At 38.7% G+C, this 72,089-nt stretch overlaps 3 protein-coding genes and 1 non-coding gene across 4 annotated transcripts; 3 read left to right on the forward strand and 1 right to left on the reverse strand.

Annotated features, from left to right (window-relative positions):
• The first annotated feature begins 4,841 nt into the window (after positions 1–4,841).
• LOC126792796 (E3 ubiquitin-protein ligase UPL6) lies at positions 4,842–14,535 on the forward strand. The gene is made up of 26 exons (XM_050519276.1): positions 4,842–5,243; positions 5,889–5,986; positions 6,110–6,237; positions 6,772–6,883; positions 7,075–7,255; positions 7,601–7,783; positions 8,004–8,186; positions 8,542–8,617; positions 8,758–8,876; positions 9,022–9,326; positions 9,505–9,601; positions 9,852–9,995; positions 10,155–10,238; positions 10,314–10,400; positions 10,573–10,713; positions 10,841–10,966; positions 11,238–11,336; positions 11,411–11,478; positions 11,592–11,658; positions 12,038–12,208; positions 12,303–12,392; positions 13,193–13,273; positions 13,465–13,538; positions 13,649–13,720; positions 13,822–13,911; positions 13,989–14,535. Exons 1-26 carry the CDS (start codon positions 5,085–5,087, stop codon positions 14,053–14,055), a joined length of 3,102 nt encoding a protein of 1,033 aa, XP_050375233.1. The 5' UTR covers positions 4,842–5,084; the 3' UTR covers positions 14,056–14,535.
• A 1,240-nt stretch (positions 14,536–15,775) lies between these two features.
• On the forward strand, positions 15,776–22,435 carry LOC126790221 (uncharacterized). Its single transcript, XM_050516379.1, has 14 exons — positions 15,776–16,021; positions 16,143–16,255; positions 16,342–16,438; positions 16,523–16,647; positions 16,968–17,502; positions 17,608–17,793; positions 17,970–18,263; positions 18,365–18,517; positions 19,050–19,204; positions 19,798–19,903; positions 20,072–20,965; positions 21,241–21,313; positions 21,452–21,811; positions 22,039–22,435. Exons 1-14 carry the CDS (start codon positions 15,917–15,919, stop codon positions 22,224–22,226), a joined length of 3,384 nt encoding a protein of 1,127 aa, XP_050372336.1. The 5' UTR covers positions 15,776–15,916; the 3' UTR covers positions 22,227–22,435.
• A 39-nt stretch (positions 22,436–22,474) lies between these two features.
• LOC126790222 (30S ribosomal protein S1, chloroplastic) lies at positions 22,475–25,103 on the reverse strand. The gene is made up of 7 exons (XM_050516380.1): positions 24,761–25,103; positions 24,176–24,451; positions 24,006–24,086; positions 23,436–23,717; positions 23,247–23,357; positions 22,967–23,053; positions 22,475–22,812 (listed from the first exon to the last, which is right to left on the reverse strand). The coding sequence occupies exons 1-7, from the start codon at positions 25,046–25,048 to the stop codon at positions 22,717–22,719; spliced, it is 1,221 nt and encodes a 406-aa protein (XP_050372337.1). The 5' UTR covers positions 25,049–25,103; the 3' UTR covers positions 22,475–22,716.
• Positions 25,104–25,245: 142 nt separating this feature from the next.
• Positions 25,246–25,316, forward strand: TRNAG-GCC (transfer RNA glycine (anticodon GCC)). Its single transcript has one exon. It is a non-coding gene; the product is annotated as a tRNA-Gly (tRNA).
• Positions 25,317–72,089: the final 46,773 nt, after the last annotated feature.

Below are 72,089 nucleotides of genomic sequence, written 5' to 3' on the forward strand. Positions count from 1 at the left end.
ACACATGTAATTAACAGGTCAATTTCATAATCTTTCATGCATTTGTTAGTAAAATTCCACTTTTTAGTTGGTAACCTGTCTTCGAATAAAGATCATCATGATGTATCAGGATGTGTCATTGGCTTGTGATCGCTCAAACTCCCCATTGAATGCTTATATGATTTGTCTTTCGCTAGCTTATACATATGTATATGTCATTGGAACATTATAATTAACTCAACAACTAGTACTGATGCTTACTTATTTAATTAGTAGAAGTGTGACCATAACCAGCCAAAAGCTTCATCTCGTTTTGTCAATGTCTGATTGGTTCACGTATGCGATCTCAATGGACTCGATCAATCTATGCCTGTCCTATAGTTTGCGAGAATAGAAGTGTCATTTTTGCTTTGATTATCTTCAGGTTAGAGAAGAATCCCTATAGTGAGATACGATCCTTGATATATCTGATTAGTTCACCGTCCCTGGTTACGTGTATGATCAAGATCGACGTCAATTCATTAATTCAACTAGCTAGCCTTTGACCCGGTTAGTGCTACAATGACAAGCAGATTTGAAGGGGACGGCACGTATATGAAAAGAAAACCCTACCATATGTCCATATGCATATGTATGCCGTTTAACCACTGGACTGACGATCAATGTTCGTATTAGGTGTAACAATGTTAGGGTCAAAGCTAATGAAAGCGAATTGGCTATGGTCAACTATCTAGGAGAAACAGTGGTAAGATCTTAACAAATTAACAGGGTTTATGAAACAATCTAAAAGGGTTGAGCATAGCTATGACGAGGATAATGACGATGGTTTAAGCTCGGATGGAAATGGTTATGTAACTACAGTGCAAGTGAAAATGAAAGAAATGCTGGCTCCTAATTCGATCGAATGCGATGTTTATAAAGGAAGAACATGAATTTGTCGCAAGACACATGTGTGATAAGACTTGACGATTTTGATGGCGGATTAAGTTTAAAGTCTAGATTCAATGGCACTTCAATTTCTTATATCATCAAGTCTTTGATCAGGTCTTCTTTGTAAAACGACTTCTCCTTGAGTTTTTTTTTTGTTCTTTTGTTTTACCCTTAGCTATCTACTACTGGAAAATCAATAGCTTGTGGTACTTCGCAAAACACTAGTTTAATACCTCAATTATTCCATGTTAAGCCTCCTTTTTTCTTGGCTTTAGACCCATCCATTTGGCTTTAGAAAGTCACACTTGGCTTCATAATTCTTTGATTTAACATAACCCACTAAGTTTTCATTTTCAATGGTGTTAGGAATATGTGTACGCGCTAGGAGTAAACCATAATCTCTGTCAAGTTAGAGCTTGTATCATTAGCATGGTTGATTGAATAAGGGTTTTACACATTTAATGGACATTATGGTTGCCTCGAAGTCAAGGATATATGCATGTCATCTTAAATATTATCACAGAAGTGTACCGATTCCATAAAAAACGCTCCCGAATTCTCAAAGCAGAGAAACCGAAACCTACGGTATCGTAAATATGCGACCGCGCCTTTCGGCTTTCGTCTGCGGGGGCTTCTGTGTAGGCGCTCTCCTCTGGGACGTGTGTATCGTCGGAGAGCAGAGAATATGTTTCTCTATTTCGCGTGTGGTGGTATCAAGGCAGCGGCTTGAGTGCAGAAAGCGGGTGTCGGTGGTTGTGGTCGGATCTCAGTCTGCTAGGACTTCGGGTGGCTTTGATCTAAGGCAACGACGTCCGACGTGAAGGCAAGCGGCCGTAGCTTCTTCCGGGCGAAGCGGCGTGTGTAGTTAAGGAAACACTTGCATGCATGATCTTAATTTTGGGTTTAATTTTGGATCACAAAATTGAAAGGAAACGCTTGCATCCGAACTGATCGAGAAACCAAAGAACATGTCAAATACTTTTCTTGTCCCATTGCTTGGTTTCTGAAACATTTTGTGGGTTAAAGCACAACACGATCGATTCATTATGTTGAATTAAACTCACATACCTTCAATTCAATTCTTCTACTCATTCAAAAGTTTTAAAAACCCTAAGCATATAGTTCCCAATTAATTAAACCTTAAGCCAAACTCTACCAGAATGTGAATGCTTCAAGCCGTTTTATCACTTTTATGCTTCGCATTCGAAAGCCTTCGTGAATTTCATTTATTCTCTACTTCTTTAATGGCTTCCCATTATTATATCATAGAACCTGAGCTAGCACATTGTACATATCACACATATAGTAAAGCAACTAAAGCTCTCAGCTCATCATGCTCCTGTTTTTTTAATAGAGGCAAAAAGTTTTAATGCCCCATGTTAATGATGTTGTTTAGAAGTCTTTGAAGCCATCGATCGACTAGACAATGTAGTGACAAACCATTCCATGGGGTTTTGCCTGGTTGCTTGTCAACAATAGAAGCTTCAAAAATTAAATAATTTGCCATAGGGAAAGATCAAGCTCCTTAATCATCATTTCATTATATTCTTATAACCCAAGCTAAGGCACAAAGTGCATGTAGGCTCAAGAGCAACTTGTTAAAAGGTTTTCACTTGTTCCTTAACTGGGTTAAGGGTTCTACGTATCATGAATAATGTTATTGTTTTCCATTTTCTATTGTGTAAACGTACAGCTACAAAGACGAGAGAAGTAATTTCTTCTCTATGTCTTCTATAATTTGTTTTTTTACCCTACGTTGATTAATTTATGATTATATATAGTTGGTAATTAAACGCTTCCAAACAGTCATCTTGTGGGTAATTTACATTGACTCGCTTGTATGTTAACTACTAATTATTTATCTAGCATTTCGACGTACGTATCGATCGACATTCCTTAATACGTACGAAGTTATCTTGGTAGTTGTGCTTCAAAGTTCAAACTCTTCATACAATATCAAGTAGAGTTAAGGCATCTTTAACCACTATATGTTACTAAACACTGACTGAAACTGTGAAAGTCAGTTCAAACTAGTCTAAACAACATTATTAATTAGCTAGTTAGAAAATGGCAAGATGAAATATCGGTTGTTTTTTTCAAAGTTGACATGCTCGCAAAGGGGAGAACGATATTGGAAAATAAAAAAGAAGAATCTTTTCAATAGTACGTATTGTGTGGATATTGGTAGAAATTATTCAAATTCATCGGTTTTTTTACTTAACGTCATTGTTGAGTTTTGCTTTAGAACTAGTTGAAACTTAAAAATGAGCCCTAGCTAGCCTTGACTCACATGTCGGTGTTGGATTCAGATATCACAAACTCAAATTCCTCAACTGTCTCAATTCACACAGTTTCTCACTGTAATCAAAACAGGGAAGGAAAGTCAGAAATGGATAAGTTTTACAACCATCAAACCAGAAAGGAAGTCGGAAATTGCAGAGTCAAAGAAAAAATACAAACTGAAAATTAAATTAGCTCAACAGGTCAATCAATTTTGGATGTATGTGAATGCAACTGATACATACAGCTCAGTGTGCATTGCTGCAGTAAGATAATGTATAATAGCTTATAGATGCTTCTTAATCATGTTAAGGTGTTCATCTTGCTCACTGTACTGGAATGAAGCTCTAGATTGAAGGAGCTCAATTTCTGAATGTGATCGAAGTTGGTTGCAGCAACACCTAACCCTTATTAGTTCTAACTAAGCTGAACTTAGACTTGTTTTGACATTAAAATGGTTTTTGTAGGTGGAGATATAACCAACTTTAGCAACTTGTATAATTCTTTCAGCATGTTACTGTGTCAAAGATGATTTAGGATTGTTGTTTTCTTCTCCTATATGGTCTTCTTCTTGAATATTATTTGAATAGAAAGTCCAGATACTTCTGGGGTTGTTATTTATTCTTCATTTCATTGGGAGGCTTTCTTTTTCCGTCAGCTGGAGTTGGACCACTTTCAGACTAAATCAATTCTCCAAAGAGGAACCTATGAATTCTGTTTGAGAAGTGGAAACAAGGTTTTGATTATTGACCAGGAGAACAGAGAGTCAGAAATCAAGGATATTTTGAACAACTACTGTTGGGCTTTTCTCCGCACATAGGCTGATTGCTGCTTTGGACTCAAAATATAAAGCAGCCCGATAATTTGGAATTCTAAATAGTGGGCCGTTTGAGGCACTTTAAGCCCCAATGACTAATTAGCCGAGTGTAGTCCGATTTACCATTCCTTCTCCGATGAAGAGAAACCAAATTACAATGAATTGAACGGGAGTTTTAATAACGACGACTAAAAGACTTAATTGTTAATTAGACATATTTTTAATTATATTTTTTCATCTCAATCATTTAGATTTTAAGTTTATATAAGTAGATTACTCGTACAAATTTTCAGTTAATTTGGTAATGATTAAAGTATCAAAGTAGATCAAATTAGTGAACGGCTTAAAATTGTCAAATATGAATCGTTCAAATTCATAATGAGTAAATCATATTTATGAATGTTTCAATAATTTTTAATTTGAACAAAAATTTATAAAGATGATCTACTCATATATATATATTTACAAACTAAACGGTCAAGATTTTAATATACGATCAAAAAGTTAGTGAATCTCTTTGGTCTTCAACAAAATGGTCCTTATTGGAAATACTCCTTGAATTGAACAGTTAAAGACTTTTGTCGCCCACTTATAGAGGTCGACTTAATGAAGATATTGAAGGATGACACGTTTTACCTTAAAGATTCAGAATCAAGTTGAAGGTGGTGCAACATTAAATCATGTTACCTTACTTGGGATGGAATTTTCGAAGGTTCAATTTCACCAACTTCATATTGCCAAGTAATGTAGGTTTCAGTATTATTTGTTTGAAATATATCAATTCTTCCTCTCCAAACAAAAGAAAACTCGCGTTTTACAAAAACAGGTTTCCCGTTCTTTTCAGTCGACGACGTCTCTTCATTCAGTCCAGCCCTTGTTATTTCCCACTCTTCTTCTTATTCTTTAGCTCTCTGCTTATCTATTCCCAATACCAAACCCTAATCTTGATTCTTCATCAATCCGATCGCGCCTCTTCACTTTCCCCGATTCTAGGGCACGCTCCGCTTGCCGTCCGAACCCCGGGGAACGAGCCGGTTGGAAGGTGATATTCAGCTCCGGGGATTCCGATTTGACCGGAATGTTCTTCTCCGGCGACTCGTCGAATCGGAAACGGGTGGATTTGGGAGGACGGAGTACGAAGGAGAGGGATAGGCAGAAGCTTCTGGAGCAAACGAGGTTAGAGCGCAACCGGCGGTTGCGGTTGCGGCAGAAGAACTCCGCCGCTACTAAGATTCAGGTTCGGTGTTCTTGCATTCTATAAATACTTGAATTTGGATCCATTTGATTTGTTTAACATCGAATTTGGCCTACATTTTACTGCAATGTTCATAGTAAAGCAGCTGACAATCTAAAAATAGACAGTAAAGCTATGAGTTTCGTCGTACGTTATAGTTCGAAGCCAATTAGTATTTTTGGTAATGTAGAGTCTGTGTTCGCCACGCCTTCCATGTCAAATGCTAGTGCTTTAAGGATTGAGTGGGATATGGTATTTGGAGTAAGGCCAAAGCTCTTGTTGTTCACGATGTTCATGCATTTGCTCTAAGTGTTGGTTAGTTGATGAAGGATTTGACTAATGTGAGTAGTTTTGTTTTTTTTGCATACTCTATTTGATTTCTCATTAACGTGTGGGATGGTATTGTTAGTAAACTATGAGTATGTCTTGGGCATCTTCGAAAACGAAGTAGAAAGAGAGAGCTACAACTTACGCATTTCTCAGTCTTAATTCAGCTTGTAGTTACTATGATCACTGTTAATGAATGCTTTTCAATTCCTTTGAAACATCTAGCTACATAAATGCTGTTCTGAATTAAGTATGGTCTAGGGAGAAGTATAATTATCACCATGTGTGTTTCGCCCAGTTTTGACTAATTACTAGCTACAGAAATGCTTCAGAGGGAGAAAAGCAGCGTCATCTGAATATTCAAAGGTGCGGGAACAGTTCTGTGGAACATATGGTGAACATTGCCAGAATGCTGATAAGTAAGAATTGAATCCTTACTTCAGGTTCTTACTGATGTATACTGCCTAGCTCTGTTTAATTTCCTCTAAATGCTCAATTTCAAGCACCATCATTCTCATGTCAAATTGGTGTTGTGGATTCAGATCTTGTTTTGGTCCAGACTCAGACTTTCTCCGCCAGTTGCTTTTTTTCTTGGATTCTCGAAGTGTTGGCGACTTATCTGTCCTTGTGGAAACATGCCGGTTACTTCATCAATATGTCAAAAATACAGGTGAAATTCAATTGATTGATTGAGTGATAATGTGCATGTGGCAAATATTGACTGTTGGTTTGATTTTGTTTCTCTCTTGAAACTTTTTTTTTCATTCCTAGATGTTTCATGAATATATCTCTACCTTCGTTGTATTCCTGAAACCAATCCTTATCCCTCCACAAAGATTCATGTATGAGCATTCATTTTTTTTGGGGATATTCATACCTATACAGGCTATTTAATAGTTTCTAATAGAGTTTGAATTGTTGCTAATTGACTATGATTGAAGACATGGTTAGGATGGGTTCATGTGAAATCCCATTCCATTTTTTTATATGGTTAGAGCCGGCTACAAGAAAGCTGTTGAATTCCTTCTATTTAGTTGTATTGTTTTAAAGTTAAACCATGAGAAATCTCCATAGGAAGTGCAGTTTTTCAACCTTTAGTACTATCATGTATGAAGTATGGTTTACTATATATTAGAATGATAGATGATATCACTTGTTTTCCCCAACTTAGATTTATTACTGACAATATTTGCTTCTGAAATAGGGGATATTGTGAGCCTATTCGCAGGCATGGATTATTCATCAAAGCATGCTTTGGTTAATTACAGAGTGAAGAAACTTGCATACCTGTGTATCAAGGCTGTTCATCGAAATAGGTTGGTTGCATTAATACCTTAATTTTCTGAATATGATTCTTTTGATTTTAGCAGTTGACTGGGTGTCTTGATTCTATAACATCAAAGGCTTAAGACTTTTGGTTGTTGTTGTTTTTTTTTTTTGTACACATATAAGTTCCTTTAAAATGCTCTTTATGCCAGACTTCCTTATATAGTCTTTTATTGGACAGAACTCATTTGAAGGATCAACTTTTTGCATCTCCCTCGGAGTCCTCTGTGCCGACAACTTTATTGTTGGAAACAGTAGCCTTGTTGATTGATCAGGAGCTTCCATGGGTTTGTAAGACAGTTAGCTATCTTCTTGAAAGAAAGGCATTTGCCCTGTTTAGAGAGATTATTTTAACAGGAAGGGTAGGCTCCTGAATCCAGCTATTTGTCTATATATGTTATCTTTGTTTAATGCTGCCAAATCCATGAGATATAACCCCAAATATATAGCTAAGGTTAATGAAGTTATATGTTTTCCTTTTAATGACTTCTGAAAACAACACAATACTTTAGTGGCGTTAGGTTCTGAGCTAGACTCTGGGAAAATTGAGGTTTATAATTGTTACGAAGGTTACACATTCACATGTAATGTGAATAAGAAGATGAAAATAGAAAACAATGGAATGTAACTAACCTCCAATTGATTTTCAATTATAATATTTCTGTACTTGAAAAGCTTGACTAAAAGCCTATGATAATATGTTGCAGGCTAGTAGAGAGAATCTTGATTCTGTTGGGAGAGTATCCTCATTGGAGCACACTCTTGCTGTTGTAATTCCTCACATTGGTCAGGAGCCATGTAACTGCCCAAACGTCGGTCCACACTGGAGTTTCTTGTCTCAGATTCTTACAATTCCCTTCTTGTGGAAGCTACTCCCATACTTAAAAGAGGTAACTTTCAGTGACATTGTTAACCCCCATGGTGTTGGTGCTCAATCTACACAGCTACTTTTTTCTTCCTTGACCTTTGGTTAGATGCAATAATTATATAATGCTGAACCCCAACTTTTTTTTTCATTTTTTTTTATCCTTTATGAAAGCACAGATTTCTGGTTTCAAATTACCTATGCAATTGATTATCTTACAATGTTGTGCCCTCCTTTATATTTAGGTTTTTGCAACACGTGGGCTGAGCCAACATTATATTCATCAGATGGCACTCTGTATGCATAATCATGCTGATGTGCTCCCTAATGATACATCCGTTGCACTACCCAGTTATGCCTGCCTTTTGGGAAATATACTAGAATCTTCTGGAGTTGCTCTGTCTCAGCCTGACTGCTCATTTGAACTGGTAAAATTGGCACTACAATTAGAAGGTTCTTCTTGGAAGAGTGTCTTCTTTGCCTCTTATCATTTTCTCGTCTATTGCTGTGAATATGCTGTTTACTATTTCCTTGACTGTCAAAGCTCAAATCTTCATGTAGGCATTACTGGACTAACTTAAAAAAGATTTGAACCTAATTTGTACTTGATGCCTCTATTCTTATAGTTTTTTTTAATCAATTTTATGATATTATTATATACTTGATTACTATGGTATAGCTTAGTTGTACTTGGCTTAAAGCATCCACTTATGTGGGTACATTAGTTTATATGTATCAGTAATACAACCGCTTTGATGGCCAAATCCTTTTTGCAAATTTCAGGCTGTAGACTTAGCTGCTGTTGCAACACTCTTGTTGGAATCACTTCCCTCCTTAAAATCGCCACAAAGCAAAGAAGGTATTATATTTGTGCAGTAGGTTCCTCTATTTAAAGTGTTTCAGGTTCCTATATGATCTTGTATTGAGTTGTTTAAAGTGTGTAAATTATCAAATTCTGTTTCATAATAAACATATATCCAAACATATCCTGACTTTCAGATTCTGTGGTGGGTGGGGATGATATGACTGAGGGAGATGACGCAATGAAAATATGTTTAAATAATGATTTGGAACGGCAGATTCGTGAGGCCATAGATTCACGCTTTCTTCTGCAATTTGTAAGCTTTCTATAAATGTTATCATTTACTTGTAAACCTTTGTATTTATATAGCTAGCAAATCTGCCATTACCACATAATATTAAGTAATATTTTTTGGATTCTGATTCTTTTTGTAATTTTTTGGGTGGTTGGGTTTGGGGCAGACAAATGTGTTGTTTGGAGGGATTTCAGCTGTCAGTGACTCACATAAAACACCGGATGATAAAGAGGTGTCAGCTGTTGGCGCATCGTGTGCCTTTCTACATGTTACTTTTAACACCTTACCTCTTGAGAGAATCATGACTATCCTAGCTTATAGAACGGAACTTGTGCCCGTTCTATGGAACTTTTTGAAACGGTGCAATGAGAAGCATAAGTGGTCTTTATTGTCAGAGCATTTGGCATTTTTATTGTCAGGAGATGCACCTGGTTGGCTATTACCTTTGGCAGTTTTCTGTCCCGTGTACAAGTAATAGTACTACCTCGCTCACCATTTAACATAATTTTTTTTCCAATGGTGTGAAGTATCTATTACTTCACATGTTTTATGCATTCTTTTTTTCTTTTTTAGGTTATAAAGATATGTGTTCATTGAATGTGTACATAATTAGACACCTCTAGTTTGACTCTTTATTTATATGGATCAGGCACATGCTTACAATAGTTGATAATGAGGAGTTCTATGAACAGGAGAAGCCACTATCGTTGAAGGATATCAGATCCCTAATTGTCATACTCAGACAGGTGAACTTTTGTTGAATATGTATATTTAAGATATTAAAAACATGGTGGTCATTGTAGCTGTGGGTATCCTATTTCCAAGGAATGTTCTAGTTTGTAGGTCCATATTTGGTTGTTCACTATACCTGATAAAGTAGATGTCCAGTGATGTACTGAACTGCTGAGTGCTATGTTACACATTTAGTTGGTTTGTCAGGTCAAGTACTTGGTAATTTCTATAATTGTTAATTATTGGACTTTCTATTTTCTGCAGTCTCTATGGCAGCTTCTATGGGTGAACCCTCCGGCTCCCAGTAACTGTTTAAAATCTCTCGCCAGCAATCCTGTAAATAAGAAGCACCCTTTGGAGTTCATTCAACAGAGGGTTGGCATCGTAGCATCTGAACTCCTCTCCCAGGTAACAAATGGGTGTTAGAGGCCTTTTTGCGGCTATTGTTGCTCTATAGGTTGTGAGAGCTTTACTAGCCTTACCTTGAGATATGTGCCAGATTTATGCTGATTGTTAAATGGTAAATCTTATCCTTCATTTCCTCTATCGAATTTGTTATACATGTAGTTGCAAGATTGGAACAATAGACGAGAGTTTACATCCCCTAGTGACTTCCATGCTGATGGTGTCAATGATTTCTTTATTTCTCAGGTAAATTGATCTCATTTCTATGACCACAGTTTAAGTTGCATTTGTTCTAATCTGTTTTAAATTATTTTACGCAAGGCCATGATAGAAAATACCCGAGCCAATGATATTTTGAAGCAAGCTCCGTTTCTAGTACCGTTCACAAGCAGAGTTAAGATATTCACTGTAAGTATTAATCTTTGAACTCTTATCTGGAAGCCTAGATCTGTCCGACCAATGGGGATTGGACTTGAGGCAAAATTTACAGAAATGGATGCGCAAACTGTTATTGATTCTTATCATGTTAAACCCTTTTTTTAAATTTTTTTTAAAATATTTGTTGAAACCAATTTGTCAGTCGCAATTGGCAGCAGCTAGAGAAAGACACGAGTCTCATTCTGTGTATACCAGAAACCGGTTCAGAATACGGCGGGACCATATTTTGGAAGACGCTTATAATCAGATGAGTGCATTGTCTGAAGAAGATCTTCGAGGACCGGTAATGTGTCTTTACTGGCTTTAGGACATGTACTAGATTGTGATTTTGTTTGCAAGTGTTTTAAATGTGGCTTGCGTACATTCCTATTAATTCAATAATTTAATCTTCTTTGGGTTTTCACTTGCAGATTCGGGTATCGTTTGTAAACGAATTTGGGGTTGAAGAAGCTGGAATTGATGGAGGTGGGATTTTTAAAGATTTCATGGAGAACATTACTCGAGCAGCCTTTGATGTCCAGTATGGTTTATTTAAGGTGATAAAAGTTTATCGGTACCTATGTTTCTGAAGTTTGTACTGCTTATAGAACCAAATCTTGGTACATCTAATGTTACATATCTCGAAATTGTGAAAGACCAATTTTACATCCCAATTACACCTATATGCCACCTGAAAGTTTCCATCCTCTATAATATATATTACGGAACAAGAGATTAAGAAGGAACAGGTGGTATCTGTACATCTCATTTTTTTTTTGTTCTGCTTTTTATCTGATTTGTTCTCTGACCTCTGCCTCACATGTGCAGGAAACTTCTGACCATCTCCTCTATCCTAATCCTGGTTCAGGAATGATTCATGATCAGCATCTCCAATTTTTCCACTTTCTGGGGATTCTTCTTGCAAAGGTAACTAGTCTTTATGCCATAGGTGTCTCTCTATCTGACATTTCCATCAGATTATGACATGTTTGTCTTTACAGGCCTTGTTTGAAGGAATTCTTGTTGATATTCCATTTGCAACGTTCTTCCTGAGCAAATTAAAGCAGAAGTAAGCACTCACTATTGTAATGCAAGCCTGTATTACTAGAATTAAAGAAATTGTCTAGTATATTTGACTGCATTTGTAATTCTGATACTCTTTTCTTTGTATTTGTTGGTTAGGTACAACTACTTAAATGATTTACCTTCATTAGACCCTGAGTTGTATCGCCACCTTATATTCTTAAAGGTAAGTTTGCCCATTCATCTTTTTCCTGGAGTTGATTGTACTGGAGGCTTGTGCTTGTATCGACTCGTTTATATGAGTGGTCTCCCTATTTTCAGTATTTTTATCTAGATTGTTGTTGAGGGGTGGATGGTGGTCATGGTTTTTCAAATTTGTACTTTTGTAATTGAATTTTTCAATTCTCAAGTCACTGAGTAATATATCTTTACACAAAATATTCTATTGGATTTGATTGACATTATGTTCAATGATAAGCAGTTAAAATAATTTCTCATCTGCATTTAATTGAAAATACTACCTTTGTTGCTTGTGGGATCATCTTGCAATTATTGTTACTTCTGGAAAGCTCACTTTTCCACCCTTTTACGATTAATTTATGCAGCATTTCAAAGGTGTAATTTCAGAACTGGAACTATATTTTGTGATCTTAAATAATGAGTATGGGGAGCAAACTGAGGAAGAGCTGCTTCCTGGGGGGAAGAATCTTCGTGTCACTAATGAAAACGTCATTACTTTTATTCATCTCGTTGCTAATCACCGTTTAAATTATCAGGTAGTGTGACTTTCCATATTGAATTTACAAGACACCATCTGGGTTTGTTTGGTTGTTCTCTTTGTGGATGTAATGTGGTTTTATTCATATGCAGATACGTCAACAAAGTTCTCATTTCTTAAGGGGGTTTCAGCAGCTTATACAGAAAGATTGGATCGATATGTTTAATGAGCATGAACTTCAGGTATTGCTGTCTACCTCTATGGTCTATTGATTACACTTGTTTTACATAGAATAATAGGATCATGCATTCAAACTCACTCATATCTTGCTGCTGGTTCAAGATGATATACTAAAACGATCTTAGTCAGTCTCTGCACTTAAAAAGTGTCTTAGACACTCTCTGCCCTTAATCATTCTACTTTCTGCTTTATTGCTGGTTGTCTAAGACTAATATAGTAAACTGATCATAGTCATTCTCTGGCTCTCTGCACTTGAAAAGTATCATGATCTTAGACATTCTCTCCACTTAGTCAATTCTACTTTCTGCTTTATCATACCTAATATACTGACAGATTAACTCATTTCATTAAATATCATTTATCTAGCTTATTGTATTTCTGTTGACTTTAACTTTACAGTTGAAGTCATGGCTTGACTCATAGTTAGCAATATAAACTATACAAATTCCTTCAATACTATTGTTCATTTATTCCCATATGGTTTTGAATGTCCTGTGGACCTCATGCAGTGAAAAAGCTGAATCCATACTATGTTATGATAAGTAATATATTGGACTAAGTGTAGGCTTCTTGCAAAGTTCCTAATAAGTGGTATATGAGAAGAAGTGTGTATGGTTTGCAAAGTTCCTAGTAAGTAAATTGATCTCGGGATAAAATCGGTATTGCTTGCAAGGTTTCTTTACTAATGAAGCGGTACATATTGTCCTTATTGCAAGCTTACAGATGTGTAACACTTCACAAGATCTATATCCGAGTTTATATGCTAAAGTTCCCTAATTTTTGGTTTAACTTGTTTCTACAGCTTCTGATATCAGGTTCAGTTGACAGCCTTGATATTGATGATCTACGGAGAAACACCAATTATGTTGGTGGTTATCACGGTGTGAGTTCCTCGACTTTAGCTTGGTTTATATGCTCTTAGGACATGTGCAGATACTGCTTACATTGATAAATCTATTTCTAGATGGAGTTGTCCTTGGTTTATTATGTCTTTGGTCTTCCCAACTAATTTTCAGACTGTATTCAAAAATTTTCTTTTAGTTATATATCTTTTCTCATTAATTGTTTCAACAGGAGCACTATGTTATCGACATGTTCTGGGAAATTCTCAAAAGCTTTTCACTGGAAAATCAGAAGAAGTTTTTGAAGTATGTTTGTAGCTTCTGCTTGAAAATCCCTTCATATGGTGTTGAATTAAATTGTATTGCCACACTGTTTGAACTCAGGAAAGGTACTAACTACACTAGTTCTTTTCCAGATTTGTCACTGGGTGCTCTCGGGGACCATTGCTTGGGTTTAAGTACCTTGAACCATTGTTCTGCATCCAGAGGTAAGAATTCATGCTAGAGTTTCATCTGATTAGAAATAGTTTATCGCAGTAAAATTGCCGAGAAAGTTAAACATTCTGTTGGTATTTACTCAATTTCATAGAGCGGCTGGTAGTGCAACCGATGAAGCTCTTGACCGATTGCCAACTGCAGCTACTTGTATGAATTTGCTGAAGCTTCCTCCATATCGGAGGTTTGTGAATCTCTTAATTTTCCACTTAGATTGTCCATTATAATGCCCCAATAAATAACGTGTTTATTTTGATACAGCAAAGAGCAATTAGAAATGAAGCTGATGTATGCAATAAGTGCAGAAGCCGGTTTTGATCTGAGTTGATGGAAGCTATGCATATCACTTGTGCATATATTGCATCGGCCCCATTCTGTGGGCATACAATTATAGTCATGTTAATTTAATTCAAGCGAAAGCTTTTGCTTGGATGTGTCAAAGACCACACGAGCTGCGGGCTACCAGAGCAGAGTGAACTGGTGGCGTGTAGATATCTTTATCTTGCAAGCTCCGGATTTGACATGTAAATACGCGGGGTTATACTGCAAAGTGCAACAGCTTTGTCAAGTTTACAGGTCTTGGCCCCCTTGTGAATGGCTTTCTTCACAACATAAAATAGGTTTGGAGAACTGTAAAATTATTCACTGGCCTGGTTGATATATTTCTGTAAATGAGGAAAGGCAAATACATTCGAATGAAGATATAGTTCTTTCTTTCTTCCATGTACGTAGTTTTATAAGTATCATCTGTCACTACTATAATTATGAAATGCCGACAGCTAGGCTATGATAATGGCTGAAGTGTGCCTCTTTTATCTCATAGTTACATTGTCGTTGCACAACGCCACACCCATAAGCACATCGCTGCCAAGTTCTTGGTTTCAATGTGCAACACCAATATTCTATAAAAGAGAGACGAGCAGAGGGACTACAATATGATGATATGAATGATATCATGCCATAATGCCCTACTATGTAATATAGCACTATTAAGAAAATTTAGCCCGGCTATACAATACTGCAATACCCTATTCCCCTTTACCTTCAATGCCAGTATGCTACGAGTCCTACGACCTCATCGACTCTCTTTCTCTTAATTTATTCGTGAGCTCTAAATTGAAAAGTTCATGGCAGAAATCAAAGATGGTGTTCGTTATCAACTCTTTCTTCAACAGGTCCGTTGCCTCCAACTTCATGATTAACTGTTTCATTTTCCAACTCTTTTGATGTTAACAATGGAAGCCACACCTAGTGCTGCTTCTCCATTAGAGTATCTGTTGCGGGATTTGTGAGTAACACCATTAAGCTACCCTTCTTCTTGGACTCCGCCATTTACACTATTTTCCTTTCTTCCATTAGGTACTTGAATTTCATTCATTTTCTCCTGCATGATTCTTCTACAGCATGGACAATCTCATCAGTGGAAGTATAGGCCACGCAGTATGAAAGCAACGCATTGGAGCCATTGGCTATCGCCTTCATTGCATTTTTAGCCGCAACCCTGACAGGCTCACCCGGAAGCTTCAAGTTACCGATGAAGCATGCTCTTAACGATTTTTGCCTTAGCGTGTGCTCCTGCATCTTTATCATCCTTTTGGGGGACACTCTTGAACTAATAAAACTTCAAGTTGATTAAGAAGTTGTAATTCTAAGATTGTGTTTTGGTGGGATCACTCTTCATTTGATGAGATACCTGTCATGAATCTTGGTCTGAATACTAAATACTAATTGAATAAGCAAATGATATTGCTTCACCAATATTATCGTTAAATTGAGAAACGATTTTGAACACCGATATGCACTTGCACCACTTTAAATAGACGGTTGAAGAATACAATAAAAAGTAAATATCAACAGCTCTTAACCGACCACTTAAGATGACATCGGTGCATAGAATAAGTTTCATCTGTATATGACCAAAAAAAAAAAGTTTCATCTGTGTAAATATGCTACTAACTTATTATCGTAATTAATAGGTAACTAAAAAAAGTAAAATAAAAAAACCTGCGGTAAGCACAAAAATCTTTAAAATTGGAAAGAAGGAACTAGGAAGTGTTATTTAGGGCGTTTGGAACCGCCATTACAATTTTCTTCTTCTTCCAAGCGATCCCTGATTCTCACCTCAAAACGCACCGTTTAAGACACCTCCAAGAGAGACCCAGGCTTTCCGCTTCAGACCGCCGACGACGATGGTGAAGGTGCGGATGAACACGGCCGACGTGGCCGCCGAGGTCAAGTGCTTGCGCCGCCTCATCGGCATGCGCTGCGCCAATGTCTACGATCTATCTCCCAAGGTCCTCCCCTCTCTCTCTCTCTCTCTCTCTCTCTTCATCTTAATTTCATCGCATTTCAAATCTCTCTCTCTGATTCTTCTTCTTCTTCTTCTTCCTCCTAATTCGATTCTCGATTTCACAGACCTACATGTTGAAGCTCATGAACAGTAGCGGCGTCACCGAGTCAGGCGAGAGCGAGAAGGTCTTCTTGCTTATCGAAAGCGGCGTCAGATTGCACACTACTGCCTATGTTAGGTAAGTAATCTTTGCTCTGATGAATTTTTTACTTTTTGTTAAAGATGAGTTCATAGTGTTCATGGCTTTGTATTCTGTAATTGTAGGGACAAGAGTAATACTCCATCTGGTTTTACACTCAAAATAAGGAAGCATATACGAACAAGAAGGCTGGAGGATGTGAGGCAGCTCGGTTATGATCGGGTATATGATTTTCGATTTTGTTTTCGAAATTTTGTGCTGACATTTTGTGCTTTACGTTAATTTTTGTGTGGCATTTGTTGGCAGATTATACTGTTTCAGTTTGGACTTGGTGCTAATGCGTACTATGTTATATTGGAGTTATATGCACAAGGAAATATTATACTTGCAGATTCGGAGTATATGGTGATGACTCTACTGCGCTCACATAGGTTAGTGAATCCATTTCCTGTCTTATTTAGTGTTCATGAGCATAATTAAAGTATCAGTAGCAGTATAGAGTAATGCTTTCTAGGCTCAAAGTTTGAGGGGAACTAGATAAAAGTTTTTTTTTCTTTTGCTTTTCTTCTTGCTTTCGCACAGTTAGAGATGCACTGTTAGTAGTTAGTACTCATCTTAGATATGAGTAGAAATTTTAAAGACTGTTCTAGCTTCTGATTTTGCTCACTTGTTCACTTCCAAGGACTTCTGAAATTTGGTTTTGATTTTTTTAGTTCAAATATTAATTAGATGGTAAATGTCGTTTTGGTAGGGATGATGATAAAGGGGTTGCTATTATGTCACGCCATCGTTATCCAATAGAGATTTGTCGAACTTTTGAGCGAACAACTGCTGTAAAGCTACAGGAAGCCCTTACATATTCCAAGGAACCTGATAAAAATGAATCTGTTAAAGACTCTGAGGGTGGAAATGAAGTATCTGTTGTGCCAAAAGAGAAAAAGGGGAGTAAGAAAGGTGGGAAGCCTGCCGAGTCAAGTAAAAAGCCTGGTGATGCTAAAGCCAAACAAGCCACTTTGAAGAATGTTCTCGGGGATGGACTGGGCTACGGGCCTGCTCTTTCTGAGCATATTATTTTAGATGCTGGTCTTGTTCCAAATACTAAAGTTGGTAAAGGTGAAAAGTTAGATGATAATACATTAAAGCTTTTGCTCGAAGCTGTTGCAAAATTTGAGGACTGGCTGCATGATGTTATATCTGGTGAAAAAGTTCCTGAAGGATACATTCTGATGCAGAACAAAAGTTTAGGGAAGAATGGCCCATTGGTGGAACCAGGAAGTTCTGGCCAGGTTACCACATTATTTCTTTTTTGCGAACATAATTTTTTTTGTCCCTTGAATGAAGGATTTTCATCAATATAAATCTTAACTAGGATTTCTGCATCTATTGTGCAGATATATGATGAATTCTGTCCCATATTATTGAACCAATTCAAGTCGAGGGAATATGTGCGGTTTGAAACATTTGATGCATCTTTGGATGAGTTCTACAGCAAAATTGAGAGTCAAAGGTCAGAACAGCAGCAAAAAGCAAAAGAGAGCTCTGCTAACCAGAGGCTTAATAAAATCCGTGTAGATCAGGTTTTGTACCTTTTCTATTTATATGTTATTTGCTTTCAAAGAGAGATTCAAAGTCACTAACTGAATAAGATAGCACACAAGTTCAATTAGAGGATAGGAATCCTTTCTCTTTCAAATTGAACTAGATATCAACTTATTGAAATCTTCCATCTCGGTTATTTCAATCCTATCTGTAGGAAAATCGTGTGCATATGCTAAGGAAAGAGGTTGACCAATGTGTTAAAATGGCGGAACTGATAGAATATAATTTAGAAGATGTGGATGCGGCTATATTAGCTGTTCGTGTAGCTCTTGCAAAGGGTATGAGCTGGGAGGATCTTGCTCGTATGGTAAAGGAAGAAAAGAAATCTGGAAATCCTATTGCTGGACTCATTGACAAGCTTTATCTTGAAAGGAATTGCATGACATTGCTTTTGAGCAACAACCTTGATGAAATGGATGATGATGAGAAGACTCTCCCTGCAGATAAGGTGTCTTTCGATTAATGATATATCCTTTGTGTCTTCTTTAGATTGAAACGATGATTCTCTTCATTACATTCTACTTCCATTAACTTTCTTGTCTCTTATAGGTGGAAGTTGATTTAGCGCTTTCTGCACATGCCAATGCTCGGTGGTGGTATGAACTAAAGAAAAGCAAGGAGAGCAAACAGGAGAAGACTGTAACAGCACATGAAAAAGCATTCAAAGCTGCTGAAAGAAAGACTCGTCTGCAGCTATCACAGGTAGTTTCTTGTACCGTGATTTTTTAAAGTTGACATCTTTAATGCTTTATCTAAGTCAATTGTATTATAATATATTATTTTTCAGTATAGTTTCTGGGGTCAGGTCAAGTTCTTCATTGAGTTCATTTAATACTTATGTAGAAACTCTAGGTTACAGTGGATATTTGAGTCTAGGTAGAAAACAATAGATATTCTAGCCAGTGGTGACACGAATGGCAGATTAAATACGGATGTGGCTCCTGTTCTGTTATCCGTTGCCTTCATGTTGTGGACTCCTTTTCAGGTTATTGTAATTTTTTTATTCAAACAAGGAAATTGGAAAAAAGAACATATTCTCTGTAAATGTGTGATGAGAGCAGTATATTGAGATCAATATGAGTAGAATTTGAAGAAGTTTTCTATTATTTATACAGCAACTGATACATGAGTAGACACTTACCGCCATAAATTGGCTCTTTTATCCAAAAATAACTTTGATATAGCTTTGTAATTGTCTGTTAGTTCTAATTTATTTCCTTCAAATAACTCTCAGGAAAAAGCTGTTGCTACCATTTCACATATGCGCAAGGTTCACTGGTTTGAGAAATTTAACTGGTTCATCAGCAGTGAAAACTATTTGGTTATCAGTGGACGTGATGCTCAACAAAATGAGATGATAGTCAAGCGCTACATGTCAAAAGGAGATCTGTAAGTGAATAGTTATGCTGTCATTATCTTTTTAATGTCCATCATATGTGCAAATACCGGGCAAAGACAGTTATAGCTTGAAACTTGAAAGTATACAGTTGCCAAGATTAGCTCCAACATGCAGAAGTTTATGGTGAAATCTAAAGAACTATAGCTATTCTGTTTAAATTTAAAAATATACGAGTTCAATAAAATTGGGAGAAAATGTGAGGAGCTTAGGTGCATTTTTTTAGTTGTTTTCTTAGTTTTGCAGTACTTTTTTAGTTTCCTTTCAACATCTTCCGTATGGCTGCCTTGTCTCAGGAGCTCCATTGTAGTTGGAGATTAATAAATGTTATGTCCTTTTTTATTTGCCTTCTTTGTATGTTTTCTCCATCTGTTTTTCTTAGATATCCCTTGTCTTGAGTACAGTAGAAGCGAAACAAATTATGTACATGTGAGAAAGAACTTAGTGTATTCACAAATCTGATTGCATAGGAAAACTAGATTTTTTTTGGTATGAGTATTCTATAAGTATCTTAATACTTCTGTAGTATTCTACTGTAAAGCCAGAACAACATCTTGTTTCTAATATTAATTTGGTTATGTAACAGGTATGTCCATGCAGATTTGCATGGTGCTTCGAGTACTGTAATAAAGAATCACAGGCCTGAACAACCAGTGCCTCCACTTACTTTAAATCAAGCTGGATGCTACACAGTAAGTCATTGGCCTTCCTAAATGCTTTGACATTTGTAGTTCTTTTTTCTTGAAATACGTTTTAATAGTTTTTTGTGTTATAGAGAGGTTTTTTTTTTCCACAAAACAAATAGGGAAGGTTTTATATCACTTGTGTATGACTGACTGTTTTACGATATTATGTTATAGGTTTGCCAAAGTGCAGCATGGGATTCAAAGATGGTCACTAGTGCTTGGTGGGTTTACCCTCATCAAGTCAGTAAAACTGCTCCTACAGGAGAGTATCTTACAGTTGGAAGTTTTATGATTCGTGGGAAGAAAAACTTCCTTCCTCCACACCCTCTGATTATGGGCTTTGGACTGTTATTTCGGTTGGATGAGAGCTCCTTGGGTTCACATCTGAATGAGAGGAGGGTAAGAGGTGAGGAAGAAGGGACAAATGATGTTGATGAAAGTGGGCCTCTCAGTGAAGTTTCTGATTCTGAGTCGGAGAAGGATGTAAGAAAGGAAAAACTTCCAGGAGAATTAGAAAGTGCGCCAGATTCATCTAAACATGTGCATGAACCGGATCAGATTTCCTCTCAAAATAGTGTACTCTCGACCATTGCCAAACCAGTGGACTCAAACGAAAGTATCACAAAAAACAGGAAGATTTTGAATGATGTTGATCAAGTCGATGTTCCATCGGTCACCCCACAACTTGAGGACCTCATTGATCGAGCTCTGGGGCTTGGATCTTCATCCATGTCTGTTAATAAGTATAAAGTTGAAACCTCTCCAGTTGATTTGGTAGTAGATGACATTGATGAAGAGAACAAGGCTACAGTGAAAGAGAAAGCTTATATCTCGAAATCTGAAAGAAGAAAGCTCAAGAAAGGCCAGTGCGCTCCTGAAGATGTTAAGCCAAAATTAGAAAAAGTGAAAGAAAATGTTTCTGTCTGTCCGCCTGAAAAGGAAGCTAATGATAAGAAGCCAGGTGTTGGAAAAACTAGCCGTGGACAGAGGAGTAAGCTCAAGAAGATAAAAGAGAAATATGCAGATCAGGATGAGGAAGAAAGAAGGATTCGTATGGCTTTACTAGCTGTGAGTTCACTAACTTCATCACCCTTATATTGGATTTTCAGAACCAATTGATTTGCTTACCTTTAAGTTTTATGATCTGTGACAAGTCTCTCCGTTTGTGTTGGTTTTGTAACTTAAACCGTGTGTGATGTATATATGTGCACAAGAATTATAAAAGATTAAACCTTGTCCATATGGATGAACTACATCCCTATTGGATGTGGAATTACCAAATTATCAGAATTAAAATGAACCCAGCTATAATATGAAAAACTGACTGTATGTGGAATTTTCAGTCTGCTGGAAATGTACAGAAGAAAGCAGAGTCACAAATTGGAGAGATTGCTCCAGTGGAGGACAAGAAACCTGGTACTTGTTATAATTCCTTGTCTTTGTATACCTCCTTTTTGGCCAACTTCAACTGGTTATCTGGTTATTACTGCTGCTGCCATGGGGGCGTCTATTGAATTTTAAACTTAATTATTTATCATTTGTCAAAACCAACAGGTCCTGAAGAGGGTGCAAAAATATGCTATAAATGTAAGAAGGTAGGTCATCTGTCCCGAGATTGCCAAGAACATCAAGTTGATACATCAGACAGTCATGCAAATGGTGGAGTTGATGAGAACCCTAATGCCTTGGATAAAGCTACTTCTGAACTAGACAAGGTGACAATTGAGGAGGATGATATTCATGAGATAGGCGAAGAGGAGAAAGAAAAATTAAATGATGTGGACTACTTGACTGGCAACCCACTGTCCAGTGATATTCTCTTATATGCGGTGCCTGTATGTGGTCCTTATAATGCAGTCCAGTCGTACAAATATCGGGTGAAGATAATTCCTGGCTCTGTGAAGAGAGGAAAAGGTATTAAATGATCATCCCTTTTGTAATTATCCCGCATACTTTTACCTTGAACTTGCTATTTTTCAGATGTTTGCATGTTAGTTTCTGTGATAGGACTTGAATTATTCTTTGCCCCTGGATTAGTCCCACAGAAGTAACTAATTATGCATTGGAGGAAGTGGGAATCTCATGTCAACTTTGGTTTCTTGTACACCATACTGAAGTACTTTCTTCTCAAATCTCTGTAGGTGCAAAAACTGCCATGAACTTGTTTAGCCACATGCCGGATGCAACAGCCAGAGAGAAAGAGTTGATGAAAGCATGTACTGATCCTGAGCTGGTTGCTGCAATTATTGGAAATGTGAAGATTACAGCTGCAGGCCTCTCTCAACTGAAGCAGAAGCAAAAGAAAGTGAAGAAGAACGCAGCAAAGTAGGAAGAGGCTATAGTGCCCCATCAAGTTTTGTAAAAGAGTAAAGACAAAACACAATAGTTTTCTATCATAGGGGTTGCATCCACAATGGTAGTTTACCATACTCTACTGTCTCCCCATGTAAAAGCTGTTACTCAAATATTAGTTCTCCCTGGTTTATAACTGAGAAAGAAAGTATTGTACCAATAATCAAGGGCGTTTTTATGGTTTCATATGACGTGCAACACGACATGTTGTCTCAAAATGCAATATTGACTGGTGGAAACAGCCTCTGATACAGATTTCTATTACCACAAAGATTGACATCCTTCTTTTAGTAGCTACATTTACTCAAAGTGAAGAACAAGTATGAACGCTTTGATAATTTGATTACATCAATGACAATGTGAATTGACATCTTTCTTTCAACGCAGGGGCTTATACAACAATTTTTCTACAAGAAAATGTACGCAGAAAATGCCAAATGCTGAAGACCTTTATTGTCTCACTCATTCTATGCTGGTGGCACATCACTCAAATCTAAACCCTCTATTGGCAGGTCTGAAGTAACTGGGCCTAAGATTCCATCAGAGTTGAGGGTTAAACCACTCTGCAAATTGAGGGCAGAAACATTAGTTTGATTGATATATCAGATACTTTTGCTATGCCATCGAATTGAATGACTAATTTGATAGTCTATCATTGTTTTCATACGTCAATTGAACCAAACCACAGAATCTAGGAAATTATAACCGAACAAGTACCTCTGGCTGGAAACGAAGCATGTCTGCACGAGCCATAGCCTCTGCTTGAGCAATTCTCTGCCGGAATGTCTGAGCCATCTCTTCTGCCTAGAGTCACAGAATTAAACATTTAGTTATTTCTAATGTTTGATGAGCGGTAGCTACACTGCTACAGCTACTAAATATGTTACTATATAACAATATTTTAGCTTTCTCGTCCCCGTCTCAAACTACAATACTAAGATCAGACAGAAACAAACAGACTACTGTGGATGTAACAGCTTTATTATCCTGAAAGTACCTTCTCAAAAACGAGGGTAGGATTGCGAATCATGTCACCAGGAGTCGGTTCAAGCTTCTTAGTAGATAGACTCACACGGCCTCTCTCACGGTCATGGCTCAATATCATGACCTACACCAAGAGTATCAATTAGAGATGCCCAACAGAGACAAAAGCACTCAGCCAATGATGTATGAATTATATCTATACCTTGAGAGAATCACCAGGTTGGAGAACTGTTGCAATATCAGATACTCGGTCATGACTGATCTGACTAACATGAAGGAGGCCGTTTATTCCACCAATGTCAATAAATGCACCATATGGCTTCAGGCTCTGCACAGTTCCAAGGACAACTGATCCAATTCCTAGTTGTGCTTGATTGTCTGCCATGGCCTTGCGGTTACTGAGGACAAGCCTCGACTGTTCCTCATCAACCTCCACAAACTTCAGAGGGATATCCTTCTCAATGAGCTCTTCCGCAGTTGATTTCTATTACACACAAAAGTGAATTTGCAAGTCAAACACTGCAACATACAGAGCTATATAATATCATCATTCCATGTGGACTTATGCTAGTAAGGGACCTTAATGCGTTGTGGATAATAATTTAAGGTATTGTAGCATAAAGTTTTATGGCGAGTTATTGCCCCCGTTCATTTTGGTTCATTTTATACTTGCAACTGCATTCTATTTCTAGATTACTGATTGCAAAAATTTAACAAGAAACATGAATATAAAATTGAATACAGGCTTAAAAATCAGAGGGTCGAAACTAACTGTTGATAATTGTGAGAAAGGAACAAAACCGCGAAGGCCTTCCACCACAGCCACCACTCCACCTTTGTTTGCACCAACAACCTGCATAAACAAACTTATAAATTCTATAATTTGGAAACACATAAAGAAAGTGAAATCAACTCATAATGAGCAGCGAAGCAGATACCCACCCTACCCTTGACAACAACGTCCTCAGCTTGGAGCTGCCTACACCTCTCCCACGCAAGCTCAAACTGGATAGTCTTCAAGCTCAAGATCAAGCTGTCATCATCCTCATTTTCGCCTATAATCACGAACTCCTCTTTCACACCGGGAACCAACCCCACTTCTTCGACATGCTTTATCTTGTGCATACATGCATCTTCCACCTTCAAATGCGCCGAAGACTTTGCAGTAATGTCGACTAATGCCCCCTTGTTATCTGTATGGAATATCACACCCTTCACCTGAAACACCCAAAAATGAATATGTACCACTCATCAACTTAATCTCATCACACTGAAAGCTCACATTCCCAAATGCCATTCTCAATTCACATATTCACCGAGTTCTTTCTTCTGGACTTAAGCTCAAACTAAGTTGTTTCTTTTTGGTTTAAGCTCAAATGTTAGTGAGCTCATAAAGATACAAACTTTACATAAAAAGATGAAAACTTTTACAGACCCAGTAGTGAAATTAACATAAAGATAGAAACTTTGAGATACCCAACAGTTGACTTGAGCTGAAAATGAAAAGAGAAAGAGTGTGATATATACCTTGGTACCAATCTCGGAGTTGAAGTCGTACTTTTCAAGGGCAGAGTAGAAAGAGTCGAGGTTGAAGGAGACGCCTTCCATTGGAGCAGTACGACAGCGTTCTTGGGCGTCTTCGAAGATTTCCTTGAGCTTGAGGCGCTCTTTGGTCTGAGCATTGGAGATGACAGAAGCAGAGACAATGGGGAGAAGAGTGGTCTTGGTTTGGGTGGGAGAGAAGGGCTTTGAGAGCCGAGAGGTTGAGAGAGGGGAGCATCTCAAGCCTGTGAATTGCTGAGCCAAAGACGCCATTTTGGGTTTTGGGTCTCTTCTCTCTTCTCTCTTCTATCGCTCTGTGCGTCTTTCTTCTAACAATTCAAATGGTTTTGGTCTCACATAGATAAGGCACTGTGATATGGAGAGAGAGAGATAGAGAGAAGAGAGTTAACTGCAGTTGTAATCTTTCATAGACTTGTTATAGGATAAAGTCAGAGCAGAACCATCAATTGGCACCAGTGGTCTAGTGGTAGAATAGTACCCTGCCACGGTACAGACCCGGGTTCGATTCCCGGCTGGTGCATTGCTTTACATTTTGAAATTTTCTTAAGTGTTTTTTTTTCGATGAAGTTTGGAAACTTTGAGGTGTGTTTACGAACGGATTGTTCCAGAGCCGAAGAATAGGTCATTTATTGCATGCATGATACATTCTCAAGTTCTCAAGTTTTTTTGCATGACTTCGAGGACAACCTTTACGTATTGATACCATATACATGATAAATTATAAGTTTTATGATTCTAAAATAAGTAAGTAGATATATGAGCATAATAAAACATAATTAGTGAGTGCATATGTTTGGGTTTGTTGCTTTTTATGAGTTGAGTTATTGGAAGAAGTTAAATTATAAGATAATACAACTAAGGTTAAGTAATGACATCAATTAATACTTATTTTGTGTGTCTCATGCTATAATCCATGTTTGCTGGAGGTGACTGATTTAAGGTCAGCTTTCACTCATGGATCGGGATTTAGTCATTTACTGACAGAAAATTGGTGCGTAGCTGAAATTGATTTAGAACAGCTTATGTCTCCGTTGTCGGTACAAAGTACATCCACCAGAGCGGGCCGGACCCTTGCCCCAACGGTCCATCTAGCTAGCTACTCATGTTCTATAGACGACCTTGAAGCTCCAAAACAGCATCCACAATGATTTCCGGAGAGTGATTGAGACGATCAATAATGCGCTCCAGATGAAGAAAATTATGCTCCACACGTCGAGCTGAGAGGTCACGAGTATCAGGAACAAGATCATTGCGATGACCACCACTTTGTCCTCCCCCACGACCATTGCGCTGAAGCTCACCAATACGTGTGGGATAAAAGGAGCTCACCATTGTTCTTGCACACTGAAAAGAGAGGTGAAAAGACCAGAGAAAATATGCCAGAATGAAAGAAGAAGAAGAAGATGAATGATCCAGAGAGAAGAAGAGTTTAAATAGAGATATCGAAACCTGTAAACCCTAATTGATAAGGCAACTGAATCGATAGAGAGAGAACGAAGATATCAAATAGAATTGAAGATATCAAGGAAAACGATTCAGTTGCCATAACCAAAATGAAATCAAAAGACCCCTTTGAATACATTCTTTATCTATGAGAGGGCAAGGCAAATCGTCTCTACTGGAAAATCTCAGCTGTGATCAGAGAGAGAGAGAGAGAGAGCAAAGAGATTGGATATCATAACAGGAAGAGTGGGCCAAACAAAAACACAAAACGAAACCAGGCCCAGAAATAAATCACAACTCGACACCTTATTACAACAAGTTAACTAAAAAAACACAAAACACACAATCTTTCAGCAACACCAGAAACAAAACAAGGCTAGTAGAATCTCCAGATACCAACTTCTGCAAAGGATACCACATAAAGATTGTTTCAAGTCTGATGGGACGCGCGAGCGTCACACAATTAACCATGTAAAATGTCATCGTTAGTATAGAATAAACATGAATTATTCAGTCTGGGGAATTGAAGGGAACTCTAAACTTTTAGTGTTAACAAATAATGGGGGGTTTGCGATTGATTATTAACTACTAAAATAAAATCTAAATTACTATTTACATGATCAATTTCTCTTTACCAAATTCGCTAATGCACCACATAATTACAAGTTTTGTTCTATCATGCATTCTAATTCATCTGATTACATACTTTTAGATACCAATACAATTAGACCTTTAGGAGAACATCTAATCATGTAAGATTTCTATTGACGTTTAGGTTGACTTAGGGCCTCACCTAAATTGCATGCAATCAAGTTTAACAACACTTAGGGTATAAATCAAACAAGATTACATTTAAGTACTAAATCTTTATTAGAGACATGCTTCACGGTTTAGGCGTCACCCACCATGGGATACATGTAAGTTTCCAGAATTTCCCACTTTAATTAACAAAAACCGAACCTACTTAGGGCATGATTCAATTTGTGTCAATATGGATGATGAAGATAGCACTCAAATACGATCTTAAGGACTGCATTCAAGCACTAAATTCGTATGCACATATCTGTAAATTATCTAAGAGCAAGTAAAAGAAAAGTAGAACACAACAATAAAAATACAAACTTCAATAATTATAAGAAGGATTAAATAATTGTGACACCCTATACTTTAGGTGTAAAAACAGTTTTGTCCTTCTACTTTTAAATTTAATCTGTATATCCTTTTAACTCTTATTTTTAACAGTTTTATCCTTTTACTTTCAAATTAAACTTGTATATCATTTAACTCTTATTTTTTAACAGTTTTGTCCTTCTTTTTTTAACAGTTTAGTCAATTCCGTTAGTTGACCGTCAAAAAATTCCGTTAAGCCGTTAAAATGCCTAGAATACCCCCAATTCAAATAAGATTTTTTTCTTTATTTTCTCATGCCTTTTTTATTTTTCTTGGTTTTAAATTTAATTCATCATATGGGCTATCCAATATATATAATTGTAATCAACACAAATTATCAAATTAATTGTAAACAAGAGGAGAATTAATGACAATTGCTTAACATCAAGTTGGAAATAAATAATTTGAAACTATTTTTACATCAAAGTATGGATATGATAGTAGAAGTCTTTTTTGTCTTAGCATTATAGAAATTAATCAAAATATGTTTGTAGAGCATCATAATATAAAGGAAGTTTATAACTGGATTTGAGTACTGGCACTCACATGTCATTTTAGGCATTATCTAATTGTTTATAAGATGTTTACAATTAATTTGATAATTTGTGTTGATTACAATTATATATATTTGATAGCACATATGATGAATGAAATTTAAAAACAAGAAAAACAAAAAGAAAGACCAAAAGAGAAAATAAAAAAGGCATAAGAAAAAAAGAAAAAAAATATGATTTGAATTTGGGGTATTCTAGACATTTTAACGGCTTAACGGAATTTTTTAACGGTCAACTAACGGAATGGACAAAACTGTTAAAAATAAAAGTTAAAGGATATGCAGATTAAATTTAAAAGTAGAAGGACAAAACTGTTTTTACACCTAAAATATAGGGTGTCACAAGTATTTAACCCTTATAAGAACATAGATTCAGCATAGTCTAAAAAACATATCAAATACAATCTAAATTTTTTGAAACAAATACAAAACCAATACTTCCACATAAACAACAAACTACAATCTTCATAGACAAAAAAATGTAGATTAACACAAATAAACAAATCCATGGAGATGAGTTGCAAGAATCACACGTTATAGAAATCTTAGAGGTACGGCTGCAATAGGTGAAACTCGGTGGAGATGATGATGGTTTTGGGGTGGACGGCTTGGCTGATTTGTGAGGGAAGTTTATGGTGGTGTTTTAGTAGAGTTTCAACTCTTGAATGCTAAGGAGAAGTGAAGATTTTTCTTTGTGAATGATGTGCTATTTATAGTAGAGTTTTGGCTCCTTGAATATTATAGCTTAGACTTTTTCTTCTCAATTTATTTCACTTATTTTTGTTATTGGTGGGTGCAATCTCTTTTGATCAATTCATTCTTCTTCTCCTTTTTAGGTGTCTTATTCTTTCTTTATTTTCCTCATTTGCTTGACTTTTCCTCTATTTTTTCCCTTCATTGTAGTTACACAATCTCATCTTTTAAAATCTGAAAATAATAAAAGACAAGAATAAAGACAAGATAATTCATATAAAAAGATCAAGTAAGTTACTAGAATATGAGAGTAAGATTATGAAAGTTGCAGAATACGCGTTTCAGTTCAAGTATGACTTTTCTAAGTAGTACGTTTCCTAGTCTAAAAAGGATTCCTAATACAAATAGGATTATCAAATTATCACAAATGTTATAGAAATGCCGATTAATGAAGGCTCCTAATTTAACTAGGTTTCTTAGTTACACAAGGAATCCTACTCTAAATAGGACTCTTGACAATTTCTGTGTTTTTCAACTTGTTTTAGCACCAAAATGCAACCAACGGCACCATAAACTCCTAAGTCGACTAAACAACTCAATACTACAACAATAAGAACTAAGCAAAGTACAACTGGAGGTAAAAACATGTTAAGAACGTTGCATAAAGTGCTCCTATCAAAGTCCTGACACATAAGCACAATGAACACTAACACAACTCTTTTGAACTTTATTAATCAAATCACTTTCTAAAACAGAGATTATCATATATCACAAGAAGTTTGAGACTGAAAGTGCAAAAGAAGTACTTCAAAATGGAAATGAATTTAGAGGAGTGATTTAATTCGCAAGCAACAAGATCTCAACTCTCCCCCTTGTATCACCTATAAACATTGAAACTCTCAAACTTTTTAATTTAGCCTGTGTAACAAGTAAGCAGACAACAACTCCCAAATCAGATGATTTTAGGGTACTAAACATAACAAAGATGTTCCATGGTCTGTGACTTAGGCTTGTAATGATACCATTTCCACTAGGGAGGCCAAACCAGCCCATTCCACATAGGCATCGAGTAGTTAGTAAATGCATGGCGATGTAGAACTAGCCTGGCCTAGAACTGCAAGCAATATTATTATTGATTTCGCTGCATGCAGTACACATTATAAAGAACATGTTCCACTACACCTGCTCTTGATTAGGTAATTCAACTCAGAAATTTTCCACCACCATGAAGTACGTGTAATTTGTGAACCCAAAACCAAAAGTGATATAGGATAAACTCAGATTTCAGAGAATGTAAGATTCATTGTAACACAAAACCAATGTTAAAAGTGAAAGTAAATCGATGACAAATAAGAACCAAGATTATGTAACCTAAGATCAGATGAACAAGATATAATCAAGATTCTCACACATGCTTGAAGTTCATGGCTCAGTGTTTACACCAAGAGCACTCCTAAGATACTCAAATCTAAAAGTGTCAAGTGGTTTAGTCAAAATATCTGCAAGTTGTTTCTCAGTGTCAACAAAACATAACTCAAATATATCTCTCTCAACTAAATCACGAATGTAATGATACCTGAGATCAATATGTTTTGTTCTAGAGTGCTGAACATGATTTTTTGGAATGCTAATGGCACTTGTGTTATCACATAAAATATTAAACTTGCCTTGTTCTACACCATAGTCTTTCAACATTTGTTTCATCCAAACCATCTGTGTAGAACAACTTCCAGCAGCTACATACTCAGATTTTGCTGTTGAAAGAGAAATACAGTGTTGTTTCTTGCTATGCCAAGCAACAAGATTAGTACCAAGGAAGAAACAACAACCAGAGGTACTTTTTCCATTTTTTACACTTCCACCCCAATTTGCATCAAAGAACCCTGCAATCTCAATATTAGAGTCATTAGAGTAAAAAATTCCACAATCAAGAGTACTTGCTACATAACAAATGATTCGTTTCACAGTTTCAAAATGTAACTCTTTAGGATTCGACTGAAATCGTGCACACACACACCGACACTAAATGACAAGTCTGGTCAGCTAGCAGTAAGATATATAAGAGAACCAATCATGCTTCTGTAAAGAGTTGAATCAACGCTCCTCCCCTCATTGTCCTCAATGAGCTTTGTTGTTGTACTCATGGGATTACTCACAGTTTTGTTCGTGGAAAGTCCAAACTTTTTAACCAAATTAGTTGCCTACTTCGTCTGAGATAAGAATTCCCTGTAGATAGCTGTTTGCAAACCAAGATTACTCATCTCAAACTCAGTAGTCGTAACATTACTAAATTCAGTAATCAAGTCAGATAACGTAGAGAGAAAATCATAACCTGTGTTTTTGACAAACAAGGTTTTATCAATTGAACCTCTTTTGTACCCTTTACCAACAAGATATGTAGAGAGACAATCATACCAAGCGCGTGGTGCTTGTTTTAAACCATACATGGCCTTCTTCAATCTAAACACATGATCAGGATGAGCACAATCAACAAAACCTTTTGGTTGCTCAACAAACACTTCTTTATCAATTAGGCCATTCAGAAAAGCAGTCTTGACATCCATCTGATGTAGCTTTAAACCGAAATAACATGCAATAGCTAGAAGAATCCTTACAGACTCCAATCTGGCAACTGGAGCAAACGTTTCTTCATAATCTAGACCTTTTACCTGAGCATAACCTTGTGCCACTAGTTTAGCTTTATTTCTTATGACAGTCCTATGTTCATCACTTTTGTTTATGAAAACCCATTTTGTGCCAATAACATTTCCATCACTAGGCCTTGGAACCAAATCCCACACATCATTTTTTCCAAACTGATTTAGCTCCTCCTGCATGGCTATAATCCAATCAGCATCCTTCAAGGCCTCAGTTATATTATTTGGTTCAAATAATGAAACAAAGTTGTTGTAAGTAATTTTACTTGTCTCCTTCTGATGACTACTCACAAAACACACTAAAGCCTTTGTCACATTACTATCTGTACCAACCTTCTTTCTTGTTTGAATTCCACCATCAAGATCTCCAATAATGTTTGTCTGAGAATGATCTTTTTGAACTTGTATGTAAACAGGTCTGATTCTTTCTCCACTGTCATAATTTTCTTTATCTGAGAGAACTGGATTAGAATCCTCTCTGACAGCTTCAGGAACTTGAAATGGAGACAAGTCGACATCATCTGAAACACTTCTCACAAAATTGTCATCAATAGATACATTTATAGATTCAATAACATTTTTTTTTGAATTTTTTGTATACTCTATAAGCTCTACTGTCTAGAGAGTAACCAAGAAACACTCCTGGATCACTTCTTGTTTCAAATTTAGACAAATACTCCCTATCTTTGAGAATGTAACAAGGATTACCAAACACATGGAAATGCCTTATATTTGGTTTCCCACCCTTCCATAACTCATAAGGAATTTGTTTCATACCTGGCCTCAGATAAACTCGATTTATGGTGTAACATGTTGTGCTAATAGCCTCTACCCAAAAAGTAGGTTTTATGCCAGCATTGTGCAACATGACCCTGGCCATATCAAGTAGAGCTCTATTCTTCCTTTCCACAATACCATTTTGCTGAGGTGTAATTGGTCCAGAGAACTCATGCATTATTCCCTGTTCATGAAAAAATTAGCAAAAACAAGACTACGAAATCCAGTTCCATTGTCAATCCTGACTCTAACAATGCTACAATATGCAGATCTCTTCTCGTTTGTCATTTTATAGCTCATACCTCGAAAAGATTCAAATGTTTCTGTTTTATCTGCAAAAAATAATACCCAGGTGAATCTTGAATAATCATCCACAACACACAAGAATATAACTCTTACCACCATAGCTTTCAGGTTGTGTAGGTCCAATTAGATCCATATGCAATAATTCAAGAACTTGTAGTAATTTGATGTAATGCCCTATGAGGATAATTGATCATTTTACCAATTTTGCAACCACCACACATGACATTATTTTTACCTGACAGCTTTCGCAATCCTCTCACACATTGTTTCGAAGACAACTTCACTAGATCTTGACAGTTCAAATGTCCCATCTTTCTATGCCATAGCGACAATTGATCATCACAAATAGTAGCTAAACACACATCATCACAAACAAATTTTTCATTAGCCAAAATATGATAGCAATTGTTAGCAGCTCTCAAACCTCCCATCAAATATTTTTTGTGTTCATCCAACACGACACACCTTTTGCTGTTAAACCAAACATCCTCATACTCATCTGAAAGTTACTAACACTTATAAGATTAGCTGTAAGCCCTTCAACATAATAAACATTTTTCAATGTAGGAATATTGTCAGTTTTCATAGTCCCTTTACCCAATACTTTCGCTCTTCTTCCATCAACGAAAGTTACTTTACCTGATTTAAAGTCATCATCAAATGAGGTAAACCAACTTTTATCTCCGGTTATGTGTCTAGAGCAACCACTATCAATGTACCACATATCACTACGTTTATCAGCAAGAGCAGTAAGAGCAACCCAACAAATAGCTACAATTGGCTCATCATCAAACTCAAAAGAAGTCAACAAACAACTTTCATTAGAATTATCAGAAAAAGTTAATTTTTGTGAAACTGTATAAGACAATTTCTCAATCATCTCCATTTGCATGTTTAACTGTCCCTACATTAACTCAAATTTTCTATCTTTTTCTGTAAGAATGTTTCTTTTCATAGAAGAACAGTTAGGTTTAATATGACCACTCACTCCACAATAATGACAAGTTGGTATAAAAACAGTCTTTTTCAACATATTCTGATTTACTGAATAGCTATCTGAGTAAGCCATACCTGAAATCTGAATGCTAGAAGTGATTCCCTTGTTAACACTATGATCTACTTCATCATCATTTGATTGACTCACATAAACTAAGGGTTTAACAAACTTCATCTTTTCTGTATAGCCCAATCTTGAAGTGTCTTTGTGAGGTCTTCCAAGAGACATCATCTTGTTCACAGCATCTGAGCTTGATTCAAACTTCTGAAATTTGTTTTCAGTATCTTCTAACTTCTGCTGGAGGAAAGACACATTATTTTGTAAACTTTCAATTTTACAAACATAAGAAATTTCGAGTATGAAACCCAAATTTCGAAGTCATGAAAAACTCTAAAACAATCTCAATAAATCGAAATCATTTTAATATCATAGCGGATCATTACTGAGTTCATAGTACAACTCAGTCAAATTCTCTTGTTATACCCACTTCCAAAATCGGAAACTAACTTCCGTCGTTAATAACTTCCACGTACGACGTCCGATTAGAACGCGTTATGTGTCCACGAACTTGTATTGACGAGCTCTACAATTCTCGTGAAGGAAGTTTTCGGAAACGAACGACGGAGTAAAAGTCGATTCTCGCGTTGCGGAAACGTAACGTTCTTCCAATTTAGTTTTCCGAATACGGTTCCGTTTTCGATTTCGACACGTCACGAAGCGAAGCAAATGCAGTTTATTAATCGTACAAAGTTTATAAATTTCTATCAATTCAAATAAATCGATCCTGAAAAATCGGGTAATTACAATCTACCCCCCTTAAAGGAATTTCATCCCGAAATTCAGGTTCTCTACTCAACAAACAGCTGTGGATATCTTGCCTTCATATCAGACTCTAGTTCCCAAGAGGCATCACCCTCATCATGATGGCTCCACAACACTTTGACTAACTCCACTTCTTTCCTCCGGAGCTTCTTTGTGGATCTATCCAGAATACGAACCGGCTCAATAACAAATGTGACATTTTCCTTCACCTCTTTGGTGCTATGATCGATTACATGCGACTCATCTGGTACGTACCTCTCAACATGGAAATGTGGAAAACATTATGAACGTCCGACATGCTAGTAGGCAAGGCTAGTCGATATGCTAGTTCTCCTATCTTCTCAAGAACCTCAAAAGGCCTAACATACCTCGGAGCCAACTTTCCTTTCTTGCCAAATCTCACTACACCCCTCATAGGTGAAACTTTTAAGAACACATGACCGTCGATCTCAAATTCCACATGTCTCCTTTTTAAGTCAACATAACTCTTCTGTCTACTTTGTGCGGTTCGGATCCTATCTCGAATGATCGAGATCTTCTCTGTGGTTTCCAGAACCACCTCTGGACCCATTAGTGCTTCATCATCAACTTCGGCCCAACAGATAGGTGATCGACATGGTCTACCATAAAGAGCCTCATAAGGTGCCATGCCGATGCTAGAATGGTAACTGTTATTGTAGACAAACTCAATCAACCTCAAATGATCCTCCCAGCTACCTTTAAAATTCAGCATACAAGCTCTCAACATATCCTCCATCACCTGATTCACCCTTTCTGTCTATCCATCAGTCTGAGGATGAAAAGCAGTACTCATATCCAAGGTAGTACCCATAGCCTTCTGCAAACCACCCCAGAACTTCGACGTGAAACGTGCATCTCGATCAGAATCAACAGAAACTGGAGCTCCATGAAGTCTCATTATCTCATCCAAATATAGTTTCCCTAGCACGTCCACATAATACTTCATTGACACTGGAAGAAAATGTGCCGACTTCGTCAACCGATCGACAATCACTCATATCGCATCGTGACCCTTCTTGGACTTAGGCAATCCAGGAACAAAATCCATAGATATATGTTCCCACTTCCAAAGAGGAATAGTCAATGGCTTCAACATGCCAACTGGTCGTTGATGTCCTGCTTTCACTTGTTGACACGTAAGAGACTTCGATACAAATTCAGCTACATCTTTCTTTATCTCGTTCCACCAGAATTACATGCATAGGTCCTTGTACATCTTGGTGTTCCCTGGATGAACGGTATAACGAGATCGATATGCCGTACGAAGGACCTCCTCCTTGAGATCATTACAATTTGGGACGCACAATCTTGCCCAAAACCTCAACCCTCCATCGAGTCCAATTCTCCACTCGGAAGGACATTCATCAAACATATCTACTACAAGGTCTGCCAACTTAGCTTGTGAGAATTTATCTTGTGGTTGATCCTGAATGATCCTTGAGATAATGTAGGTTGCACAAAGACACTACCAAAAAAGACCTTTGGTTCTCCTCCCGATGGTACCAAGTCAAATTCTGATGCAGTTTCGAGCATAAACCATTCTTGAACCATAAGAGAAGCTATCACACCTCTCGGTTTCCTGCTCAAGGCATCGGCCACCACATTTGCTTTCCCAGGGTGATACTCCAAGGTGAAGTCATAATCCTTGAGGAGTTCCATCCATCTCCTCTGCCTCATATTCAATTCTGTATGTGAGAATAGATACTTCAAACTCTTATGATCAGAAAAGAGTTGAAATTTCTCACCATACAAGTAATGTCTCCAAATCTTCAGGGCAAAAACAACTGTCGCGACCTCTAGATCGTGAGTGGGGTAGTTCTTCTCATGGATCTTTAACTGTCTAGAGCCATACGCAACAACTCCTCCATGCTGCATCAACATACAACCCAAGCCTTGGAGCGACGCATCACTATAAATGACGTAACCGCCCCCACTAGAGGGAATTGTCAACACTGGAGCTGTGGTCAAACTAGTCTTTAGTTTGTTGAGTGCCTCCTCACATGCTTCTGTCCACACAAATTGAACATCCTTTTTTGTCAACTTGGTCAATGATGATGCAATACTAGAAAACCCTTCGATAAACCTCCTGTTGTAACCTGCCAAACCAAGGAAACTACAAATCTCTGTAGTGTTCCTTGGACGACTCCAACTCTTTACTGCCTCCACTTTTCACGGGTATACTAGTACTCCATCTTTTGAGACGACATGACCGAGGAACTCGACCTCTTCTTTCCAGAACTCACACTTCTCGAGTTTGGCGTACAATCTTGCTTCCTTCAAGGTCTGCAACAACGTTCTTAGATGCACCACATGCTCTTCTTGAGACTTGGAGTATATCAGAATGTCATCCAGAAACACCACAACAAACTCATCCAAGTACAAGCTAAAGATTTGGTTCATCAAACTCATAAAGACAGCTGGTGCATTTTTCAGACCAAAGGGCATGACCACAAACTCATAGTGTCCATACCGGGTCCTAAAAGCTGTCTTCGATATGTCTTCTTCCTTCACCCTGAGTTGATGGTAACTGAATCTCAAATCAATCTTAGAGAACACCGTAGCTCCTTTAAGCTGATCAAACAAATCATCAATCCTAGGCAATGGATACCTATTCTTGATCGTCACCTTATTCAGTTCCCTGTAGTCCACACATAACAGCAGAGATTCATCTTTCTTTTTCACGAACAGAACCGGTGCACCCCAAGGCGAGACGCTAGGTCTAATGAACCCTTGGTCTAATAGTTCATCTATTTGTACCTTCAACTCTTTAAGTTCGTTTTGTCCCATTTTATAAGGCGCCTTTGACACTGGTGCTGTACCAGGTACCACATCTATGCAGAAATCTACAACTCTTCGAGGAGGTAGCCCTGGTATCTCTTGGAACACCTCACTATACTCAGATACTACCACAACCACAATTTCTGCAATAGTTAATTTCTGATCTACTGATTCCACATGTGCCAAAACTCATGTTCTCATGGCATTATCTGACTTGAGGTAACGATAACGAAACATTGGTTCTCCGGGCCTATGGAAGAACACCACCATGTCAAAGCAATCAATCACTGCGTGCTGCGGCCTCAACCAATCAACTCCTAGGATCACATCATAGGTGTGGTCCGGAATCACTATCAAAGAAGCAGAGAATTCTCTACCTCCAATCACAATAGGACAAGCCTTGCAGATTGTCTCCAATTCAAGGGACACTTCTAAGGGTGAAGTGACACATAATGAGTTTCCAAGAGGTGTAGGATTCAATCCTAACATCTCCACTACCGAACTAGCAATAAATGAATGTGATGCTCCCGTATCAAACAGTACTCTAGCAAGGTAGTCAAAAATAGATAAAGTACCTTCCACTCCTATGTCTCGCTGACCCACTACAAACACCCTAGCTTGGCTTGTTAGTAATTGTCTCTGCTGATGTTTTGGTCTACCCTGCGGAGGTCGGGTACAGTCTTTGGCAATATGTCCCACTTGTCCACACTTAAAACAGCCTGTTCTCCTTGACTTTGGATAAGTTGTGGCAAAGTGCCCCATTTCGTTGCAAACGAAACACCTTACTGATGCCAGTGGTCTAACAGGTGCAGTCCTAAGAGATGGAGATGCTGCCTTAGCCGGAATCTGATAATAGGGTCTCGGCCTCTTCGAAGATCAACCCTTCTATCCTGAGGGCCCGTTGCCTAAACTGATTGCCATGCATTTTCCTCAAGCATCTCTATTTTCCACATATTCTCCGCGAGTCTTATTCGTTTGTTCCAAATTTAGGGCACTCTCATATATCAACTCCTTGGTAGACAGACAAAGTGCTGATTTGATGGTCTTGTATTCTTGCTTAAGTCCCCGTAGAAACTTCTGGGCTAAGGAGGTTACACCCATTGGTCTGACAAACCGATACAACCGTGCAAAACGGGCCTCATACTCCCTTTACTAGCTCAAGGAACTCAAGTTCTAGATCCTCATGCACTGTAACTGGGAAGTACTTTTCTCTAAAAAGTGCCGTGAATTTATCCCAAGTCAAGGTAGACACATCCACAGTCCGCCTCGTGCTCTTCCACCAATCCAGAGCATCATCTTTTAAGAAGAATGTGGCTATCATCCTCTTCTCTATATCTGAGCACACCACCATCTCAAAGTAGGTTTCCATACTCTCAATCCAATGGTCTGCTACCATATGATCCAGGCCCCCATGAAATGAAGACGCTGACAGACTACTAATGTCCTTGATTAGCTTAAGCACTCAACCATCGTCTCTAACAACAGCTGCATGGTCAACATGTTCTTCTTGTGGTGCCGCCTCCTCATAGAGGTTCTCCACATTGCGGACTCGGCCTCCAGCCCTACTTCGGCCTCAACCTCTCGCCCGTCCTCGGCCCTATGCTCGGTCCTTCTCCAAATTCATCACCTTGAAACATTTAAACACTTGGTCAATACATGTGAAGTCTTGAATCTGAACAAAATCGATCCAACATATATTAACTCAAGATTTCAGAAAGAAGGTAAATCATCGAAGTATTGTCCCAACACTTACTAGAGGATCAAACCTTACGGTGTGGCTCCTAACACTCTTGCGTCCCTAGCGTCATATCATACCGAAGAGCATGTGATGGGGCCCGCTGCAGTCGGGTAATCGCTTTTAGATGATATTAATAAATCGCCAAATACACAACTTAGGCTCGAATACCAACTGTCACGACCCCAAAATTTCGAGTATGAAACCCAAATTTCGAAGTCATGAAAAACTCTAAAACAATCTCAATAAATTGAAATCATTTTAATGTCACAGCGGATCATTACCTGAGTTCATAGTACAACTCAGTCAAATTGATTATTATAAACCAAATTTATAATTCAAGCATTATATCAAATGGAAATGTAAAAATCCTCTCAAATCCTCTCAAATCCTCACCACAAGATAAAATAAAACAACTTTGAAGTCTTCAGTGTTGTCCGTCGACTCTGCTAATCCACACTTGCGGAATTATCCCCTACACCATCGAATAGGTGCATCGGGAATGTAAACATAAACCCGGTAAGCTTTGCAGCTCGTATGAGTAAAACAACAATATAACTCGCATAAACATATATACGAAAATACATAAAGCATCAATCATAAATGCACTCATGAGTTATTGGACGTCCCATCTGGTTGTCCAATATTAACAGAAAATAAATTTACTCATGAGAAATCGGGTAACCCCTCTGTTTATCCTAAATGCATTTATAAAATGGGTACTCATGAGCGATAGTACACCTCTGTTACCCCTCATGTTATTACGCCGCCCGACATTGGGCAACCTCTCGCTACCCAATATCCAAAAAAATATAGGTACACATAAGCGCTGGTACACCACTGTTACCCCTCATGTTAGTACCCGGCAGACAGACTAGAGCTCTAACTGAATCGTAACTGTCGCCAGGCCAAGGCTAGATTTCAACATGTCAACACGTCCGAAGACAGGTCCACAGACCATAAAACGTTTTAACATCACTCACGTTAAAACCACGTACAAACAGTCATCACATGATATTGTACAAGTAAATCGACATGCTCAATAAATAAGCATCAACACTATAATGAACTTATTCGCAATGGAAATTACGACAATATATCAATATAGCAAACCATATATATGTACCTATTTTACCAATTATACACATACACAATCCACTATATCATATACATATCATAGTTCATTCTTTTAAATTTAGCGTATTCTTGAATCTCCGTAAGGGTAGATTTGTCACTGTGAGATTTTATTCACATTATATTCCTGAGCGTAATTTCCACGATTCCGAACTCGAATCCTTTACTTGTTGTGTCGATCACCTAGAATAGATAAGAAGTGAATTTAAAAGCGTTACGTAAAACCTTAAACGCCAAAACAGTAATAATGTTTTACTGTTCAGAAATTTCTAGTTGTTACGAAATCACTGTTCATGTAATTAGTATTCACGTATTACTGTACAAATACATATTAATTACTTATTCATGTACGAGTACACACTGTTTACGTATTTCTGTATGTATGCATACTATTTACGTATTCATGTACATCATGTACTATTCAATCGTAACTACTATCTCAGTAAATAGTAATTACTGATTTACCTTTTAAAAATTATTTTTATAATTACTGTACGTAAAATAATTTTACATTCACCGTACGTAAAATAAATTTACATTTACTGTACGTAAATTACTTTTTACATTCACCGAACATAAAAATAATTTTACAAAAATTACTGTTTGACAATCACACGCCGCCATAAGGGTACACGCGCCACCTCCGGCGACCGCGCGTGGAGCTCACGCGCCTCCCCACAGTGGCAGCGCGTGGTGCTCACGCGCCGCTTGAACCGGCGCGTGTGGCTTGCCCACCGTCGCCCAAATCCTCTCCTCTCTTTCCCCTCTTCCTCCTACGGCCTCAGGACGCCTCCCTGCCCTTCACACGCTACCTCACGCGCCGCCTAAGGCGGCGGTATCCTCTCCGATCCTCCACCAAATCGCCACCAATTCAACAACAAAATACACCAACTAACAAATCAAGCAAACCCTTACCTCGTGAGGGTGTAGAACCGCCGAGAAGACCACCGATGAGGTGTTATGAGAGAGAGAGAGAGAGAGAGAGAGATCGGGGAGAGAGAAAGAAGAGGGAGGCAGGTGCGAGAGAGGGGTTTCCGAAAATGGAAACCCTAATCTCAAAAATTCTCTTTTTATACCCACTTCCAAAATCTGAAACTAACTTCCGTCGTTAATAACTTCCACGTACGACATCCGATTAGAACACGTGATGTGTCCACGAACTCGTATCGACGACCTCTACCATTCTCGTGAAGGAAGTTTTCGGAAACGAACGACGGAGTAAAAGTCGATTCTCGCGTCGCAGAAACGTAACGTTCTTCCAATTTAGTTTTCTGAATACGGTTCCGTTTTTGATTTCGACACGTCGCGAAGCGAAGCAAATGCGATTTATCAATCGTAAAAAGTTTATAAATTTCTATCAATTCAAATAAATCGATCCCGAAAAATCGGGTCATTACAACCTTTGTCTGTAGTCATGAAACCTCATCCATCAGAGTTTCTTTCTCCTTGTGTCAATCAGTTTTTCCAATATTTTGTTGTAAGGAAAAGACTGCCTTTACAAATTTTCCTCTTTCCTCATCCGATTGAACTTGAGCAGAGCATACTTTCAACATGATTCTTTTCTTCCTTTTCAGCATCAACTTGTTTTTCAAGAATTTCATTCCTTCTGAACAACTGATCAGAAATGGACAACAACCGGGAGTACTTGTCATCTAGCTCAGAGCTGTAAAATTCATCACATCACTTGAAGAGTCTTCTTCTTCTGCCATAGAGGACATAAAAGCCACATTTTTTTCCTTCTTCTTCTTCATCACTCCAAGTTCCTTTGAGAGCTTTATGACTATTATCCCTATTTTTCTTGTTACCACAATCAGTAGAAATGTGGCCAACACCACCACATTCATAACATGTAAGTTTTGAATGGTTTTTCTTAGATCCAGAAGACTCACCATTTTTCTCCAGCTATCTGTTTTATTCTTGTTAAAGAATTTATGTGAAGACTGCCATTTCTTGAAATTACCATTACTTTAAGCAGCATTTCTTTGGTTCAGCAATTTTTTGAATTCCTTGGTTAGTAGCGCATAGTCGGAAGCATTGTACTCATGTCCACTAGCATCATCTTTCTTTGTGACCTGAAAAGCAATATTCTTTTTCTTTTGCTCGTTTTTGTTTTTTTTCTTTAAACTTAGCAAACTCATAAGCTTTTAAATTTCCAATTAGTTCAACAAGAGGATGTTTATCTAGATGAAAAGCATCAGAAATAGAAACTTCCTTCATTTCATATTTCTCAAGAAGAGACCTAAGAATCTTCATAACAATTTCATCTTCATCAAAAGCTCTTTTCACACTAAGACTCCTTACTCCATTTGTGACAATCAGAACTCTTTTGTAGAATTGATCTATAGACTCATCATCTCCTATCTGCAGATCTTCAAACTCATCAAGCAAAAGTTGCAGTTTACATTTACCTTTTTATTACCTTCATAAGCTACCTGAAGAGTGTCCCATGCTTCTTTGGAATTTTTACAATACTTGATCTGAATCCTTTCATCCTCAGTTAAAGCATGAAAAAGAGCATTCATTGCTTTATCTTCAGCCTCACTGAAAGCAATTTCGCTTACAGTCCATTTTTCAAAGGGTTTGAGTTCTGTCTTAAAAGAGCCAGCTTCATCTCCTTCAGTTTTCACAGTCGGTGCATTCCATCCATGCAAAACACATTGCCATGACCTGGAGTCCTGCGCCGCAATGAATGATTTCATCATCATTTTCCAGTCCTCATAACCAGCTCTATCAAACGGAGGCGGTGCATTGACCGATGTTCTTGCCCGTTCCATCTCTCCTTAGATCTCACCAAGTATTCCTGGTGACTTGCTCTGGTACTAAATGAAAATACCAGATGGATGAATAAGATAATAATCAACAAGTAAAACACAGTGAAGAAGTTAACACAAATGTTTAACTATAGTGGAAACCAATGTTTTAAAAGGCTAAGGCGTAGCTGAGGCGTTTTCGGAAGAGTCTCACCAAGGCGTAAGCCTTGAGGCAAAAGGCGTAAGCCTTATGTATGAATTCCTATACTTGTGCATTGATTAGCCTTATGTGAAAACGCTTTTTTTTTGTTGACCGAAAATTTCAACGGTCAAACGAGGTCCAAATTAGATGAAATTTTTATAGGGTCCCTAAATATATATATCAATAACATCTATTGGTGTTGATCGACAATATTTCGAAATTAGAATTTATTTGTGACTTTTTTTAGAATGTTTTCTAATAATTCTTTTATTGTTTCAAACTCTTAAATTAGAGTATTATATTTTTTTCTAATACAAGTCCGCAAGGCCCGCAAAAGCCCGCAAGATCCGCTTTAAGTGAGCGGGCTTGGATCTTCATATTTGTGAAAATACCCGGCCTGCCACTTATTTAAAGTTATTAAGGCCCGGCCCGTTGACGAGCCCTACCATTACCTCCAACAACATCATCTCCAACACTAACATAGTTTTGGTAGAGGGAATCGGTAGAAGTGATCTTTCTAAAGTCTCAATCTCAAAACCTAAAAGACCCCGTAAACAAAAATAGTTTTTTAAATAAAAAAATTGTCTATTCAAAAAAAAAAAAATCTTGAACTGATTTTTTTTTAGACTTTCGCCTTTCGCGCTTCAAAACGCGCCTTGAAACGCATTTCGCGCCTTGGTGTGCGCCTTTTGCGCCTCGGCGCCTATGCAACTAAGGCTAAGGCCTTTTAGCCTACGCCTTGCGCATTTTACGTCTTAAGGCTCGCCTCAGGCGCGCTTTTTAAAACACTGGTGGAAACCTTCCTCAAGGTAAAACCACTACGAGACATGTAACGTGGTCTACAAGATTAACAATCCACTATTGGTAAACCAATTACAACTTGTTCAAGTAGTGCAACTTAGCACTTTACATACCAACATAGTCTACTTGATCAATTCTAGTTTGATAACAGATAACATCATGAACAAAGTAGCCTAACTCTCTCTATCGACTATTGAATACAACCTTCAATAACATATCAAAGTCTAGACTAAAATGAGCACTAAGTGCATATAAACAGAGAGAACAATTATAACAATGACTGTAGCAGGAAGCTCTTTCACAAAGCACTATGGCACACAAAGAGTTTAACATTCCATCTTCACAGAGACTGCTTTATATAGAATTATCCCCCATATTTACTGCACAAATCAAGCAAGATCAAAACGACAAAATACAGAAAGTTTGACGCTCAAACTTTCCATATATTTTACCATGATGATGATCCAAAAATCATGCAATTCATTTAGTGAAACAGAATCAATCAACAAAGTCAATGACTTAGCTTATTTTGTTATTCCTAATAGCACAGGGAAAACGAAGATACCTTCATATAGACTTTGATTTTGTATTGATGGTTGGTGTATATATTGAGCTTGATTAAGTATGAAATTTACAATTCTAATACATACAAGATACAACTCATCTTTATTCACATGTATAAAAAAACTCATCTTCGCTCGGGTATTCAAAAAGTAATACTCTGGCTCATAAGTAGCTAGGTTCAACTCCTGAGGAACTGGTCAATGCTTGTAACGTCTATATCAGACATCATTCCATCATGGATGCAAGCTTCATTCTATCATTTCATTCATTTGTATGTAAACAAGAATACCCGATTGCGATCTTCATCAAATATGTAAAGAGGAGAAACGATCATAGATATAAGTCACTTAGCAGGTTCGGTAGCAAGTAGCGAGTAGCGACCTCCGTCGATAATCGTAAATAAATTGCGGGTCAATTGGCGTTTTGGCATTTTTATAATTCTATCTCAGTTTTTTTTTTCTCCCACTGGCTGAAGCACAAGGCGAGCAACTGTTATATATTGTTTATATTAATCGATCGCGATGATTTGTTGGATACACTGTTAATTTTGCTGCAAGATAAAGAGGATGGAAGACGACCACCCTTGCATACACCAGTACACCACAATGATACAACCGATGATTCTCAAACTCACCGGCCTCTAAAAGATGTGTCATGTCCTTTGTATGGAATTTTTATCCTTCTCATTAAACAATACTAAAATGAACACACACCTGATAGGTGTGGAGTAAATTTTTTATTACAAAATGTTTAAAAGTTTTATAAATAAATAGGAATTAATGCAAGTATCATATTGCAAATAATGGAGATATGTTTTTTTTTTTCAATACGTAAGTAGCTACTGGAGATATAGTTGGGTAGTTAACTAAACATATGAGTAATAGTTATCTAAAAATTATTTATCTATTATATGTTATTTGGTAATTTTCCGGAAAAAGCCGGATACACTGGACAACATTGCCGGATACAACATAGGCATAGCGACGTCAAATTTTGACGTTCCGAGTTTTGTTTTCCAAATTTTAAATATCAATTTCACAATGTAATGCTATTGGGGGTCTCATATAACCAAAAAACGGTCAATTTAAAAACCATGCGAGTTATAAACATTGACCGTTCATGTTAGGTTCAAGATAAATAAAATTCTCAAGAGATCAACTTGTAAACCAGGAATAAGAAATTTTTTATTGAATGTCAATTTTTAATACGTCACAAACAAACTTCCAATTCCAATAAACGACTAGAACCAAAGTTGATTTAGAACATGGCAATGCCAACATCATACCTGAAAAATATTAAGCAGAAAACATAGTCAAAATAGATTGACTAACTAAAATCCATAGCAACAAAATCTTACATATCGAATGAGGCGGAGCCTTAGTCTGAGACTCAAAATCTGCTATTTGGAGATTGGAATAATATTTTGTTTCCATCTCAAATGTTCCCTCAATAGAAATAGATACAGGTGCCAAAAATGGCTTGTGTTTCTTGGATGTGGAGCATGCATCAATGTTAACTATGGTAAAACAACGTCACATAGAACTTTGAGTTCTTTTGTCAGCAAATAGTGCTGCTTCAGAAAAGTATGAATTTCAACTCAAATAAATGAGTACAAAAACCTTGAGATTATAGCTCACAGACATGAGTTTAAGAAACTCAAAAATTCAAATTACAGTCGCGATGGCACATATCTACAAGAAAATGAGTGTTATATAGGTTTCAAATGAACGAAACTATTCAAGTATGTATCCTGAATTAGAAGGGTTGTGATGTATATGGTCACAAAATAATCGATGCAAAACGGCGATTCTCATGATTACATCCAAAAACAGCGGTGGATACAGACGACCACACAAAAGCGATTAAATTCCCTTTAAATAATAATGTGACTCCCCAGGACCGTCACACGAAAAACGTCGACCAAGAGGAGAATCATATCCCTCGTTGGTCTCATCAGTGCTGTAAAAAGGGCTAAAAAAAGAGCATGTAGAGAGCTAATAATGCCTGATAATTTATATTTATATGTTCAAAAACAACAATTTTAAGAAAAGCTTACTATTTGTTCTGCCAAATAAACCGCATTAATTTGAGATAGTCTTCAAATTTATGGTTATGCAGGAAAGCTGCTTGATGAAGTCTTTTTCCTTAACGATATGCGTACTGATGGCATAAAAAGCTCTTGAGTAACGTCCATCTCTAGCATGCATGACATCACAATGGTACAACGATGGATCACTTTTCCTATACGAGTACGTGAAATATAGTTAGAAAGAAAACGTGCAAAGATTCAATTAAATAATGAAATAGGAAAAAAAAAGGAAAAGGAAAAGAAGTAGAGCCAATAAGGCTATTGGGCTCAGAAGGTGTGAGGCCCAAAGGTGGTTGCCGGGCTCGGTCGGGTCTTGGAGTTAGACACAGGTCCGATCGAGCAGATCCGGGTCGAGCACTATGGAACAGCCAGACAACGTTGGGTTGTCGTCGAAGCAGACCAAAATCGGCCGGTTTGGGGTTGGGCACGTCAGCGATGGTTGCGTGACAGCATCAACGCGTTAGGGACGACGTAGGGATTGGGCAACGACGACGCGAGGTCTTCAGTGATGGGTTGCCGTCTGCAAGGAAGTGACGAAGGACGACATTAGCGGCGTCGGGGAGGCACAAAGGAGCAGTCGTCAATTGGGTTGAGGAGCGGCAACAACAAAAGGGGAAACGCGACGCCGGGACTGGACTTGCAGATGGGGTGCCCATAGCAGATTCGTTTTCTATTTTTTTTTATATTCCGACAACAATTTGTCGGCATCTAATAGATTTTTCCGGCGATGCCAATAAAAGAGGTTGTTGGAGCTAAGGATTTCAGGGTTAAGATTTATTTTTCTAATGGTGGCTTCGTCGCTCAGACACTATAAAACAATGTGCATAATAACGTGATTGAATAATAATAATAACGTAAAAGAACATCAGCGAACTCTTTATTAATTAATAATGAGACATATATAGGCATTACATACCGAGTATACTGAATAATCAGATATTCATATTTATTATATTAAAGCAGAATCTACTCCAATAAGTGTCATGACCCCGAATTTTCGAATGATAAAAATTCGAATTTGAAGCCATGAAAACTCTAAAACAATTTCAAATATATTGAAATCATCTTATCATAACAGTGTATCGAAACTGAGTCCACATCATGACTCAGTCGACTTGAATAATACACAATCAATGGAAATGTAAAATTCACTCAATCCTCACCACAAACAGCAGAAAGAAATCTTCGACAATCTTCAGAGAAAGCCCTCTAATTCTGCTAATCCATACCTACAGAACTATCCCCTACACCATCGAATAGGTGCACCGGGATGGTAAACACAAACCCGGTAATCTTTGCAGCTCGTATGAGTAAACCAACAGTATAACACAAATATGATACATGAGAAAAATACTGAAAAAATTTAATTATAAATGTACTCATGAGTCACATAACGGCCCATCTGGTTGTCCAATAATATCTGAAAATATAAATGCTCATGAGAAATCGGGCAACCCATCTGTTTACCCAAATACATTTATAATACGGGTACTCATGAGACCCAGGTACTCATCTTTTACCTCTCATGTAGTACGTCGCCAGACATTGGGCAACTCATATGTTACCCAATATCCAAAAATATGGGTACTCATAAGCAGGTAATACATCTGTTACCCCTCATGCAGTACACCGGCAGACAGACTAGAGTTCTAACTGCATCGTAACTTTCGCCCGGCCAAGGCTAGGTTCCGACATGCCAACACGTCCGAAGACTGGTCCGAAGACAGAAAACATTTTAACAAAACTCAATGTTAAAACCACGTACAATAACAATCTACCCATGTTGTTGTACTAAAACAAGCGACTCTTGCTCAAATAAAATAAATATAGTTACCACAATATAATTCATTTGGAAATAAAAACATAACAATATATAATATAGCAACTCATATATATGTATCGTATTTACCATTTTATACACATACACAACCCACTATATTATATACATGTCATAGTTCGATCTTTTTAAGAAAACGTAAATATGAGTCACCGCCAAGGGTATACTCGTCATAGTGAGATTTACTCACATTCACCATAGTCCATAATCACAAAAACCTTTTCAAAATCATTTATAAAAATAGCGTTTCATTTACCCATGAACCGTAGACGATCAAGTTCATGTAATTTAAACCAAAACATATTTTTAAAATAATTTTTATAAACTAGTGATGCAACGACTATGGTGACAACTCAAACAAAATTCAATAATTATAATACTACTTCGATCATGATGATCATTGTGAGGTTTACTCACTTTATTTTCCTGCGTGCAACTTCCACGACACTAGAAGTAATTTCCTCACTCGTTTCGTCAGTCACCTAATAGCATGATAAAATGCTTAGAAAACGATACGTAAAATATCAGGTGACGATTTCAGTACAGCTAAATGTTGTTCATAAAACACTTTTCATGTTTTACTAAACACTGTTTGGTTTTTACTATTTACAGACTGTTCACATGTATTGTTTCGTACTGTCCATGAACACTGTTTCACCGTAACGGTTCATGAACACTATTCACATACTGGTTCGTACTGTTCATGCAGCACCGCTACTGTTCACCGACCGCCACCTATGACCATCAAATTTCACCACCACAATATAAATGACATTCCTAGCAACTTTCTTGTTCACCACAAAGTCTAATTCTGAGCCTAAACACTTCAATTTAACAAAAATCGAAAAGCCCTAATTTAAAACCTAGAATTTCTTTTCTTCGATTCTCCTAGCACCGTTAAATCTTTTAGAGGGTTTGTAGTATGGAATGAGACCTACAAAATGGGACAAGAATCATACCGATTGGTTGCCGGAGGAGGGAGATCCGACGAGTTGAAGTTCGGAGAAATATGCATTTTCGGGGGAACTTCCGGGTTTTATTCCCACCAATCGACAGGGGAAGCATCAACCTTTCAAATGTGACCGGTGCGTTGCTCTATGGTGGCCGGATGGCGGAGATCCGGCGGCCCAAAGTCAACCACTCCAGGAGAGAAAAATATGGGATTTTCGAGTATGAATAGTACCCGTGAACAGTACCGATCCGAATTTCTGATTTCTCTCCCCCTTTTTCTCTTTAATTCCCTTATTTATACTATTTTCCAAAAATGTCCAAATACCTTTTGATTCGTAACTTCTTCATACGAACTCCGATTTAGGCGTGCCGCGTGTTCACGAATTCGTATTGACAAGCTCTACGACTTTGATGTAAGAAGTGTTCTAAGAAACCCAATGAGTCAAAAGTCAACTTCTAGACTCGTCAAATTGAATGTTCCCGAATAATTAATATTTCGAACCCTTTCATTTTCATCCTCGTGAAATAAAATTGGACAATGACCAACTTAATAATATCAGAGAACTCATTGGAAATTAGATGTGAATTTTTCGAGATATTATAATAAGGAAACCTAAATAAGCTAAGACACATATAATGGTAGAATAATAATTATCCCATAACAGTTTTTTAATATTCTAGGGTTAAAATCGTACATTTTTGCTATTTTGGTTTGCTATCCCAATTTGGGTTAAAAGCAAGGACTAAAATATCGACGATTACAGAAATATCGACGATCTGAAAATTGGAAATTTCGATGGAAATATCGGGAAAATATCGATTATAGTAAATAATTGACGGAAATTTGAGAATAAACATGGAAATCTTAGATGGGACTTTTAGAGATGTTTGTTTGCTCAATTGTTTATCTTATCCAGGTATAAACATAATCTATAGTGAGTTATAGTTGTAAATAATTTAAAGGTATACAAATTATGAGTTTGTTAGATATGCAAGTAATAATTTTTTTGGCTGATTTTGTGTTATAATAACAAAAGATGCTACTTTTATATCACAATATGAGTGTAGTAGAGTTGGTCAAGCTACTAGAGGTGTGATTGAGGTGACCAAGGTTCGACGCTCCACGTGCACACGCAAGTGGTTTTTTGGAGTGAATTTCAATTCAAAATTGATGAAGTGGCTCTTGTTACGAGAGAGGCACGTGCTCTTTTAAAAGGATATCGCGATATTTCCTTAAATTTCGCCAAATATCGAAAATATCTAACGAAATTCCTTTGGTATGTTAAAAATATATTGCGAGTTCAAAATAACGAACATTTCGCCGAAATATCGGCGAAACTTTCGATTTTTTAGTCCTTAGTTAAAAGAGTAAAGGTGTTTATCAAATAACATGGTAAGTCTAACGAACTTGCTTAAATATAATGGAACATTGACTCTATGCTGACTAGGCATGAAAGGTTAAACATAAACTCCAAATCCTAAATCATCGATGAACGAGGATTTCACACAGTCTCAACTTTGAACCTTTTGGCTAAAATTGAAGAAACGTACAAGATATCAATGTTTGGCTAACATCTAAGCTCGAATTCAATAGGTGATGAAAGCTTTGATCCAGATATGTACCCTAGCTTTAACTAAGAGTAATGCTAGGTAGCCCAAAATTTAGGTGGCAACTTATGTGGCAAAGTTATTTGATCAAAATACAAAATAGTTATTCATTTATTAATTCTATTTATAATTACGAAATTCTTTTTTTTTTTACTTTTCTTATTTTATCTTGTTAACCTAATCTGTTTCTTTACCTAATCCGTTCATTCTCTCCTAGTCTCCGCCCCTCTTCTCCATCCGCTCAATGCGTTTTCTACTGTTTACATCAATATTTGATCGATCACAAACTAGTCTTCAATTGTTCCATCAATTCTTAGAGTTGAACATGTTTCCTCATTGAAGGAACGTGGTTAGTCTTTTTTATTATTTTTTCTGCAATCTAATTGCATCAGAATGCGATCAACCATGCAATGGACGAACCAGAACTAATTGTTTTCTTAAGTCTTCATGTCCTCAAGTGTAATAACTCGATTTTTCAGAACGATGTTTGGTTTGTTTAATTTCTAATAAGTTCTGAAATTTATTAAAATGAAATTTGGATTGCTTGCAAAATTATGAAACTCGAACGGAAACGTTTCAGAACGTTTATTTAGAAAAAACGTTACGTTTCCGCAATGTATATATCGACTTTTACTCCGTCGATTGTTTGTGAAAACATTCTTCACGAAAGTCGTAGAGCTCGTCGATATGAGTGCGTGGACATGTGACACGTTCGAATCGGACGTCGGAGGTGAAAGTTATTAACGTCGGAAGTTAGTTTCCGATTTTGGAAACGAGTATAAAAAGGGTATTTTTGTGATTAGGGTTCCCATTTCAGGAAACCCCTTCTCTCTCCTTTTTCCGCCTCCCTCCCCCTTCTCTCTCCCCGATTCGCTCTCTCCCTCCCTCAAAAATCCATCTCCGGCGTTCTCCCTCACCACTCGTCCGTGTCGCACACCGCCGGCCTAGGAAGCTTCGCGCGACCCTCCGTAGCCGACCCCGAGCTTGACATGTCGTCCCACGCAGTGCCGGAGCTCCACCAGCTACCCCAAGATTCGGTAGAAACCGTCTCCTTCCTAGGCGCATCTCCGGCGACTCACCGGTGGTTCTAGAGGTTCGTCGAGGTAAGGGTTTTGCTTGATTGATGGATTGGTGTGGTTGTTTGTCATTTTGGTGAGGTTTTGATGGTGGATTGGAAGAGGAGAAGCGGAGGAGGAGGGGGAGAGATACCGTCGCCTTAGGCGGCGCGTGAAGGGAAGTGGAGTGGTCTAGGGACGGCTGAGGCCGTGGGAAGGAAGAGGGGGAAGAAAGGGGGGATTTTAGGGCGGCGGTGGCGTGCTACGCGCCGGCCTTAGGCTCGGCGCGTGTGCCCCACACGCTGCCACAGTGAGTGGCGCGTGAGCGCCACGCGCGGCCTGCCAGAGGTGGCGCGTGCACCCCACGCGCCGCCACGTGCGGCGATGCGTGAACAATGTTTCCGAAGGGTAAATTTGTAATTTATTTTTACGTACGGTAAATGTAAAAGTGATTTACGTACGGTAAATGTAAATTTTATTTATGTACGGTAAATGTAAATGTAAATTACTTTCAGTAAATGTAAAAAGTAATTTCAGAAGAGTAATTCAGTAATTATTAATTACTGCGACAGTATTTACATTTGAATAGTATTCGTACGTACAGAAATACGTAAACAGTATGTACTCGTACATGAATACGTAATGGATGTGTATTTGTACAGTAATACATGAATAGTAAATACATGAATAGTACTCAGTGAACAGTAAATTCGTAAAACCAGAAATTACTGAACAATAACAGATTATTACTGTTTCGGCATTTAAATGTTTACGAAACATTTCTAAATTCTTTTTCTTATCTTTTCAAGGTGATCAATAAATCAAGGAAATAAATTATCTACGGAAATTGTGGAATTAGGCTCGAGTTGATAAGGTGAGTAAAATCTCACTTATTTACGAATCTACCCTTGCGGAGATTCAACATTTTGCAAAATATTAAAGAACGAAATATGACATGTATATGATATAGTGGATTATATATATATATATATATATATATATCGTATAAATGGTAAATAGGTACATATATATATAGTTTGCTATATTATATACTGTTAGGATTTCGTTTGTGAATATGATTACAATGGTGATGAGAATTATATATTGAGCATGTGATGCAATTTGTACAAATAATGAGTAGATTATTGTACGTGGTTTTAACGTTGAGAATTGTTAAATCGTTTTGTCTTCGGACGTGTTTAAGAAATATGACATGTATATAATAAAGTGGATTATATATATTGTATAAATGGTAAATAGGTACATATATATATAGTTTGCTATATTATATACTGTTAGGATTTCGTTTGTGAATTATGATCACAGTGGTGATGAGAATTATATATTGAGCATGCTGATGCGATTTGTACAAATAATGAGTAGATATTGTACGTGTTTATGTCTTCGGACTAGTCTTCGGACGTGTGTGGCATGTCGGAACCTAGCCTTTTACCGGGCGAAAGTTACGATACAGTTAGAGCTCTAGTCTGTATGCCGGAGTACTGCATGTGAGGTAACAGGTGGGTTATCGTCTCATGAGTACTCATATTTTTGGACATCGGGTAGCGAGGGGGTTGCTCTATGTCGGACGTTGGGTAGCGAGGAGGTTGCCCAATGTCAGGCGTTGGGTAGCGAGGAGGTTGCCCAACGTCAGTGGTGTACTATTTGAGGGGTAACAGAGGTGTACCAACGCTCATTAGTACCCGTATTATAAATGCATTTGGGTAAACAGAGGGGTTGTCCAATTTCTCATGAGCACTTTCATTCTCATATTTTTGGGACAACCAGATGGGCCGTCCATTGACTCATGAATGCATTTATATTTTGTTGATTTGTGGATTGTTGTATATGTTGATATGCGAGATATATTGTTTTATTTACTCATACGAGCTGTAAAGCTTACCGGGTTTGTGTTTACAATCCCGGTGCACTAATTCGATGGTGTAGGGGATACTACTGCAGGTGTCGATTAATGGGAATCGAAGGACGACTCCGGAGACTCGAAGTTGTTCATTATCTTGATTGTGGTGAGGTTTCTATTGCGGATTTGTGTGTGAGAACTTGTGAGGATTTATTTGTGAGTTGTGAGAGATTGTGAGGATTATTACATTTCTATTTTATGTAATGTTGATTTACAATTTGGTTTGTAATAATTGGTTGTCTGAGTTGTATTGTGAACTCAGTAATGATCCGCTGTGTATTTTAAATGATTTCAATTCGTTGAGATTGTTTTGGTGTTGTATGACTTTAATATTTTGAGTTGTTATGCTTGAAATTTTAGGGTCGTTACATCAAAAACAATGTTTTTTTTTTATAAACTCAAGAACAATGTTTTAATTAAGACTTAAGAAAACAAGAATTGATTGATAACAAGGGCAACAGAGAAGTAAGAAACATGAAAGAAGTTGACAATAAGAAAAGCTGCATACTGTAAAACCACTCCAAAGGACTGAGATGAGATCTCAAATAATCCTATATGGACATGACCAGGATCGGAGGCCATCATTCATCACCAGAAAATTGATCATCAAGGTTGGAGATCATTGGTAAAAAAGGTCGATCATAACTAGCTTCTCTAGTTAAGTATCCAGACTCATTTTCCAAGCTTGTAAGGAGAATTAATATGAGTTTATGAAACTCATCTTGAAAAGGATAGATTTCCAATTTCCTCTGCTACTCTTGTTGTCTAGCCCGTTCTTACTTCTTAGGTTGAAAAGATAAATTTGGAAAAGTAAAAAAACAAAGGAATTTCTTAATTATAAATATAATTAATAAATGAGAGAAATTATTATATATACCTGCCACATATCTCACGTAGCATACACTCTTAATATTAATATATTATTTATCCATTTTTTACTGTGATTGTTTCTGATTGGTTTTTATATGTAAATAAACTTTTGTTATTTTCACTGCGTGCATGTTACTTATACCATGACGTAATATGATTGGTTGGGTACATCACATGACAGTGTCACGTAGTGTGGCGGGTACACAAAATAATTACTCTAATAAATGAATATAATTTTGTGTTTTGATGACATAGCTTTGTCACATAAGTTATCACCTAAGGTGGGTTCTAGATGGTCTCCTATTTTTTGGGCTACCTAGCATTACTCTTTAACTAATCTAAGCCATTTCAATGTAAAAATATAAATTAAGAATGGTTAGTTACGTTTGATGGTAAAACAATAACTGATATATATGCATGAGTGCCTCCTTAAGTGGGATCTTGTAACCAATAAACATAAAATCTTCCTTCTCAATTGCGCGCTCAGATATCATACATTATCTTCAACTCTACTCAATCATGGATTCATGGATGAGTATGTACCTACCATTGCTTTAAGCAATACTACTCTCCAGGTATTTTGGTAGCTTTCATCTACATGAAATGGCATAACTTAAAGCTAGCTACCATGAATTTCTTATTCTCTCATTATTCCTTTCGCTTCTTTTAAACTTGCTACGTGTACTTGTTTGCGGAACAGAAGTAGTATATCCGTGTCGTCAATATGGTCTGGAATCTAAGAATAAAATGAATGGTGACGTTCTGAATACCACACTACAATCTAACTCCAGTCATATGTAGAATCAGACCAATTAGTAAATAAAATCCTTTATCGTCTTGGATTAATTATTTAAACTTATCTGAAGCTAAAATACATTATCCTCTAAATAATTCGTTACTAACTAATTAACTTTGGGTGCATTTGCTCGATACAAATTACTTGCTAGTTTAACCAATTAGTTCGGTCGGTTCAAGCATGTACGTAAAGGTGCGAGCTTGTACTACAAGTTCAAAAGGAGTTGTTCCATGATATAAGTGCTATAATTATAATGAGGTATATATCATATAATCTGTAGTAAATTAAACGACATATAAAGTTCTTCATCTTTTGCTTCTTGTGTGCGTATAATGCAAATAACTCATCAGCATCATCGATCTCCACTAGGGTGTTTCAACCGTGTGGTTCTTCAACAACCACTATAAAGAATATGTATTCTTTCTAGTTCTAGATTGAACTTGTTCGATCGGATTCTTTTTTAAAGCTTTTTTTTTTTCGGTTACATGCATATTCTTTTGTTGCTTTTTGGTTGCATATTCTTTTCTTACTCTGTTTTGTTAGCTATCATTGTTCGTGTGTGTATGAAAAACTAGATTCTTTACCTAAAACATCGAAATTAAAAGAGAAACAATACGTAATGAGGAACAATCTTCTGCAAATAATTATATATATATGACAAAGTTTCATCCAATTTGACAATGGTTTGAGTTTTTAAAATTGATATTTACACGAACGGTTCATGTTGAACAGTTTTAATTCATTCATTGATTTAATCTAATTTCAATACCTTAACGATGTCCGAATTAGATTAAATTTTGTAGAGATGATCTTGAATAACATATCTAAATATTGAATCGCTTATGGTGAAAAAATTTGACCGAAAAGTGTGTCAAAATTGGAACTTCACTCTGAAACTTCAGAGTGAACCTTCACTCTGGATAGGGACTGTGAAGTTCCAATTTTGACACACTTTTCGGTCAAATTTTTTCACCATAAGCGATTCAATATTTAGATATGTTATTCAAGATCATCTCTATAAAGTTTCATCCAATTTGACAATGATTTGAGCTTTTAAAATTGAGATTTACACGAACGGTTCACGTTGAACAATTTTAATTCATTCATTGATTTAATCTAATTTCAATACCTTAACGATGTCCGAATTAGATGAAATTTTGTAGAGATGATCTTGAATAGCATACCTAGATATCGAATCGCTTATGGTGAAAAAATTTGACCGAAAAGTGTGTCAAAATGGGAACTTCACTCTGAAACTTCAGAGTGAACCTTCACTCTGGATAAGGACTGTATATATATATATGTTCACTCTGAAGTTTCAGAGTGAAGTTCCAATTTTGACACACTTTTCGGTCAAATTTTTTCACCATAAGCGATTCAATATTTAGGTATGTTATTCAAGATCATCTCTACAAAATGTCATCTAATTCGAACATCGTTAAGGTATTGAAATTAGATTAAATCAATGAATGAATTAAAACTGTTCAACGTGAACCGTTCGTGTAAATCTCAATTTTGAAAGCTCAAATCATTGTCGAATTAGATGAAATTTTGTAGAGATGATCTTGAATAGCATACCTAAATATTGAATCACTTATGCTGAAAAAATTTGACCAAAAAGTGTGCCTAAATTGAAACTTCACTTTGAAATTTCAGAGTGAAGCTTCACTCTGGATAAAGATTATATATATATATATATATATATACACGTACTATTGCATGTTGTCGGCAACCATAACAAGTCATGCAAGTCTACAAATGAATCCTGGATGCATGCTTGTTAATTAATAGAAAATTAGAAATAGATCGAATGCTTCATTAGGATTTAGGAAAGAGATTGGCTAATTAGTTCTTGCTTAACTAGAATCATATATGTTGATCGGGGATGTTTTTTAGAGTGCCTTAAAAGTATAAAAAGCTTCCTAATTTAAATTATATACGGAGTTGCTTCATTTTAGGAAAGATGTAAATTATGGATTTAAGTAGATGGATAGAACTCGCTCATAGAATAATCGATTAGCAAACCATGCGGCCAATCGATTAGTTCCGGACCCTTCCTAGCTAGTGTGCATCAATATGAAATCCTCGGATCGAAAGAGGTCCTCCTATTATTGAGGATGCATGTTCTCTATGAAGACTTATGTAAAGGTATCCGATCGAAGTAACGGTCTATGTACCCCTTACATGTTCGCATATGTAATAACCCCAATTGTTCAAACAATATTTGAGATGAAATAATTCTATAAGTTTTGAAATTCATTTAAATTGAATTTGATTTGTTTGCGTTGTTTTGAAACGAAAAACGGAAACGTTTTCGGAACGTTTATTAAGAAAAACGTTACGTTTCCGAACGGAATTATCGACTTTTATTCCGTCGCTCGGTTGTGAAAACTTTCTTCACGGAAGTTGTAGAGCTCGTCGATACGAGTTCGTGAGTATGTGACGCGTTCGAATCGGACGTCGTATGTAAAATTTATTAACGATATAAGTTGTTTCCGATTTTAGAGTTTGGTATAAATAGAACTATGTTGTCTTAGGGTTTCCATTAAATTACGTACTGTTATTAATTCATTAAAAATAGTCATTTCGGTGACAGAAAAATTGTGCATGTGTGTGATTTAAATGGTACGATATGATGTGAGATTATCGTACGTAATTTTCAGGTGTTTATGAAATATGACATGTATAGGATATAGTGGACTATGTATATATTGTATAAATGGTAAATAAGTACGAATATATATAGTTTGCTATATAATATACTGTTATGATTTTTATTGTGGATATATCGTGAAAGTTTTAAAACGTACAATATGATGTGTGATTATTGTACATGATTTATCACGGAAAATGTGAAATATTGTGATTTGTCTTCGGACGTGATGTGTGGTACAATATGATGTGAGATTATTGTACATGTGAGGCAAGTCGGAACCTAGCCTTTGGCCGGGCGAAGGTTACGATACAGTTAGAGCTCTAGTCTGTCTGCCATAGTACTGCATGAGGTAACGGGTGGTTATCTGATCATGGGTACTCAGCTTGTTTTGGATGTTGGGTGGCGGGTGGTTACCCAACATCAGCGGTATACTAAGTGAGGGGTAACGGACGTGTACCAGCGCTCATTAGTTACCATTTTGTGAAAGTATTAGAGTAACCAGATGGGTTGCTCGCTTTCTCATGGTTTCCATTTTACTGTGTTGATGTGGAGTTGTGTCTTTTACGAGTCGAGAGTTATTTTAATATTTTACTCATACGAGCTGTAAAGCTTACCGGGTTTGTGTTGCAATCCCGGTGCACCAATTTCAATGGTGTAGGGGATACTTCCGCAGGTGCTGAGTAGTGGTGATTGAGTGACGACCCGAAGACTCGAAGTCGATCGCATCCAGTCGTGGTGAGGTTTCAGCGTGGATTGTGTGTGTGATTTGGTGTGATTTTATTTGTGAGTGTGTTGTGAGGATTATACAATTCCATTTGTTATATGTTGAATTATCATTTGGGTTTGTAATAATCGGCTTGATTGAGTTATATTTTAAACTCAGATGAGATCCGCTGTTACGCTTTAATGATTTCGATTTATTTGAGATTATTTGGTGTTTAACGACTTTAGAATTTTGAGTTTTTAAGCTCGAAATTTTGGGGTCGTTACAGTTGGTATCAGAGCCTAGTTGCGTATTTGGCGATTATCAATACCATCCGGGAGCGATGATCCGACTGCAGGCGGGCCCCCATCACATGCACCTCGGTTTTGATATGTCGTCGGGTACGCGAGAGTGTTTTAGGAGCCATACCTAATGGTTTGGTCCTCCGAGAAGTATCGTGATGATACTTCGATGATTCATCATATCCTGAAATTTCATGTTAATACCTATTGAATCTGTTTTAGTTGAATTCGAGATTTCACAAGTATTGACTAAGTGTTTCGTTGTTTGAAGGTGATGAACGCTGATAAGGGCCGAGGACAGGGCCGAGGACGGGCAAGAGGACGTGGTCGAGGTAGGACCGCGGGCCGAGTCCGCAACGTGGAGAACCTTTATGAGGAGGCTGCTCCCCAGGTAGAGCGGGTAGGCCGAGGTCGAGGTAGGGCCACAGGTCGAGTCCGCAACGTGGAGAACCTCTATGAGGAGGCTGCTCCGCAGGAGGAGCAGGATGAGCCAGCTCCTGCGGTTAGAGATGACGGTCGAGTGTTGAAGCTGATCAAGGATATTAGTGCACTGGCAGCTCCGACATTTCATGGGGGACTAGATCACATGGTAGCTGACCATTGGATCGAGGGTATGGAGGCTTATTTTGAGTTGATGGAGTGCACAGAGATTGAGAAGAGAAAGATAGCTACATTCTTTCTCAAGGGTGATGCTCTAGATTGGTGGAAGAGCATGAGACAGACTGTGGATGTGTCTACATTCACATGGGGAGATTTCACCACCATATTCCAAGAGAAGTATTTTCCAGCCTCAGTACAGGAGGACTTAGAGTTGGAGTTTCTGGCATTGGTGCAGGGAGACATGAGCATTAGAGAGTATGATGCTCGATTCTCTCAACTGTATCGGTATGTCAGGCCTATGGGTGCGACTGCTTTAGCTCAGAAGTATCTACGTGGGCTGAAACAAGAGTACAAGACCATGATATCAGTCCTTTGCCTGACTTCACGGGAGCAGATATTTGAGAGTGCTATGAGTTTGGAGCAAGCAGAGAAGACTCGAGCAGGTGATGTGGGGAACAGAGATGCGAAGGGGAAAGGCAAGGCAGTCTATACAGGCAGCGAGCACTCAGGACCGAAGGATAGGTCATGGAAGAGGCCAAGACCCCACTATCAGGCCCCGACAAGGGCACCACCCTTAGCTATCAGGGCAGCACCAGTCAGACCATTAGCAGCAGTGAGGTGTTATGGCTGCAATGAGATGGGACATTACGCCTCAGCATGTCCGAAACCGAAGAGAGGAGGGTGCCACCGGTGCGGGCAGGTGGGGCACATAGCTCGAGATTGTACCCGACCACTTCCGGGTAGACAGGAACGACCACAGAGACAGCTACCAGCAGGCCAAGCTAGAGTGTTCGCAGTGGGTCAGCGGGACACAGGAGTGGAAGGTACATTATCACTTTTTGACTACCTTGCTAGAGTGTTGTTTGATACGGGAGCATCGCATTCATTCATTGCTAGTTCGGTAGTGGAGATGCTAGGGTTGATTCCTACACCTCTCGGGGACGCCTTATGTGTCACTTCACCCCTTGGAGTGTCACTTGAGTTAGAGACAATCTGCAAAGCTTGTCCTATATTGATTGGAAGTAGAGAGTTCTCTGCTTCGTTGATTGTGATTCCGGACCACACTTATGATGTGATCTTGGGGATTGATTGGTTGAGACCACAGCATGCTGTGATTGATTGTTTCGACTTGGTAGTGTCCTTTCATAGACCTGGAGAGCCAGTGTTTCGTTATCGTTGCCTCAAGTCCGACAACGCCATGAGATCAGGAGTTTTGGCACATGTGGAGTCAGTGGATCAGGAAGTGACTATCACAGACATTGTGGTAGTATCTGAGTTTGGTGAAGTGTTCCAAGAGATACCGGGGCTACCTCCTCGAAGAGTGGTAGATTTCTGCATTGATGTAGTACCCGGTACGGCACCTGTGTCAAAGGCGCCATATAGAATGGGGCAGAATGAACTTAAGGAGCTGAAGGTGCAGATCGATGAGTTATTAGACCAAGGGTTCATTAGACCTAGCGTTTCACCTTGGGGAGCACCTGTTTTGTTCGTGAAGAAGAAAGATGGTTCTCTGCGGTTATGTGTCGACTACAGAGAACTGAACAAGGTGACCATCAAGAATAGGTATCCCTTACCTAGGATTGATGACTTGTTCGATCAGCTCAAAGGTGCTACAGTGTTCTCTAAGATTGATTTGCGATCCGGTTATCATCAACTCAGAGTGAAGGAAGAAGATATATCGAAGACAGCCTTCAGGACCCGGTATGGACATTATGAGTTTGTCGTCATGCCATTTGGTCTAACGAATGCACCAGCTGTCTTCATGAGTTTGATGAACCAAGTATTTAGCCCGTACTTGGATGAGTTTGTTGTGGTGTTTGTGGATGACATTCTGATATACTCCAAGACACAAGAAGAACATGTGGTGCACCTGAGAACAGTGTTGCAGACCTTGAAGGAGGCGAGACTGTATGCCAAGCTAGAGAAGTGTGAGTTCTGGAAAGAAGAGGTCAAATTCCTTGGTCATGTTATCTCAAAAGATGGAGTACTAGTGGACCCAGCAAAGGTAGAGGCAGTGAAGAATTGGAGTCGTCCAAAGAACCCTACAGAGATACGTAGTTTCCTCGGGTTGGCAGGTTACTACAGGAGGTTTATCGAGGGGTTTTCTAGTATAGCATCTTCATTGACCAAGTTGACCAAGAAAGATACTCCGTTTGTGTGGACGGATGCATGTGAGGAAGCATTCAACAAACTAAAGACTAGACTGACCACAGCTCCAGTGTTGACGATTCCCTCTAGTGGTGGTGGCTATGTCATTTACAGTGATGCTTCACTCCAGGGTTTGGGTTGTGTGTTGATGCAGCATGGAGGAGTCGTTGCATATGGCTCGAGACAGTTGAAGATTCATGAGAAGAATTATCCGACACACGACCTAGAGCTTGCGGCAGTTGTATTTGCCCTGAAGATTTGGAGACATTACTTGTATGGTGAGAAATTTCAACTCTTTTCAGATCATAAGAGTTTGAAGTACTTGTTCTCACAGAAGGAGCTGAATATGAGGCAGAGGAGGTGGATGGAACTCCTCAAGGACTATGACTTCACATTAGAGTACCACCCGGGGAAGGCAAATGTGGTGGCTGATGCCTTGAGCAGAAAACCGAGAGGCGTGGTAGCTTCACTTATGGTCCAGGAATGGTTCATGCTAGAAGCTGCATCAGAGTTTGATTTGGTACCATCGGGAGGAGAACCGAGGGCCTTTCTTGGTAGTGTCACGGTGCAACCCACATTGATCACGAGGATCATACAGGGTCAGGCGCAGGATAGACTCTCACGAGCTAAGTTGGCGGATCTTGTAGTTGATACGCTTGATGGGTGTCATTCTGAGTGGAGAGTTGGACCCGATGGAGGGTTGAGGTTTGGGGCAAGATTGTGTGTCCCAGATTGTGATGATCTTCGGGAGGAGGTTCTTCGTACGGCACATCGTTCACACTATACCGTCCATCCAGGGAACACCAAGATGTACAAGGACCTATGCAGACAATTCTGGTGGAACGGTATGAAGAAAGATGTAGCAGAGTTTGTATCGAAGTGCCTTACATGTCAGCAAGTGAAAGCAGAGCATCAACGACCAGCTGGCATGTTGAAACCACTGACTATTCCTCTTTGGAAGTGGGAGCAGATATCTATGGATTTTGTGACCGGGTTGCCTAGATCGAAGAAGGGTCACGATGCCATATGGGTGATTGTCGATCGATTGACGAAGTCGGCTCATTTTCTCCCAGTGTCGATGAAGTACTCAGTAGACGTGCTTGGGAAGCTATATGTGGATGAGGTAGTGAGACTTCATGGGGCTCCAGTTTCTATTGTTTCTGATAGAGATGCGCGTTTCACTTCGAAGTTCTGGGGTGGTTTGCAGAAGGCGATGGGCACCACCTTAGATATGAGTACAGCTTTTCACCCTCAGACGGATGGACAGACGGAAAGGGTGAATCAGGTGATGGAAGACATGTTGAGAGCATGTGTGTTGGATTTCAAGGGTAGCTGGGAAGATCATTTGAGATTGATTGAGTTTGCCTACAACAACAGCTACCACTCTAGCATCGGTATGGCACCTTATGAGGCACTTTATGGTAGACCCTGTCGATCTCCGATCTGTTGGGCCGAAGTTGGTGATGAGGCACTGATGGGTCCAGAGGTGGTTCAGGAAACCACTGAGAAGATCTCGATCATTCGGGATAGAATCCGGACCGCTCAGAGTAGACAGAAGAGCTATGCAGACCTGAAGAGGAGACATGTGGAGTTTGAGATTGGTGACCATGTGTTCTTGAAGGTTTCACCTATGAGAGGTGTAGAGAGATTCGGCAAGAAGGGAAAGTTGGCACCGAGGTATGTTGGGCCTTTTGAGATACTTGAGAAAGTGGGCGAACTAGCATATCGACTAGCCTTGCCTACTAGCATGTCGGGCGTTCACAACGTCTTCCACATTTCCATGCTGAGAAAGTATGTACCAGATGAGTCACATGTGATCGATCATAGCACCATTGAAGTGAAGGAAAATGCCACTTTTGTTGTCGAGCCGGTTCGTATCCTGGATAGATCCACTAAGAAGCTACGGAGGAGAGAAGTTGGGCTAGTCAAGGTGTTGTGGAGTCACCATGATGAGGGTGATGCATCTTGGGAGCTAGAGTCAGACATAATGACCAGATATCCACATTTGTTTGTTGAGTGAGCTTGAATTTCGGGACGAAATTCCTTTAAGGGGGGTAGATTGTAATAACCCCAATTGTTCAAACAATATTTGAGATGAAATAATTCTATAAGTTTTGAAATTCATTTAAATTGAATTTGATTTGTTTGCGTTGTTTTGAAACGAAAAACGGAAACGTTTTCGGAACGTTTATTAAGAAAAACGTTACGTTTCCGAACGGAATTATCGACTTTTATTCCGTCGCTCGGTTGTGAAAACTTTCTTCACGGAAGTTGTAGAGCTCGTCGATACGAGTTCGTGAGTATGTGACGCGTTCGAATCGGACGTCGTATGTAAAATTTATTAACGATATAAGTTGTTTCCGATTTTAGAGTTTGGTATAAATAGAACTATGTTGTCTTAGGGTTTCCATTTGTGGAAACCCCTTCCCTCACTCACCCGCCGCACATCTCTCTCTCTCTCTCTCTCTCTCGGCTTCTCTCTATCTTCCACCCGAAACCTCACTCTCCCTTCCCTCAATCTCACCTTCCCCTCGCATCACCGACGACCTCCGCAGCTGGAGCATCGTGGTCCTCACCACCTCGCTCTACGACCACGCAGCTCTTCCCCCCGCAGGCGACCCCGCAAGCTTCTCGTTCCCCGACCCCTTGCCTCGCGCCGATCGTTGACCTCCAAGCAGCCGTGCCTCGCCGCCGCTCCTAGACATCACGAGACCTCTGCCACCACTCTCTAGCACACCGAGCCTCTTCCTGCCGCCCAGGGAGCCACAACGACGAGGGAAGCTTCCGCACGAGACTCACCAAGGATTCAAGCTTTTCCAACGTGTTTTGAACTCCGATCTAGGTAAGGAAGCTTTCAATTTCATGGTTGTGATGTTTGTGGTTGGATTGGAGTAGTTTGGGCGGAGATTTGGGCAGATCGGAGGTGGTTGGAGGAGATGGGTACCGCCGCCTAGAGGCGGCGCGTGAGGGCGTTAGGGGTAGCCTAGGGGTGGTTGAAGGCCGTAGGAAGGAAGAGGGGGAGGAGGGGGAGAGTTTAGGCACGGCGGTGGCGTCACACGCTCCGTGGTTAGCCTCGGCGCGTGGGCCCCACGCGCGGCCGGCCGGAGGTGGCGCGTGTGCCACACGCGCCGCCGTGTGAGGCGGTGTAAATAGTTTTGACTGAAAGGGTATTTTGGTAATTTACTGTGTAATGGTAAATGTAAATGTAAATTTTAATTACTACGGTAAATGTAATTAATTTTTTTACCTTCGGTAAATGTAATTATAATTTACTTTCAGTAAATGTAAAAAGTAAATTGTAAAAAGGGTAATTTAGTAAATTTTATTTACTGAATTTGTATTTACATTAAATCGTATTTATACGTACAGAAATACGTATATAATATTTATACGTACAGAAATACGTATTTAATATTTATACGTACAGAAATACGTATATAATATTTATACGTACAGAAATACGTATTTAATATTTATACGTACAGAAATACGTATTAATATTTATACGTACAGAAATACGTATTAATATTATACGTACAGAAATACGTATTAATATTTATACGTACAGATAATACGTATTTAATATTTATACGTACAGGAAATACGTATTTAATATTTATACGTACAGAAATACGTATATAATATTTATACGTACAGAAATACGTATTAATGGAGTATTGTGAATAGTGAACAGTGAACAGTAACTTCGTATAACCAAAATTGCTGAACAGTACCGTATATTACTGTTTTGGCATTTAAAGGTTTACGAAACGATTCTAAATTCTTTTCTTATTCTTTTAAGGTGATCGTTAAATCGAGGAAAGGAATTAGCATCGCGAATTGTGGGATTACGCTCAAGTCAATAAGGTGAGTAAAATCTCACTGAATTACGAATCTACCCTCGTGGTGATTCAACATTTTTACAAGTGTGTTTATCAGATGAATTACAACATGTATATAATTTTGTGGACTACATATATACAGTATAATGGTAATAAGTACATATATATATATAGTTCATTAAATTACGTACTGTTATTAATTCATTAAAAATAGTCATTTCGGTGACAGAAAAATTGTGCATGTGTGTGATTTAAATGGTACGATATGATGTGAGATTATCGTACGTAATTTTCAGGTGTTTATGAAATATGACATGTATAGGATATAGTGGACTATGTATATATTGTATAAATGGTAAATAAGTACGAATATATATAGTTTGCTATATAATATACTGTTATGATTTTTATTGTGGATATATCGTGAAAGTTTTAAAACGTACAATATGATGTGTGATTATTGTACATGATTTATCACGGAAAATGTGAAATATTGTGATTTGTCTTCGGACGTGATGTGTGGTACAATATGATGTGAGATTATTGTACATGTGAGGCAAGTCGGAACCTAGCCTTTGGCCGGGCGAAGGTTACGATACAGTTAGAGCTCTAGTCTGTCTGCCATAGTACTGCATGAGGTAACGGGTGGTTATCTGATCATGGGTACTCAGCTTGTTTTGGATGTTGGGTGGCGGGTGGTTACCCAACATCAGCGGTATACTAAGTGAGGGGTAACGGACGTGTACCAGCGCTCATTAGTTACCATTTTGTGAAAGTATTAGAGTAACCAGATGGGTTGCTCGCTTTCTCATGGTTTCCATTTTACTGTGTTGATGTGGAGTTGTGTCTTTTACGAGTCGAGAGTTATTTTAATATTTTACTCATACGAGCTGTAAAGCTTACCGGGTTTGTGTTGCAATCCCGGTGCACCAATTTCAATGGTGTAGGGGATACTTCCGCAGGTGCTGAGTAGTGGTGATTGAGTGACGACCCGAAGACTCGAAGTCGATCGCATCCAGTCGTGGTGAGGTTTCAGCGTGGATTGTGTGTGTGATTTGGTGTGATTTTATTTGTGAGTGTGTTGTGAGGATTATACAATTCCATTTGTTATATGTTGAATTATCATTTGGGTTTGTAATAATCGGCTTGACTGAGTTATATTTTAAACTCAGATGAGATCCGCTGTTACGCTTTAATGATTTCGATTTATTTGAGATTATTTGGTGTTTAACGACTTTAGAATTTTGAGTTTTTAAGCTCGAAATTTTGGGGTCGTTACAGTTGGTATCAGAGCCTAGTTGCGTATTTGGCGATTATCAATACCATCCGGGAGCGATGATCCGACTGCAGGCGGGCCCCCATCACATGCACCTCGGTTTTGATATGTCGTCGGGTACGCGAGAGTGTTTTAGGAGCCATACCTAATGGTTTGGTCCTCCGAGAAGTATCGTGATGATACTTCGATGATTCATCATATCCTGAAATTTCATGTTAATACCTATTGAATCTGTTTTAGTTGAATTCGAGATTTCACAAGTATTGACTAAGTGTTTCGTTGTTTGAAGGTGATGAACGCTGATAAGGGCCGAGGACAGGGCCGAGGACGGGCAAGAGGACGTGGTCGAGGTAGGACCGCGGGCCGAGTCCGCAACGTGGAGAACCTTTATGAGGAGGCTGCTCCCCAGGTAGAGCGGGTAGGCCGAGGTCGAGGTAGGGCCACAAGTCGAGTCCGCAACGTGGAGAACCTCTATGAGGAGGCTGCTCCGCAGGAGGAGCAGGATGAGCCAGCTCCTGCGGTTAGAGATGACGGTCGAGTGTTGAAGCTGATCAAGGATATTAGTGCACTGGCAGCTCCGACATTTCATGGGGGACTAGATCACATGGTAGCTGACCATTGGATCGAGGGTATGGAGGCTTATTTTGAGTTGATGGAGTGCACAGAGATTGAGAAGAGAAAGATAGCTACATTCTTTCTCAAGGGTGATGCTCTAGATTGGTGGAAGAGCATGAGACAGACTGTGGATGTGTCTACATTCACATGGGGAGATTTCACCACCATATTCCAAGAGAAGTATTTTCCAGCCTCAGTACAGGAGGACTTAGAGTTGGAGTTTCTGGCATTGGTGCAGGGAGACATGAGCATTAGAGAGTATGATGCTCGATTCTCTCAACTGTATCGGTATGTCAGGCCTATGGGTGCGACTGCTTTAGCTCAGAAGTATCTACGTGGGCTGAAACAAGAGTACAAGACCATGATATCAGTCCTTTGCCTGACTTCACGGGAGCAGATATTTGAGAGTGCTATGAGTTTGGAGCAAGCAGAGAAGACTCGAGCAGGTGATGTGGGGAACAGAGATGCGAAGGGGAAAGGCAAGGCAGTCTATACAGGCAGCGAGCACTCAGGACCGAAGGATAGGTCATGGAAGAGGCCAAGACCCCACTATCAGGCCCCGACAAGGGCACCACCCTTAGCTATCAGGGCAGCACCAGTCAGACCATTAGCAGCAGTGAGGTGTTATGGCTGCAATGAGATGGGACATTACGCCTCAGCATGTCCGAAACCGAAGAGAGGAGGGTGCCACCGGTGCGGGCAGGTGGGGCACATAGCTCGAGATTGTACCCGACCACTTCCGGGTAGACAGGAACGGCCACAGAGACAGCTACCAGCAGGCCAAGCTAGAGTGTTCGCAGTGGGTCAGCGGGACACAGGAGTGGAAGGTACATTATCACTTTTTGACTACCTTGCTAGAGTGTTGTTTGATACGGGAGCATCGCATTCATTCATTGCTAGTTCGGTAGTGGAGATGCTAGGGTTGATTCCTACACCTCTCGGGGACGCCTTATGTGTCACTTCACCCCTTGGAGTGTCACTTGAGTTAGAGACAATCTGCAAAGCTTGTCCTATATTGATTGGAAGTAGAGAGTTCTCTGCTTCGTTGATTGTGATTCCGGACCACACTTATGATGTGATCTTGGGGATTGATTGGTTGAGACCACAGCATGCTGTGATTGATTGTTTCGACTTGGTAGTGTCCTTTCATAGACCTGGAGAGCCAGTGTTTCGTTATCGTTGCCTCAAGTCCGACAACGCCATGAGATCAGGAGTTTTGGCACATGTGGAGTCAGTGGATCAGGAAGTGACTATCACAGACATTGTGGTAGTATCTGAGTTTGGTGAAGTGTTCCAAGAGATACCGGGGCTACCTCCTCGAAGAGTGGTAGATTTCTGCATTGATGTAGTACCCGGTACGGCACCTGTGTCAAAGGCGCCATATAGAATGGGGCAGAATGAACTTAAGGAGCTGAAGGTGCAGATCGATGAGTTATTAGACCAAGGGTTCATTAGACCTAGCGTTTCACCTTGGGGAGCACCTGTTTTGTTCGTGAAGAAGAAAGATGGTTCTCTGCGGTTATGTGTCGACTACAGAGAACTGAACAAGGTGACCATCAAGAATAGGTATCCCTTACCTAGGATTGATGACTTGTTCGATCAGCTCAAAGGTGCTACAGTGTTCTCTAAGATTGATTTGCGATCCGGTTATCATCAACTCAGAGTGAAGGAAGAAGATATATCGAAGACAGCCTTCAGGACCCGGTATGGACATTATGAGTTTGTCGTCATGCCATTTGGTCTAACGAATGCACCAGCTGTCTTCATGAGTTTGATGAACCAAGTATTTAGCCCGTACTTGGATGAGTTTGTTGTGGTGTTTGTGGATGACATTCTGATATACTCCAAGACACAAGAAGAACATGTGGTGCACCTGAGAACAGTGTTGCAGACCTTGAAGGAGGCGAGACTGTATGCCAAGCTAGAGAAGTGTGAGTTCTGGAAAGAAGAGGTCAAATTCCTTGGTCATGTTGTCTCAAAAGATGGAGTACTAGTGGACCCAGCAAAGGTAGAGGCAGTGAAGAATTGGAGTCGTCCAAAGAACCCTACAGAGATACGTAGTTTCCTCGGGTTGGCAGGTTACTACAGGAGGTTTATCGAGGGGTTTTCTAGTATAGCATCTTCATTGACCAAGTTGACCAAGAAAGATACTCCGTTTGTGTGGACGGATGCATGTGAGGAAGCATTCAACAAACTAAAGACTAGACTGACCACAGCTCCAGTGTTGACGATTCCCTCTAGTGGTGGTGGCTATGTCATTTACAGTGATGCTTCACTCCAGGGTTTGGGTTGTGTGTTGATGCAGCATGGAGGAGTCGTTGCATATGGCTCGAGACAGTTGAAGATTCATGAGAAGAATTATCCGACACACGACCTAGAGCTTGCGGCAGTTGTATTTGCCCTGAAGATTTGGAGACATTACTTGTATGGTGAGAAATTTCAACTCTTTTCAGATCATAAGAGTTTGAAGTACTTGTTCTCACAGAAGGAGCTGAATATGAGGCAGAGGAGGTGGATGGAACTCCTCAAGGACTATGACTTCACATTAGAGTACCACCCGGGGAAGGCAAATGTGGTGGCTGATGCCTTGAGCAGAAAACCGAGAGGCGTGGTAGCTTCACTTATGGTCCAGGAATGGTTCATGCTAGAAGCTGCATCAGAGTTTGATTTGGTACCATCGGGAGGAGAACCGAGGGCCTTTCTTGGTAGTGTCACGGTGCAACCCACATTGATCACGAGGATCATACAGGGTCAGGCGCAGGATAGACTCTCACGAGCTAAGTTGGCGGATCTTGTAGTTGATACGCTTGATGGGTGTCATTCTGAGTGGAGAGTTGGACCCGATGGAGGGTTGAGGTTTGGGGCAAGATTGTGTGTCCCAGATTGTGATGATCTTCGGGAGGAGGTTCTTCGTACGGCACATCGTTCACACTATACCGTCCATCCAGGGAACACCAAGATGTACAAGGACCTATGCAGACAATCCTGGTGGAACGGTATGAAGAAAGATGTAGCAGAGTTTGTATCGAAGTGCCTTACATGTCAGCAAGTGAAAGCAGAGCATCAACGACCAGCTGGCATGTTGAAACCACTGACTATTCCTCTTTGGAAGTGGGAGCAGATATCTATGGATTTTGTGACCGGGTTGCCTAGATCGAAGAAGGGTCACGATGCCATATGGGTGATTGTCGATCGATTGACGAAGTCGGCTCATTTTCTCCCAGTGTCGATGAAGTACTCAGTAGACGTGCTTGGGAAGCTATATGTGGATGAGGTAGTGAGACTTCATGGGGCTCCAGTTTCTATTGTTTCTGATAGAGATGCGCGTTTCACTTCGAAGTTCTGGGGTGGTTTGCAGAAGGCGATGGGCACCACCTTAGATATGAGTACAGCTTTTCACCCTCAGACGGATGGACAGACGGAAAGGGTGAATCAGGTGATGGAAGACATGTTGAGAGCATGTGTGTTGGATTTCAAGGGTAGCTGGGAAGATCATTTGAGATTGATTGAGTTTGCCTACAACAACAGCTACCACTCTAGCATCGGTATGGCACCTTATGAGGCACTTTATGGTAGACCCTGTCGATCTCCGATCTGTTGGGCCGAAGTTGGTGATGAGGCACTGATGGGTCCAGAGGTGGTTCAGGAAACCACTGAGAAGATCTCGATCATTCGGGATAGAATCCGGACCGCTCAGAGTAGACAGAAGAGCTATGCAGACCTGAAGAGGAGACATGTGGAGTTTGAGATTGGTGACCATGTGTTCTTGAAGGTTTCACCTATGAGAGGTGTAGTGAGATTCGGCAAGAAGGGAAAGTTGGCACCGAGGTATGTTGGGCCTTTTGAGATACTTGAGAAAGTGGGCGAACTAGCATATCGACTAGCCTTGCCTACTAGCATGTCGGGCGTTCACAACGTCTTCCACATTTCCATGCTGAGAAAGTATGTACCAGATGAGTCACATGTGATCGATCATAGCACCATTGAAGTGAAGGAAAATGCCACTTTTGTTGTCGAGCCGGTTCGTATCCTGGATAGATCCACTAAGAAGCTACGGAGGAGAGAAGTTGGGCTAGTCAAGGTGTTGTGGAGTCACCATGATGAGGGTGATGCATCTTGGGAGCTAGAGTCAGACATAATGACCAGATATCCACATTTGTTTGTTGAGTGAGCTTGAATTTCGGGACGAAATTCCTTTAAGGGGGGTAGATTGTAATAACCCCAATTGTTCAAACAATATTTGAGATGAAATAATTCTATAAGTTTTGAAATTCATTTAAATTGAATTTGATTTGTTTGCGTTGTTTTGAAACGAAAAACGGAAACGTTTTCGGAACGTTTATTAAGAAAAACGTTACGTTTCCGAACGGAATTATCGACTTTTATTCCGTCGCTCGGTTGTGAAAACTTTCTTCACGGAAGTTGTAGAGCTCGTCGATACGAGTTCGTGAGTATGTGACGCGTTCGAATCGGACGTCGTATGTAAAATTTATTAACGATATAAGTTGTTTCCGATTTTAGAGTTTGGTATAAATAGAACTATGTTGTCTTAGGGTTTCCATTTGTGGAAACCCCTTCCCTCACTCACCCGCCGCACATCTCTCTCTCTCTCTCTCTCTCT

This window comes from Argentina anserina, chromosome 4 (genome assembly GCF_933775445.1).
Source record: "Argentina anserina chromosome 4, drPotAnse1.1, whole genome shotgun sequence".
In the NCBI taxonomy this organism is placed as follows: domain Eukaryota; kingdom Viridiplantae; phylum Streptophyta; class Magnoliopsida; order Rosales; family Rosaceae; genus Argentina; species Argentina anserina.

Excerpts from the sequence above, each read along its gene's own strand:
- LOC126792796 (XM_050519276.1), top strand. The coding sequence starts at position 5,085 with ATGTTCTTCTCCGGCGACTCGTCGAATCGGAAACGGGTGGATTTGGGA. Across the intron at positions 8,618-8,757 it reads ATCGCCACAAAGCAAAGAAG|ATTCTGTGGTGGGTGGGGAT; the intron begins GTATTATATTTG and ends CCTGACTTTCAG. Across the intron at positions 12,209-12,302 it reads ATCACCGTTTAAATTATCAG|ATACGTCAACAAAGTTCTCA; the intron begins GTAGTGTGACTT and ends ATTCATATGCAG.
- LOC126790221 (XM_050516379.1), top strand. The coding sequence starts at position 15,917 with ATGGTGAAGGTGCGGATGAACACGGCCGACGTGGCCGCCGAGGTCAAG. Across the intron at positions 20,966-21,240 it reads TTCGTATGGCTTTACTAGCT|TCTGCTGGAAATGTACAGAA; the intron begins GTGAGTTCACTA and ends TGGAATTTTCAG. Across the intron at positions 21,314-21,451 it reads AGTGGAGGACAAGAAACCTG|GTCCTGAAGAGGGTGCAAAA; the intron begins GTACTTGTTATA and ends CAAAACCAACAG.
- LOC126790222 (XM_050516380.1), bottom strand. The coding sequence starts at position 25,048 with ATGGCGTCTTTGGCTCAGCAATTCACAGGCTTGAGATGCTCCCCTCTC. Across the intron at positions 24,452-24,760 it reads ACTCCGAGATTGGTACCAAG|GTGAAGGGTGTGATATTCCA; the intron begins GTATATATCACA and ends TGGGTGTTTCAG. Across the intron at positions 23,054-23,246 it reads CTACCCTCGTTTTTGAGAAG|GCAGAAGAGATGGCTCAGAC; the intron begins GTACTTTCAGGA and ends CTGTGACTCTAG.